Below are 56,640 nucleotides of genomic sequence, written 5' to 3'. Positions count from 1 at the left end.
CGAAATTACGCACGAAGGCGACAAAATAACGGCGCACTAAACAGGTGCGAAAAATGCTCCAACGTAGTGGAGAGAAGCTAAACCGAGCGAGAATACAACAAACACGCAACACTACGACAGCAACGTATACAATAACACACAACACTAGACAAACACAACGAGAAACTTATAGGACACTAATTACGCTAAACGAGAAACAGGTGTCACAACAAACAGACAAAAGCAAACGAACATGAAACATACAACGGTGGCAGCTAGTATTCCGGAGACAACGAACACAGAAGCCTGCCCGAACAAGGAAGAGAGGCAGCCTCGGCCGAAACCGTGACAGTACCCCCCCCTTGACGCGCGGCTCCAGACGTGCGCCGACTCCGGCCTCGGGGACGACCAGGAGGACGCGGAGCAGGGTGCGTCGGGTGCCCACGGTGGAATTCCGTCAGGAGAGACGGGTCCAAAATGTCTCTCCTCGGCACCCAGCACCGTTCCTCCGGACCGTACCCCTCCCACTCCACTAGATATTGGAGACCCCCCATCCGACGTCTCGAATCCAAGATGGACTTCACGGAGTACGCCGGTGCCCCCTCGATGTCCAATGGGGGCGGAGGAGTCTCCCTGATCTCACTTTCTTGGAGTGGGCCAGCTACCACCGGCCTGAGAAGAGACACATGGAACGAGGGGTTAATACTTTTATATTCAAAAGGTAGTTGTAATTTGTAACACACCTCGTTCAACCTTCTCAGGACTTTAAATGGCCCTACAAACCGCCGACCCAGTTTCCAACAGGGCAGGCGGAGGGGCAGGTTTCTGGTAGAGAGCCAGACTCGATCACCAGGTGCGTACACCGGTCCCTCACTGCGGTGGAGATAGGCGCTCGCCTTATGACGTCGGAGGGCCCGCTGCAGGTGGACGTGTGCAGCGTTCCATGTCTCCTCCGAGCACCGTGCCCACTCATCCACCGCAGGAGCCTCAATCTGGCTCTGCTGCCAAGGTGCCAGAACCGGCTGGTAACCTAACACACATTGGAAAGGGGTTAGGTTAGTGGAGGAATGGTTCACGCGTTCCACCTGCCCATTACTCTCCGGGTGGTAACCCGAGGTGAGACTCACCGAGACCCCCAACCGCTCCATAAAGGCTCTCCAGACCCTGGAGGTAAATTGGGGACCCCGATCAGACACAATATCCTCGTGTACCCCGTAGTGCCGGAACACATGGGTGAATAGTGCCTCGGCAGTTTGCAGGGCGGTAGGAAGGCCCGGCATGGGGAGCAAACGACAGGCCTTAGAAAACCGGTCCACAACGACCAGTATAGTGGTATTCCCCTGAGAAGGAGGAAGGTCAGTAAGGAAATCCACCGAGAGGTGAGACCATGGTCGTTGTGGAACGGGCAGGGGTAGTAACTTACCCCTAGGCGCCTTACACTGGGCGCACACCGAGCAGGAGGAAACATAAACCCTCACATCCCTTGCCAACGTGGGCCACCAGTACTTGGCACTAAGACAGTGCACTGTCCGGCCGATACCAGGGTGTCCAGAGGAGGGTGACGTGTGAGCCCAATAGATCAATCGATCCCGAACCTCGAGCGGAACGTACTTCCGACCCTCCGGGCATTGCGTTGGACTAGGGTCGGTGCGTAACGCCCGCTCGAGCTCAGCATCGACCTCCCACACTACCGGTGCCACCAGACACGACTCCGGCAGTATGGGAGTGGGCTCCACGGACCTCTCCTCTGTGTCATACCGCCGAGACAGTGCATCTGCCTTACCGTTCTGTGACCCAGGGATGTACGTGATCTTAAATGTAAACCGGGTCAAAAACATATTCCATCTCGCCTGGCGAGGGTTCAGCCTCCTCGCTGCCCGGATGAACTCCAGGTTACGGTGGTCCGTCAAAATGAGGAAAGGGTGTTGAGCCCCCTCAAGCCAGTGCCTCCACACCTTTAGGGCCTGTACCACGGCTAACAGCTCCCTGTCCCCTACGTCATAGTTTCGCTCCGCCGGACTGAGCTTTTTGGAATAAAAAGCACAGGGGCGGAGTTTAGGTGGCGCGCCTGACCGTTGTGAAAGTACGGCTCCTATACTGGCCTCAGACGCGTCCATCTCTACCTGAAATGGCAGAGGGATCCGGATGCGCCAGCACCGGGGCCGAGGTAAACAGGTCCTTCAGCCCCCCAAACGCCCTGTCCGCCTCGGCAGACCACTGCAGACGCACCGGACCCCCCTTCAAAAGAGACGTGAGGGGAGCTGCCACCTGTCCAAAACCCCGGATAAACCTCCGGTAGTAATTCGCAAACCCCAAAAACTGCTGCACCTCCTTCACAGTGGTTGGTGTTTGCCAATTACGCACGGCTGACACCCGGTCTACCTCCATCTTCACCCCTGACGCAGACAACTGATACCCCAAAAAGGAGACCGACTCCTGGAAAAACAGACACTTCTCTGCCTTAACATACAGGTCGTGCTCCACCAGCCTCCGCAACACTCTGCGCACCAGGGCCACATGCTTGACACGGGTAGGCGAGTACACGAGAATGTCATCTATGTACACAACCACCCCCTGCCCCTGCATGTCCCTGAAGATCTCATCCACGAATGATTGGAAAACTGACGGAGCGTTCATCAACCCGTATGGCATGACAAGATACTCGTAATGGCCCGAGGTGGTACTAAAGGCTGTCTTCCATTCATCGCCCTCCCTGATGCGCACCAAGTTGTACGCGCTCCTGAGATCTAATTTATGAGATCAATGACTCAGTCATGGTCGCAATCAGCGGGAGTGGATAACTGTACTTCACCGTGATCTGATTGAGACCACGATAATCGATGCACGGGCGTAAACCACCATCCTTTTTCTTCACAAAAAATAAACTTGAGGACGCAGGGGAAGTGGAAGGCCGTATGTATCCTTGTCTCAGAGATTCGTCTATGTAAGTCTCCATAGCTTTCTTCTCCTCCTGAGACAGAGGATACACATGGCTCCGTGGGAGCGCAGCTCCTACCTGGAGGTCTATCGCACAATCTCCCTGCCTATGGGGCGGCAACTGCGTCGCCCTCGACTTACTAAACGCAATAGCCAAATCCCCATACTCAGGGGGAACGTGCAATGCGGGCACCTGGTTTGGACTCTCCACCGAGGTAGCCCCTACGGAAACACCCAAACATCGACCAACACACTGGGCAGACCACTCCATCAGAGCCCTCTCCTGCCACGAAATAAATGGGTTATGGGTACTCAACCAGGGCATGCCCAGCACCACCGGATACGCAGGCGAGTCAATCGGAAATAGCTGAATCATCTCCTGATGACCCCCCTGCGCACACATCCTAAGTGGCGCAGTGACCTCCCTGATCAAGCCCGCACCCAACGGACGGCTATCTAGGGCATGAACGGGGAAAGGGACATCAACAGGAAGAAGGGGAATCCCTAACGCTAAACAAAACTTCTTATCAACAAAATTCCCAGCCGCGCCTGAATCTAACAGCGCCTTATGCTGGGAATGAGGTGCTACCTGTGGAAAACTCACAGGTATACAGAAATGTGCAACAGAGAGCTCTGGGTGAGTGGGGCGCCTACTCACCTGGAAGGAATCCCCAGTGCGGGACCTGTCGTCCTCTCCCCTAGGAGGCCATCCCCAGCACCTAGCCGCGGTGTGTCCTCCCCGACCACAGTTGGTGCAGGAGATAGACCCCCTAGAAAGCCGACCCCTCCTCTCTCTAGCGCCAGCGCCCCCGAGCTCCATGGGGCACGGCTCGGAGGCGCTGGAGGGTGAAATGGACGGACCCCCCTCGGGACGTCCGGGGGTAGCTAGCAGGTTATCCAGCCTGATGGACATGTCGACCAACTGGTCGAACGAGAGGCTGGTGTCCCTACAGGCCAGCTCCCGACGGACGTCCTCTCGTAGACTACATCTGTAGTGATCGACGAGAGCCCCGCTCATTCCACCTTGCATCTGCCGCTAGAGTACGGAATTCGAGGGCGAACTCCTGGGCACTCCTCCTCCCCTGCCGGAGGAAGACCAGACGCTCCCCCGCCGCTTTCCCCTCCGGGGGATGGTCAAACACCGCCCTGAAGCGGCGGGAGAACTCGTCGTATGTGATGGTGTCCGCGTCGATCCTCCTCCACTCCGCGTTGGCCCATTCCAACGCCTTCCCGGAAAGGCAGGAGATCAGGGCGGACACGCTCTCATGTCCCGAGGGCGCCGGGTGCACGGTGGCCAGGTACAGCTCCACCTGGAGAAGGAATCCCTGACACCCGGCCGCGGTCCCATCGTAGGCCCTCGGGAGTGAGAGTCGGACTCCTCGGGGTTCCGGTGCGGGAATGGGCTGACTGGCCGATGGTGCTGGCAGGGAGGATGGCGGTGGAGGCGTCCCCCAGCCTCGGATGGTGGTGATCACCTCCTGCAGTGCGGTCCCCATCTGCAGGATCTGGTCACTTTGTTCCCGGACCTTGTCCTCCAGCGTCGCCTGGGCTGCTGCGGCTCCCGCTGATTCCATTCTAAAGGTGTGTTATTCTGTCAAGAGTGCTGTAGGTGGGTGTAGTGGTGGAATCAAGCGCAGGACACCGAAGTATAGTCCAAAAGACTTTAGTAATATTTCCAACAAGGAAAATATGAAACACTTGCCCGAAGGCGAAATTACACACGAAGGCGACAAAATAACGGCGCACTAAACAGGTGCGAAAAATGCTCCAACGTAGTGGAGAGAAGCTCAACCGAGCGAGAATACAACAAACACGCAACACTACGACAGCAACGTATACAATAACACACAACACTAGACAAACACAACGAGAAACTTATAGGACACTAATTACGCTAAACGAGAAACAGGTGTCACAACAAACAGACAAAAGCAAACGAACATGAAACATACAACGGTGGCAGCTAGTATTCCGGAGACAACGAACGCCGAAGCCTGCCCGAACAAGGAAGAGAGGCAGCCTCGGCCGAAACCGTGACAATGTGCGCACACACACACACTACACTGCCACCCACTACACAGATGCAAGCATTTCCTAGCATGCGCACGCAGACACCCACACACACATAATACTCTGTGCTAAAGAAATGTGTGAGTAAGATATGACTAAAATGTCACACCCTGGAGTTAAACTAATAATGTATGACTATTAGAAGACTAGAGCTTAGAGAGTTAATCATATGCTTATATAAGATGCATATTTGCCCAGCAACAAAGTATTTGTGTCTTGTAGTTAGGCAAGCAGAAGGGCAAACTTTGAAACCAATAACAGGAGACCGGTTTCAAAAACAGATGTCCCCACACAGAGAGGGGGAGTGAGAGGCTTGCAGAATATTGTGAGAACGCGATAACTATGTATGGGAATAGTGAAGAAAATTCAGCCTGCCTGAGCAAGGAGCAGCCTATGATAAGAACTTGTGTGTTTGTGTGAGTATAAAAAGACTGTGCAGAGCACTCTCTGAATAAAGACCTGATAATTGTAAACTGGGAGACTGTCTGTTTATTAGAGATTTACAACCTCTGGGATACAGATTGAGTAATATAAGAGTTCAGTTTGAAACATTGAGATAGAAATTCTTGTGACACTCTGCCACCCCACATGCAAGCAGGTCATCAGCGTAGTGTCAATGTGACGCTCTACCTGCTACACAGAGCGTGTTGTTTTGAGAGTGGAGGAGCAGAGGGGAAAAGGGTCCTTATTGTATTTTTCCCTACTGTACCATATTAATCGATTATGCGTAAGTACAATAGCTTTAGTCCATTTTTTCGCAAGTACTCATTAAATTGTTGCTAGTGGTTGTACTAAATGATCCTCTAATTACACAAGTTGCTTTTGTATTCAATGTGAAAATAATCAATGTAGCTACCTAGCTAGAGTTTCTTCTCACTAGCATCTTCTTGGCTTCATAAATCTTAGTAAAATAACCAATGGTGTCTAGTGGAGGCCATATGCAACCAAAATCAACTTTATTTCTAATTATTTAAATTCACAATTTAGAATTAACACGTGCGTCATCCATCGAGAACTGAACCTCAGAGATTCTTGAGCTTGGACGCTGCCATTGGACGTGATGCAACGCGAGCACAAGATTGACAGTATAGCAGCTTTCATTGATTTCAAAGAAGTGTTCCCTCAATGGCTGATGACTGACGACCATGCCAGATGCCGTATGGCTATAGTGTAGCAGGGCCATAATGATGACAAACCTGCAGTTACTGATATGCCAGAACATGCTACAGAAGTCTGACACCAGCTCCATCTAGATGTACAGTTTGAATCACAAGGACATTCACAACATAGAACCTGTAATATAGCTGTGCTCTGGTGGTCTGGATTGACATCAGTAGTCTGGATATTCCATGTCTCTTGATATGACTGCCATGAATAAGATGAAAAGCATTGCTAATTTCACGGTTACTCATCTTTTTAATATTTTCTTTATCTTCTGTGGTTGGTGCTGCTTTGAACCCCTCCACTGACACTCATCCACTCCACACACACATAAAGGCATAAATGTGTGCACATGCATGTATGCAGTCATTCACAAACAGACACACAAACAGGCACACGCATGCGCACACACGCAAACTCATGATTACACACGCAATATACTGCCCTCCCCAGCATAGATACATGCAGGCATGCACACACACACAAATTAACATTCACGCATGTATGCATGCACAGACACACGCTCACACCCAATATATACCCTACACACACGCGCAGGCATGCACTCACACAACTCACTGTCATCCTACACACGAAGGTATGCACACACACACAACCTACTGCCTGGATAGAATACCAATCCCCTACAACCTCATCAGCATCACCATGTAGATAGAGTGAATCCTATGGGGGGTTTTTTACAGGTGGAAAATGCATGTAAAGAATCATGACAAGTGCTGAATAATAATCATAATAATTAATAATAAATAAATACCATTATTGATTTAAAAAGTAAGCATGATCAGCATCAGTTGCCTACCTATCAACGGCAATTGCAGTCATCGAATAGATGCTTGCGAACACGGAGGTGACGGGGAAAAAGTTGTGAAACCTGCAATAAGCCTCTCCGAAGTACCAGTCTCCGTGGGCAGCGTATATGAAATTAATTAAAGTATTGAAGGCGGCCATGGATGCGTCCGAAAATGCCAAGTTCAAAAGGAAATAGTTGGTGACTGTCCGCATTCGTTTGTGGGCGAGAATTATCCATATGACAATGAGGTTTCCGAACACAGCCACCGCCAAAACGGAGCTGTAGGCGACCGACCACAGTGCAATGCGCCATGGCGGCTGAACAAACTGATTCGTAAAGTTCCCCGTAGTTATGTTCGATCCATTGAGTGCCACAGCTGCCATTCTGACTATATTGTTCACTTCCTACTGTGGAACAAGTTGTTATTTCAGTCTGTGTCTTTGAAATGTTTAGAGAAACAGAGTAGATATCTGAACCACTGCGCGGAACGCACCTCTCCTCTCCGCAATACACCAGTAAAAATCCTCTCAAATTTGAATAAAACGACTTGTCAGTTTCTACTCCACCTGAGGGCATCCCATTTAGAATTTTAGCTTTGAGTGCATGCCTCTACTTCGGTGAAGATGGCAAGATGCGAAGTAGAAGTTTCCAACCACATCCATCACTTGCCTCCTGTTGAATGTGAGCGCGATGGTCCCAAGCATCTACAGTATAAACTGTGCGCGCAGATAATGACGTACCACCAGTAGCAGCTGGCACAAATAGGCTAGAAAGCTCGATTGATTCTGGCACTGCTGCTTTTAAACTCGGTGAGTGACAAATAGGTCGGATCAGGCGTCTGCCTACGCTCAGTGAAGCAAAAAACACAATCCCGAGTGACAAGATGATGTTTGAGTATTTGGGAATCACTCTGCAATCACTCCGCATCCATTAAAATATCAGACAGCGTATCCGTATTTTACATGTTTTATCTTCTTTCCATATTTTATTAATTCTGTCAAACAATTATAGCTTTGATTTGCTACTGATATCTCTGCAAATATTTACTTTGCATAGATATTGATGTTTAAAAGTTAAAATCAAAGTGAAAACAGTAGCCTGTTAGTCATATACCTTAAATGTTTACACCATTGCATGCATCTCCTGTTAGGTTGATGCAGCCCAACCCTTACAAAAAAAACGTCAACAAAAAAATAACGTGAAGAAAAATACATGTTGTTTTGAAGACACATGTTTGAATAAATCACGTGAAAAATGTCACCAATCAGACACGAGTTTCGGACACGTGAAGATTCACATGGACTTTCACATGTACATTTTTCACATTTATGTTTCACATTAACAAATCACATGAAAAATGTCACATGTGGAAAAAAATACATGGTTTTCAGACACCTGTGAAGTTTCACATGACTCAGAGGTGCTTTCCCAACATTTCAAATGTGATATTGTATGTGCACTTTTGTAAATGGCAGGATTAGCGCCCAGGTCTCCCACTGGAGAAGTCAATGTCTTGACCATTAGACCAAGAGGGCCAACAATGGGTTTTTCTTCCAATGTATATTTAAATTGAGTTAATTTTTTTCTGTGACCGCAATGCACAGTTTCTCTAGAGATCAATAAGATCAAGCCCGAACTGTGCGATGTAGTAGGGAGTTGTAGTTTCTAACAGGCCAATATTCTACATAGAGTAACGCAGAAAACATGGTAATTAATTACAATGACCATGACCCATTGCGCCCCTACTTGTCCAGTCTGAGACGGAGAGAAGAAGCCGAAGAATGCTAGATCGAGAGGGATAGAATAGTTACTTCGTGAGGTATCTCTGCCTGAAAATACATAATCTAAGATTGATAGTTGGTATTCAGCAGTCATAAAATAATGCCTTATTTACTTTAAAGAACTACTAAAATAGGAGATTTTTGTCAGACAGCATAGGAAGCAGCTCTTGGAATGAAATAATAAAGTCATCAAATAGGCCTAAAACAAATGTAATATGTGATGACACCACAGCGACAGCTGGAACTGAATATAATTTGCATATACACTGTGTGTACAAAACATTAAGATGCTCTTTCCATCAAATAGACTGATCACATAAAGAAGATACAGTTTGTACTGTAATACTAAGGTAATAATTGGCCTATGACCTGGCCTGGTTATGCATCCACCATAGTTGCGGTAACCGTGCTGAAAAAGATAATGTAGCCTTTAATCAAAAGTAAACCATCATAATCTTCCGAAGGGTTAGTAAAACCAGCGAGTACAGATTTACAAAGCTCTTTGTTCCTTTTCTATTTGTAAAATATTTTTTTACTGCAGGGGGATAGCATACACAGATGTTTCAGCTAACAAGTCTTCTTCAGTGTGTAGGTTCAGTAGTAGTTTGGTAAAACAGCACATTTGATATAGACAACTAGTGCACAACAGATGAGCAACAGGTGCTTCAATTAGCTGATTTAATTAGGATTGGGTTATATGCCGCAGCTTGTCTTCCTGTGTGACATACAGTATAACAGACAAAACACAGGGATACAACAAAAGTATACTGTGAAAAGAAATTACCCAAGCCAGCACAGTTTGGTTCAGGTTGTCATAATTGTTTGAAAAGTGTATGATTAGAATGATTTAAATAATGGAAAAAAGAGGGGAGATGATTATGAATATGATAACCAAGACTGTGATTATACGTTTTGAATTCCGGGTAGGTTTGAATATTATGGGCTCACTAAGTCTCACGTAGGCTATCTGGTAAAGTGCTACCAACAATTTTTTACCATTGGAACAGAGAATCTTTAGGAGTCAGGATTCGTAACCTCACTCCCCAGCTTGAAATGTCTCCTCCTGTGCTATGGAATTCCTAGCTTTTTGGTGGCACAGCTGGCTAGTGGCTAACACATTGTGAAGTGGGCAGTCACGTGATTACAAGACAGAGGACGCGAGATAAACATCCCCAAACTATCACTACCACCACCATGTTTGACCGTTGGTATAAGGTTCTTACTGTGGAATGCAGTGTTTGGTTTTCACCAGGCATAATGGGACCCATGTCGTCCAAAAAGTTATACTTTTGACTCATCTGTCCATAGAACATTCTTCCAAGAGTCTTGATGATCATCCAGGTGCTTTTTGTCAAACTTCAGTAAACATTTTGGACGAGATGTGTCCCATTATGTCTGGCGAAAACCAAACACTGCATTCCACTGTAAGAACCTCATACCAACGATCAAGCATGATGGTTTGGGGATGCTTTGCTACCTCAGGACCTGGACGACTTGCCTTAATAGAAGGAACCATGAATTCTGCTCTTCATCAGAGAATTCTACAGGAGAATTTCAGGCCATCCGTCTGTGAGCTGAAGCGCAGCTGGGTCATGCAGCAAGACAATGATCCAAAACACACAATCAAGTCTACATGAAAATTGTTAAAAAGCAACACATTTGAAGTTTTGTAATGGCTAATTCAAAGACCAGACCTAATCCCAATTGAGATGTTGTGACAGGACTTGAAACGAGCAGTTCATGTCGCTGAGTGTTTACGGACATATTACATCTCTCCCTATCCCCAATAGATCCACAGACGATGCAATCACCATCACACTGCCCTATCCCATCTACATATGTAAGAATGATGTTCATTGATTACAGCTCAGCCTTCAACACCATAGTACTCTCCAAGCTCATCATTAAGCTCGGGGCCCTGGGTCTGAACCCCGCCCTATGCAACTGGGTCCTGGACTTCCTGAAGGGCCGCCCCCAGGTTGTGAAGGTAGGAAACAACACTTCCACTTCGCTGATCCTCAACACAGGGGCCCCACAAGGGTGCGTGCTCAGCCCCCTCCTGTACTCCCTGTTCACCCATGACTGCGTGGCCACGCACGCCTCCAACTCAGTCATCAAGTTTGCAGACGACACAACAGTAGTAGGCCTGATTACCAACAATGTCGAGACAGCCTACAGGGAGGAGGTGAGGGCCCTGGCGGAGTGGTGCCAGGAAAATAACCTCTCCCTTAACGTCAACAAAATGAAGGAGCTGATTATTGTGGACTGCAGGAATCAGCAGAGGGAGCATGCCTCTATCCGCATCGACGGGACCGCAGTGGAGAAGGTAAAAAGCTTCAAGTTCCTCGGCATACACATCGCTGACAATCTGAAATGGTCCACCCACACAGACAGTGTGGTGAAGAAGGTGCAACAGCCCGTAAGACCCTCACAAACTTTTACAGATGCACAATTGAGAGCATCCTGTCGGACTGTATCACCGCCTGGTTCGGCACACTGCCTGCCCTCCAGGACACCTACAGCACCCGATGTCACAGGAGACCAAAAAGATCATCAAGGACATCAACCACCCGAGCCACGGCCTGTTCACCCCGCTTCCATCCAGAAGGCGAGGTCAGTACAGGTGCATCAAAGCTGGGACCGAGAGACTGAAAAACAGCTTCTATCTCAAGGCCATCAGACTGTTAAATAGCCCTCACTAGCCGGCTACCACCCGGTTACTCAATCCTGCACCTTAGAGGCTGCTGCCCCATATACATAGACATGGAATCACTGGTAACTTTAATAATGTTTACATACTGCTTTACTCATTTCAAATGTCTATACTGTATTCTATTCTACTGTATTTTAGTCAATGCCACTCCGACATTGCTCATCCTAATATTTGTATAGTTCTTAATTCCATTCTTTTACTTTTAGATTTGTGTGTATTGTTGTGAATTGTTAGATACTACTGCACTGTTGAAGCTAGGAACACAAGCATTTCGCTACACCTGCAATAACATCTGCTAAATATGTGTATGTGACCAATAAAATTAGATTTGATTTGATTTGAGTTAAAGCAGTTCTGAATGCAAGAGTGGCCAAAATTCCTCCACAGTGATGTGAGAGACTGATCAACAACTACAGGAAGCATTTGGTTGCAGTCCTTGCAGCTAAAGGTGGCACAACCAGTTATTGAGTGTAAGGGGGCAATTACTTTTTCACACAGGGGAATTGGGTGTTGCATAACTTTGTTAATGAAATAAATAAAATAAGTATCCATTTTTTTTGTTATTTGTAAACTCAGGTTCCCTTTATCTATTATTAGGTTTTGGTTAAAGATCAGATAACATTCAGTATAAACATATTTAAAAATAGAGAAAATCAGAAAGGGGCAAATACTTTTTCACGGCACTGTAAATTATGTGCTCTTCTGGCACGAGAGTATCTAAAGATACATATAGTTCAATAGTTCAATCATATTAATATGTTGTATGTTATGTTCAACTGCTTCCCAATCCACTAGCATAGCCACGGGAAGTAGGGTGCTGCAGTACCCTCTGAAAAATCAGAATAAAAAAGTATTAATAATTGTAAAAAATATAAATAAATAAAATATATAGAGATGTTTTTTTATTTAATTTTTTACAAAAGTAGTGCACTGGGCCTTTACTAGTTCTGTAATAGCGGACCGATATAGCCGTCTGTAGCATAGGATAAAAAAAAAAAATCTAGGAGCTTTAATTAGTTACTTCACACCTCTAATGGTTACACAACCACATAGCGGTTCATTTAATCAATAACCTACATGTAACTTGCGGGGGGACAGGGGGGTCATGATCCCCTCAATAATATACCATGATGAATTTTATAGATTGGAAATTAATTTCCCACTGGCTTTCTGTGGCTTTACACTACACAGTACTACTCAATTATTCTTTTTTCATAGAGATGCATGTGACATTGCACAGCAGTAAGCTGGTTCATTTCTCCTTTATGAATCTTTTCTTATTTATTTCAATACGGAAGGGAAACCAGGTACCAGTGTTTGTATGTATTGTTTCTTGAAAAGGTATTCTTAAACCATATTTTTGTTTAACAATTGTAGCAGTTCATTCAATTGAGGGAGGTGAGGGGGCAATAGGGGAGGGTTCCCCTAGGATGCTCCCGTATGATAAAAAGGATCATGGGGAAGCACTGATCTAGCTAATGATTAGCACAAATACAGATGGGCAACCCCATGCTCCAGCCTATTTATTTATAGCCACTATGCTCCATTAGTTGGGCTACAGGTGATAATGCTTATTGCTAAATAACACACCAGTCTGATAATATGGACCATTATGTTGTTAGGCTCATTTTTGGGGAGGACATTTTTATTTGAATGGTGTCACCATAATTTTATTTTAATTAATTTTGGATTAGAAAAGTCACCAAGGCTGCGTTCAGTATGAAATAACGTAATGCAACCTTCAATTAAACGGAAACGGTACTGTTCTGAACAACCAGTTTGAAAAACAGGGAGGGGTTGGGTTGTGGGTTCAAAATGCACCGCTGCCATTCTAATACATTACTCATTGCTTCAAGCCACAACCTGCCACACCCTCCAAATTGAGGAAATTAGATTTTCACATGTGAAACTGCAAATTTCATGTTTTGTTTTTTTACGGAATTAAATTATATGGGGTGTTTAAAGTAAGTGGTATGCTGTTCAGCTAAACTTTTGCAATACCCTACTAATTACATTTGACATGATTTTTCAAATTTGACCCTACTTGGGATTCAAACTCACAACCTCTGGATTTGGGAAATGCTGATTTTTCTGCTTCACCGCAAAGTCTGAAGCATTCCTCCACACATTAATTATATATAATACATCTCTGGACTGATTATTCTCTCATCATTTATTTCATTTACTTATTTCAGAAACTTGAGGGTGTTTCTGCATAGTTGTCTAATAATGGTGGGGCAATTATTCTGTTTTAATATTAGTCCTGAATCACCATGATAAATATAATAGTTTTTCTTGAGTGTATTTGAACAAAGATAAGATTTACTTTACTTACGTCCAAAGTGTAGGAATCAAGGTGAAATCAATCATTGGCACAGACATGGTGGAGTAGCAAGATGTCACGGTTTCGGCCGAGGCTGCCTCTCTTCCTTTTTCGGGCAGGCTTCGGCGTTCGTTGTCTCCGGAATACTAGCTGCCACCGTTGTATGTTTCAAGTTCGTTTGCTTTTGTCTGTTTATTGTGACACCTGTTCTCGTTTAGCGTAATTAGTGTCCTATTGTCACGAGGGTCGATGTCGTCCAAGTATGACCAAGGCGCAGCGTGTCCAAGAAACATGACTTTATTTATTCAAAAGTCTGGAACAAAACAACAAAACACGACCGATACGTGAAGTCCTCTGCAACACTGACAGAACTAAGAACAAAAACCCACAATACCCACAGGAAAACATTCAGAATAAATATGGCTCCCAATCAGAGATAACGAGCCGACAGCTGACACTCGTTACCTCCGATTGGGAGTCATAGACCAAACCTAGAAATACAACCAACAGAAAGGCAAACCTAGAAATACAAAACCAAAACCCAACAAAACAAAATACACCCTGGCTCAAATACAAAAGTCCCAGAGCCAGAGTGTCACAGTACCCCCCCCTAAAGGTGCGCACTCCGGGCGCACCAGCATACCGTCTAGGGGAGGGTCTGGGTGGGCGTCTGTCCACGGTGGCGGTTCTGGCCCTGGTCGTGGTCCCCACCCCACCTTAGTCACTATCCGCTTCCGTAGCCTCCTCCACATAACCACCCCCCAACTAAACCCCACTGGATTAAGGGGCGGCACCGGACTAAAGGGCAGCACCGGACTAAGGGGCAGCACCGGACTAAGGGGCAGCACCGGACTAAGGGGCAGCACCAGGATAAGGGGCAGCCCCGGGCTAAGGGACAGCACCGGACTCAATGGCGGATCCTGGCTGGCTGGCTCTGGCGGGTCCTGGCTGGACGGCTCTGGCGGATCCTGGCTGGACGGCTCATGGCTGGCTGAAGGATCTGGCTGCTCATGGCTGGCCGACGGATCTGGCTGCTCATGGCTGGCCGACGGATCTGGCTGCTCATGGCTGGCTGAAGGATCTGGCTGCTCATGGCAGGCTGACGGATCTGGCTGCTCATGGCTGGCTGACGGATCTGGCTGCTCATGGCTGGCTGACGGATCTGGCTGCTCATGGCTGGCCGACGGATCTGGCTGCTCATGGCTGGCTGACGGATCTGGCTGCTCATGGCTGGCTGACGGATCTGGCTGCTCATGGCTGGCTGACGGATCTGGCTGCTCATGGCTGGCCGACGGATCTGGCTGCTCATGGCTGGCCGACGGATCTGGCTGCTCATGGCTGGCTGACGGATCTGGCTGCTCATGGCTGGCTGACGGATCTGGCTGCTCATGGCTGGCTGACGGCTCTGGCTGATCCTGTCTGGCGGAAGGCTCTGGCTGATCCTGTCTGGCGGAAGGCTCTGGTTGATCCTGTCTGGCGGAAGGCTCTAGCGGCTCCGGTCTGGCGGACGGCTCTGAAGGCTCATGGCAGACGGGCGGCTTTGCAGGCTCAGTCCAGACGGGCAGTTCAGGCCCCGTTGGGCAGACGGCAGACTCTGGCCGTCTGAGGCGCACCGTAGGCCTGGTGCGTGGTGCCGGAACTGGAGGTACCGGGCTGAGGACACGCATCTCAGGGCTAGTGCGGGGAGAAGCAACAGGGTATGCTGGACCCTGGGAACGCACATAAAGCCTAGTGCGGGGAGAAGCAACAGGGCATGCTGGACCCTGGGGACGCACATAAGGCCTAGTGCGGAGAGCAGCAACAGGACGCACAGGACTCGGGGAACACACAGGAGGCTTGGTGCGTGGTGTAGGCACTGGTGGTACTGAGCTGGAGCGGGGAGGTGGCGCCGGAAATACCGGACCGTGCAGGCTTACTGGCCCCCTTGAGCACTGAGCCTGCCCAACCTTACCCGGGTTGATGCTCCCCGTCGCCCGACCAGTACGGGGAGGTGGAATAACCCGCACCGGCCTATGTGGGCGAACCGGGAACACCATGCGTAAGGCTGGTGCCATGTACGCCGGCCCGAGAAGACGCACTGGTAGCCGGATGCGTTGGGCCGGCTTCATGACATCTGGCTCAATGCTCACTCTAACCCGGCCGATACGTGGAGCTGGAATGTACCGAACCGGGCTATGCCTGCGTACAGGAGACACCATGCGCTCTACTGTGTAACACGGTGTCTGCCCGTACTCTCGCTCTCCACGGTCAGTCCAGGGAGTAGGCGCAGGTCTCCTACCTGACTTCGCCACACTCCCTTTAAGCCCCCCCCCAAGAAATTTTTGGGTAGTACCCACGGGCCTCCAGCCTTGACTCCGTGCTGCCTCCTCATACCGCCTCCTCTCGGCTTCAGCTGCCTCCAGCTCTTCACGAGGACGGCGATATTCTCCCGGTTGTGCCCAAGGACCCTTTCCATCCAGTATCTCCTCCCATGTCCATGAATCCTTTATAGGTGGATACTGTTGCCGCTTGACACGCTGCTTGGTCCTATTACGGTGGGTTTTTCTGTCACGAGGGTCGATGTCGTCCAAGTATGACCAAGGCGCAGCGTGTCCAAGAAACATGACTTTATTTATTCAAAAGTCTGGAACAAAACAACAAAACACGACCGATACGTGAAGTCCTCTGCAACACTGACAGAACTAAGAACAAAAACCCACAATACCCACAGGAAAACATTCAGAATAAATATGGCTCCCAATCAGAGATAACGAGCCGACAGCTGACACTCGTTACCTCCGATTGGGAGTCATAGACCAAACCTAGAAATACAACCAACAGAAAGGCAAACCTAGAAATACAAAACCAAAACCCAACAAAACAAAATACACCCTGGCTCAAATACAAAAGTCCCAGAGCCAGAGTGTCACACCTATAAGTTTCTCGTTGTGTTTGTCTAGTGTTGTGTGTGATTGATTTATTTCTGTCGTGTGTTGTGCTTGTATTTTGCTTATTCGCTCAGTTGAGCTTCACTCCACTGCGTTGGAGCGTTTACGCACATGTTTAGTGCGCCTTTTGTTTTGTCGCCTTCGTGCGTAGTTTCGCCTTCGGGCAAGTTTGTTCGTATTTTCCTTGTTGGAAATTGAACTAAAGTCTTTTGGACTATACTTCGGTGTCCTGCGCTTGATTCCACCACTACACCCACCTACAGCATTCTTGGGTGCTTTCCCAACATTTCAAATGTGATATTCTATGTGCCCTTTTGAAAATGGCTGGATTAGCGCCCAGGTCTCCCACTGGAGAAGTCAATGTCTTGACCATTAGACCAAGGGGGCCAACAATGGGTTTCTCTTCCAATGTATATTTAAATTGAGTTATTCTCAGGATTTGCTGTAATTAATCACAATTAATCGCAAATTCAGAATTAGCTCGAAATTAGCGTAATTTACAATTTTTTAATATGAAAACATTACAATAATATTGACATCTTGACTTTGTTTGAAGTAACGGTTAGCGAAATCTGGTAAATTGATAAAGCACACTTTCTTTAACCTCAATGTCAATTTGTTTTGACATTGCATTGTTCTTTTTTGCTGTATAGATTATGTATTTTAGACGTTTTCAGTGTATTTTGAATGCTTTCAGACCATGCGATTAATCACAACAACAAAAAAAAGAGTGCACAAAAATGTAGTGCTGAGCAATTACCTGAAATGTTGGTTCTTTTTAGGTTTTTAAACAACTAATGAACCGATGTCAGTTCTATTATTTGAATTCCATGTCGCTCGTTTTTTTTCTGTGACCGGAATGCAGTTTCTCTAGAGATCAATAAGATCAAGCCCGAACTGTGCGATGTAGTAGGGAGTTGTAGTTTCTAACAGGCCAATATTCTACATAGAGTAACGCAGAAAACATGGTAATTAATTACAATGACCATAACCCATTGCACCCCTACTTGTCCAGTCTGAGACGGAGAGAAGAAGCCGAAGAATGCTAGATCGAGAGGGATAGAATAGTTACTTCGTGAGGTATCTCTGCCTGAAAATACATAATCTAAGATTGATAGTTGGTATTCAGCAGTCATAAAATAATGGCTTATTTACTTTAAAGAACTACTAAAATAGGAGATTTTTGTCAGACAGCATAGGCAGCAGCTCTTGGAATGAAATAATAAAGTCATCAAATAGGCCTAAAACAAATGTAATATGTGATGACACCACAGCGACAGCTGGAACTGAATATAATTTGCATATACACTGTGTGTACAAAACATTAAGATGCTCTTTCCATCAAATAGACTGATCACATAAAGAAGATACAGTTTGTACTGTAATACTAAGGTAATAATTGGCCTATGACCTGGCCTGGTTATTCATCCACCATAGTTGCGGTAACCGTGCTGAAAAAGATAATGTAGCCTTTAATCAAAAGTAAACCATCATAATCTTCCGAAGGGTTAGTAAAACCAGCGAGTACAGATTTACAAAGCTCTTTGTTCCTTTTCTATTTGTAAAATATTTTTTTACTGCAGGGGGATAGCATACACAGATGTTTCGGCTAACAAGTCTTCTTCAGTGTGTAGGTTCAGTAGTAGTTTGGTAAAACAGCACATTTGATATAGACAACTAGTGCACAACAGATGAGCAACAGGTGCTTCAATTAGCTGATTTAATTAGGATTGGGTTATATGCCGCAGCTTGTCTTCCTGTGTGACATACAGTATAACAGACAAAACACAGGGATACAACAAAAGTATACTGTGAAAAGAAATTACCCAAGCCAGCACAGTTTGGTTCAGGTTGTCATAATTGTTTGAAAAGTGTATGATTAGAATGATTTAAATAATGGAAAAAAGAGGGGAGATGATTATGAATATGATAACCAAGACTGTGATTATACGTTTTGAATTCCGGGTAGGTTTGAATATTATGGGCTCACTAAGTCTCACGTAGGCTATCTGGTAAAGTGCTACCAATAATTTTTTACCATTGGAACAGAGAATCTTTAGGAGTCAGGATTCGTAACCTCACTCCCCAGCTTGAAATGTCTCCTCCTGTGCTATGGAATTCCTAGCTTTTTGGTGGCACAGCTGGCTAGTGGCTAAGACATTGTGAAGCGGGCAGTCACGTGATTACAAGACAGAGGACGCGAGATAAATGACAAGTGCGGGCATCCCCAAACTATCACTACCACCACCATGTTTGACCGTTGGTATAAGGTTCTTACTGTGGAATGCAGTGTTTGGTTTTCACCAGGCATAATGGGACCCATGTCGTCCAAAAAGTTATACTTTTGACTCATCTGTCCATAGAACATTCTTCCAAGAGTCTTGATGATCATCCAGGTGCTTTTTGTCAAACTTCAGTAAACGTTTTGGACAAGATGTGTCCCATTATGTCTGGCGAAAACCAAACACTGCATTCCACTGTAAGAACCTCATACCAACGATCAAGCATGATGGTTTGGGGATGCTTTGCTACCTCAGGACCTGGACGACATGCCTTAATAGAAGGAACCATGAATTCTGCTCTTCATCAGAGAATTCTACAGGAGAATTTCAGGCCATCCGTCTGTGAGCTGAAGCGCAGCTGGGTCATGCAGCAAGACAATGATCCAAAACACACAATCAAGTCTACATGAAAATTTTTAAAAAAGCAACACATTTGAAGTTTTGGATCATTGTCTTGCTGCATGACTCAGCTGCGCTTCAGCTCACAGACGGATGGCCTGAAAAAAAAACCTAATCCCAATTGAGATGTTGTGACAGGACTTGAAACGAGCAGTTCATGTCGCTGAGTGTTTACGGACATATTAAATCTCTCCCTATCAGAGTCTGCTGTCCCCACTTGCTTCAAGATGTCCACCATTGTTCCTGTACCCAAGAAAGCAAAGGTAACTGAACTAAATGACTATCGCCCCGTAGCACTCACTTCTGTCATCATGAAGTGCTTTGAGAGGCTAGTTAAGGATCATATCACCTCCACCTTACCTGACTCCCTAGACCCACTTCAATTTGCATACCGCCCCAATAGATCCACAGACGATGCAATCACCATCACACTGCCCTATCCCATCTGGACAAGAGGAATTCATATGTAAGAATGCTGTTCATTGACTACAGCTCAGCATTCAACACCATAGTACCCTCCAAGCTCATCATTAAGCTCGAGGCCCTGGGTCTGAACCCCGCCCTGTGCAACTGGGTCCTGGACTTCCTGAAGGGCCACCCCCAGGTGGTGAAGGTAGGAAACAACACCTCCACTTCGCTGATCCTCAACACAGGGGCCCCACAAGGGTGCGTGCTCAGCCCCCTCCTGTACTCCCTGTTCACCCATGACTGCGTGGCCACGCACGCCTCCAACTCAGTCATCAAGTTTGCAGACGACACAACAGTAGTAGGCCTGATTACCAACAATGTCGAGACAGCCTACAGGGAGGAGGTGAGGGCCCTGGCGGAGTGGTGCCAGGAAAATAACCTCTCCCTCAACGTCAACAAAATGAAGGAGCTGATTATTGTGGACTGCATGAATCAGCAGAGGGAGCATGCCTCTATCCGCATCGACGGGACCGCAGTGGAGAAGGTGAAAAGCTTCAAGTTCCTCGGCGTACACATCACTGACAATCTGAAATGGTCCACCCACACAGACAGTGTGGTGAAGAAGGTGCAACAGCCCATAAGACCCTCACAAACTTTTACAGATGCACAATTGAGAGCATCCTGTCGGGCTGTATCACCACCTGGTACGGCACACTGCCTGCCCTCCAGGACACCTACAGCACCCTATGTCACAGGAAGACCAAAAAGATCATCAAGGACATCAACCACCCGAGCCACGGCCTGTTCACCCCGCTACCATCCAGAAGGCGAGGTCAGTACAGGTGCATCAAAGCTGGGACCGAGAGACTGAAAAACAGCTTCTATCTCAAGGCCATCAGACTGTTAAATAGCCATCACTAGCCGGCTACCACCCGGTTACTCAACCCTGCACCTTAGAGGCTGCTGCCCCATATACATAGACATGGAATCACTGGTCACTTTAATAATATTTACATACTGCTTTACTCATTTCAAATGTATATACTGTATTCTATTCTACTGTATTTTAGTCAATGCCACTCCGACATTGCTCATCCTAATATTTGTATATTTCTTAATTCCATTCTTTTACTTTTAGATTTGTGTGTATTGTTTTGAATTGTTAGATACTACTGCACTGTTGAAGCTAGGAACACAAGCATTTCGCTACACCCGCAATAACATCTGCTAAATATGTGTATGTGACCAATAAAATTAGATTTGATTGTATTTGAGTTAAAGCAGTTCTGAATGCAAGAGTGGCCAAAATTCCTCCACAGTGATGTGAGAGACTGATCAACAACTACAGGAAGCATTTGGTTGCAGTCATTGCAGCTAAAGGTGGCACAACCAGTTATTGAGTGTAAGGGGGCAATTACTTTTTCACACAGGGGAATTGGGTGTTGCATAACTTTGTTAATGAAATAAATAAAATAAGTATCCACTTTTTTTGTTATTTGTAAACTCAGGTTCCCTTTATCTATTATTAGGTTTTGGTTAAAGATCAGATAACATTCCGTATAAACATATTCAAAAATAGAGAAAATCAGAAAGGGGCAAATACTTTTTCACGGCACTGTAAATTATGTGCTCTTCTGGCACGAGAGTATCTAAAGATACATATAGTTCAATAGTTCAATCATATTAATTTGTTGTATGTTATGTCCAACTGCTTCCCATTCCACTAGCATAGCCACGGGAAGTAGGGTGCTGCAGTACCCTCTGAAAAATCAGAATAAAAAAAGTATTAATAGTTGTAAAAAATATATAAATATATATATATATAGAGATGTTTTTTTTTGTTTGTTTTTTTACAAAAGTAGTGCACTGGGCCTTTACTAGTTCTGTAATAGCGGACCGATATAGCCGTCTGTAGCATAGGATAAAAAATAAAAATCTAGTAGTTCTAATTAGTTACTTCACACCTCTAATGGTTACACAACCACCTAGCGGTTCATTTAATCAATAACTTACATGTAACTTGCGGGGGGACAGGTGGGTCATGATCCCCTCAATTTGATCCCCTCAATAATATACCATGATGAATTTTATAGATTGGAAATTAATTTCCCACTGGCTTTCTGTGGCTTTACACTACACAGTACTACTCAATTATTCTTTTTTCATAGAGATGCATGTGACATTGCACAGCAGTAAGCTGGTTCATTTCTCCTTCATGAATCTTTTCTTATTGATTTCAATACGGAAGGGAAACCAGGTACCAGTGTTTGTATGTATTGTTTCTTGAAATGGTATTCTTATACCATATTTTTGTTTAACAATTGTAGCAGTTCATTCAATTGAGGGAGGTGAGGGGGCATGGGGGAGGGTTCCCCTAGGATGCTCCCGTATGATAAAAAGGAGCATGGGGAAGCACTGGTCTAGCTAATGATTAGCACAAATACAGATGGGCAACCCCATGCTCCAGCCTATTTATTTATAGCCACTATGCTCCATTAGTTGGGCTACAGGTGATAATGCTTATTGCTAAATAACACACCAGTCTGATAATATGGACCATTATGTTGTTAGGCTCATTTTTGGGAAGGACATTTTTATTTGAATGGTGTCACTATCATTTTATTTAATTAATTTTGGATTAGAAAAGTCACCAAGGCTGCGTTCAGTACAAATAATGTAATGCAACGTTCAATTAAACGGAAACGGTACTGTTCTGAACAACCAGTTTGAAAAACAGGGAGGGGTTGGGTTGTGGGTTCAAAATGCACCGCTGCCATTCTAATACATTATTCATTGCTTCTAGCCACAACCTGCCACACACTCCAAATTGAGAAAATTAGATTTTCACATGTGAAACTGCAAATGTCATGTTTTTTTGTAACGGAATTAAATTATATGGGGTGTTTAAAGTAAGTGGTACGCTGTTCAGCTAAAATTTTGCAATACCCTACTAATTACATTTGACATGATTTTTCAAATTTGACCCTACTTGGGATTCAAACTCACGACCTCTGGATTTGGAAAATGCTGATTTTTCTGCTTCACCGCAAAGTCTGAAGCATTCCTCCACACATTAATGATATATAATACATCTCTGGACTGATTATTCTCTCATCATTGATTTCATTTACTTATTTCAGAAATTTGAGGGGGTTTCTGCATAGTTGTCTAATACTGGTGGGGTATATTATTCTGTTTTAATATTAGTCCTGAATCACCATGATAAATATAATAGTTTTTCTTGAGTGTATTTGAACAAAGATGAGATTTACTTTACTTACGTCCAAAGTGTAGGAATCCAGGTGAAATCAATCATTGGCACAGACATGGTGGAGTAGCAAGAAGATCATTATGCCGTGAACCAAGAGATTGTGAGTTCCAATCCCAGGTGAGGACATGCTGAATGATAATGATTGTATAAATAAACATACACAATGTAATCATGATTGTCAAAATGTGTCAAATACAGTATGTAAGTTGAAAACACTGTATGTTAAAAGCACTGTTTGTGTGTGTATCCCAACGACTCATTTTTGTTTGCAGGGCATCACCTGTGAAATATATTGAACATTTGAATCCACATGTGAAAGGTTATATGATCACATATGAAAATCCACATGTGAAACTTCATGTGAAATATCATCACATGTGAAGTGTTCCAAAAACACTTAGTTCACCTGATTTCATATATGAAAATCCACATGTGAAACGTCGTGTGAAATATCATCACATGTGAAGTGTTTAAAAAAATACATGGTTTCTAATTAAATAAAATGTTATTTGTCACATGCTTTGTAAAAAACAGGTGCAGACTAACAGTGCAGAGAGAAATAATAAATACACGAGTAACGATAACTTGCCAATGTACATTTTACTAGACGCTCTTATCCAGAGCGACTTACAGTTAGTGAGTGCATACATTTTCATACTGACCCCACGTGGGAATCGAACCCACAACCCTGGCGTTGCAAGCGCCATGCTCTACCAACTGAGCTACACACGAGGTGCTGTACCAGTACTGAGTCGATGTGCCAGGGTACGAGGTAATTGAGGTAGATATGTATATATACCCTACCAGTCAAAAGTTTGGATACGCCTACTCATTCAAGGGCTTTTCTTTATTTTTACTATTTTTTACATTGTAGAATAATAGTGAAGACATCAAAACTATGAAATAACACATATGGAATCATGTAGTAACCAAAATAGTGTTAAACAAATCAAAATATATTTTATATTTGATAGTCTTCAAATAGAGACCCTTTGCCTTGATGACAGCTTTGCACACTCTTGGCATTTTCTCAACCAGCTTCATGAGGTAGTCACCTGGAATGCATTTCAATTAACAGGTGTGCCTTCTTAAAAGTTAATTTGTGGAATTTCTTTCCTTCTTAATGTGTTTGAGCCAATCAGTTGTGTTGTGACAAGGTAGGGGGGTATACAGAAGATAGCCCTATTTGGTAAAAGACCAAGTCCATAATATGGCAAGAACAGCTCAAATAAGCAAAGAGAAACAACAGTCCATCATTACTTTAAGACATGAAGGTCAGTCAATATGGAACATTTCAAGAACTTTGAAAGTTTCTTCAAGTGTAGTCGCAAAAACCATCAAGCACTATGATGAAACTGGCTCTCATGAGGACCGCCACAGGAATGGAAGACCCAGAGTTACCTCTGCTGTAGAGGATAAGTTCAGAGTTACCAGCCTCAGAAATTGCAGCCCAAATAAATGCTTCACAGAGTAATTGTAATTCTTTGTTATTGTTGTTTCTCTGCAATACTGCTAGCATAATATGACTATCCACCTAGCAATTTTATGAAGTTGGCTGTAGCTAGCCCAGATAGGGTCCCAATCTCCCAACCTCATAAGTAGCTACCAAAAAGTAATTTCAGGCTATCAATCAAGTTAGAGTACTGTAGCTAGCTTGTCTAACTATCTTAGCTGGCATACCTGCTGGTAGACTTTAGAAAATGTATGCACTCACTACTGTAAGTCACTCTGGATAAGAGCATCTGTTTAAGAGGTATGCTTAAATAGGTAGTCTTAGATAGGTACGCTCAAGAGGTATGCTTATATATGCAGAAAAATAAACATATTTCTGACATAGGATTCAGCATAATGATTATGGCTCTAATGCTGGAAAAAGTGGGTTTCGCCGTTTCGGTGTTTGAAAAATGATTTCCCTGGGCCAAGGTGTTGGGTTGACTGTCGGTCGCTGGACCTGGGATCATTTCCCGGCCGGGGCTACCACCCAAATTTGCTACGAAGGATGTTAACTGTTGTGGCTCTGTTCCAATATCCACCATAGCATTCCTTGCGTCCTCTCTCCTTGCCTCTTGTTCAAAACCCTTTGGATGAAAAGGTCAAACAGGAGGAACCTTTGACCTTCTTATCCAATTGGTTTTGAGGAGATGAGGAGAGAGGACGCATGGAAACAAGGAAATGCAACTGAGAGTCTCCCCTTGTATATACAGGTCTGCATAGGCATGCATACTAAGTCACATTGAGGTCAGAATACCTATTTTATGAGAGAGACCTGGCCAAGAGGGCAGCTCAATTAAAAACACATAGATCAAACACATTTCAGTGCATACACAGCCCCCGAAACACATAAAACTCAAACTATGAATTGAGTTGACAGTCCACCTGTCTATCAAGTGTCTACAGTACTTCCCAGTTGGCCTTTGATTGGCTCTCAACACAACACAACCAAGGCCACTCTGCAGCTTAGATACTGGAGGCTAAATAAGGTTCAGAGAAACTGAAATGTTTGTGTATCACAGGAATGCATTTCCCTCACTGTCTGCCTGGTTGCATGCCACCGGTCAAACCCGCTGGGTTGTGGGTCAATTACCCAGCATTATTCCAACATCGTCAAGAAGTCCAACAGAGCGGATGGGGGGGGACTGATTTAGGTTCACAAGGTTTGAGTGCACGTGATGAATATGATCTGGGTTCAAGCAATTATTTGTTTTCTTTTAAATACTTTGAGAGAGTTTCATTGAGCCTGCCTGGAGTGCCAGATGGGAGGGCTTTGCACTTTTGGGAGGATTCAATTGGTTAAATTGCAGGAGGCATGCTCAACCAAATGCAGATAAAGTGTTTGAAAGATAACCAAAACTATTTGAACCCAGGTTTAGACATATTACAGTTTTTTTCAATCACTTTGGTGCAATTTTTACAAGTATGTGGTACATTTTCACCATTCTAAGCACAAAGATCTTAACAGAGCATCAAAATGGCTCATGTTTCAAAACTATAAGCACATTTTCAATTGACTGAGTACAACAAACAAATTCACAAAGTCACTTGTTCACTGCACCAAATCACTCTTTCAATTTGGATATATATTCAATCAAAGGCTGTGTTTACACAGGAAGCCCAATTCTGATATTTTGTTCAATTATTGGCAAAATATCTAATCTGATTGGTCAAAAGACCAATTAGTGAGAAAAAATATGAACATTGGGCTGCCTGTATAAACACAGCCTAAGTATCTGCTTTTCAAAATGCAATATCTACTTTACTTTTGATATATTAACAATGCAATTAGCTATCACTTAATCAAACTGCTCAAAATGTATAACTACTGAACCAAAATGATGTAGTGCCTAGTTAACATATATCGTTTGATAACTGCTGAACACTGTAAATGTCTATATTTTTACCTCATAAATGTATCAATTTGACATTTATTTTGGAAGGTAAAACTAAATCATATATGGATTAGGCAGTAAATACAACATCCATACAGTATATTCCGGGTGCATTCCACCCTGCATCCCGCTGCTGGCTTCCCTCTGAAGCTAAGCAGGGTTGGTCCCTGGATGGGAGACCAGATGATGTTGGAATTATTGTGTAGTGTACAATGCACTGCTGAAACACCTGGGTTGTATTTAACAATGTATTCCACTCAATTTCTGAATTTCATCGTTACACTGTAAGCTGATTAACTTCAAGCAGAGACAGGCGATAGTTTATCAGTTGACACATCACGTAAAAAAGGTGATCTTGTACAATGTTGCACGGGACAGAAATGGAATACCACACAGTGTTATGTTTTTACAGTAGCCAACTGCTTTCCAATACCCCTATTTCTGATGATTTGTCCTACGTATTTATTGTATAAGGATAATAAAACTAAGACTGACATATTTCTCAACATGTTCACAACCTGCCATTGGATATAAATAATAATGTAAGAATCATTCACATGTGAAAATATAACTTTCACATGGGAAATTGCAAGTTCACATGTGGGGTCGAAATAGTGTTGAATTGAATTTGAATTGAAGTAGTAAACAGTATACAGAATTGCAATTCAATTTTTAATTAAATGAAATAGAATTGAATTCAGTGAAATTCAATGAAATTAAAATGCCTCTTCTATTCTTTATTAGGCGTAGTCTATACAGACAAACATCTTGGAAATAAAACATCAAACGTCGTTATATACATGCACATAAAATATTGTTGAAACAATTGATTTGCAGGACAAACTCTTAAAATGAATGTTCAAGGAAAACAAAACCTGTATGTGAATATTCTAAGTTATTATATTTCATGAATTGCTTCAATTTTGTTCAATATGGGGAAAATACAAAATTTCCCAGAATGCATTAGTTTAACCCTCAAGTTGACCCTGAGGCCTTCAAAAAGAGGCCAAACCAATTAAAGCACAGATAAAGTGTTTGAAAGAAAATAAGAACTATTTGAACCCAGGTTTAGACATAGGAATAGTTGATGCCAGAAGATTTGCTCATGATTTACAGAATGAATGGGGTTTTGCTGTTTAATTGCCTGATAACGAAACCCAAAATAACATTTGATGGTATGTAAATACTGAACACAAACTCATCCAAGAGTAATCCTTAGAAGAGTAGTGCAACTATGCCAGGTGAGGAAAGTGTGTGTGCATGCATGTGTGTGCGTGTGTGCATGTGAAGTTTCTGGAATCTGGTTTTGAAAGAGCAGAATCTTCTTGTACTGTGGATTTCAATCACACTTCACATTAGTGTCCCAAAAACCTGTGGGCCTATGCAATTACTGCAATTAACTGGTGCAGTTAACTTAATAACATAATTGTTCCCTCTGAAAACAGATAATGCATTTGTACTGTAGAATTCCATAACATGTACACCAGTCCAGACACAGTATGGCGCTTCTCCACTAAATGAATGTTATCTGTTCCTATAGACAATATAGTATATTACAGTAACAACACCGTGACTTTGAGGTACATTTACGATGAAAGTAATACTATTCCCTGTTCATACCTGAATCTCCTGCTTTTCTCTCTGAGGAGTTGTGACATTAAGGAGCATACCCTACTAGCCTAAGAACAAGAACATATTTTTTTCTAAGTACTTCTACCAGCGTACTTATTCAAATGGCTTTCTCACTAATAGAAGCGGTACTAATCCAGAATACCTTCAATGTGTGTGCAATTACAATGATAATTTAATATGGTACATTTCATAAAATTGTATATACCATAAACATACTGTTGACAAGTAGGCTATGGTGTAATGGAATGTTTTGCCTTGTGTGGTAGGTTTTGTGGGTTTTGACACTCTTATGTAGATGTCATAACCAGCCGTAAAATAACTACCATGGTAGGTTTTGTTAGTTTTTACACTCTTATGTAGGTGTCATAACCAGCCGTAAAATAACTACCATGGTAGGTTTTGTTAGTTTTTACACTCTTATGTATATGTCATAACCAGCCGTAAAATAACTACCATGGAAGGTTTTGTTAGTTTTTACACTCTTATGTAGGTGTCATAACCAGCCATAAAATAACGCAATATATGTCTCAACAGGGCTAAATATATGTGTTATGAACGTGTCATAACATGTTATGAAGCTGGCTGTCAAGTAAAGTGTTACCAAAAAGACAATTAGAAATTAGAAGAAAGTTGGTGAGCTATAAGATGTGCCAAGCTCCAAGAGACTTCAATCAATCAATCAATTTTATTTTATATAGCCCTTCTTACATCAGCTAATATCTCGAAGTGCTGTACAGAAACCCAGCCTAAAACCCCAAACAGCTAGTAATGCAGGTGTAGAAGCACGGTGGCTAGGAAAAACTCCCTAGAAAGGCAAAACCTAGGAAGAAACCTAGAGAGGAACCAGGCTATGAGGGGTGGCCAGTCCTCTTCTGGCTGTGCCGGGTGGAGATTATAACAGAACCATGCCAAGATGTTCAAAAATGTTCATAAGTGACAAGCATGGTCAAATAATAATCAGGAATAAATCTCAGTTGGCTTTTCATAGCCGATCATTAAGAGTTGAAAACAGCAGGTCTGGGACAGGTAGGGGTTCCATAACCGCAGGCAGAACAGTTTAAACTGGAATAGCAGCAAGGCCAGGCGGACTGGGGACAGCAAGGAGTCACCACGGCCGGTAGTCCCGACGTATGGTCCTAGGGCTCAGGTCTCTCAGTTGGCTTTTCATAGCCGATCATTAAGAGTTGAAAACAGCAGGTCTGGGACAGGTAGGGGTTTCGTAGCCGCAGGCAGAACAGTTGAAACTGGAATAGCAGCAAGGCCAGGCGGACTGGGGACAGCAAGGTGTCATCATGCCCGGTAGTCCTGACGTATGGTCCTAGGGCTCAGGTTCTCAGAGAGAAAGAGAGAACGAGAGAATTAGAGAGAGCATACTTAAATTCACACAGGACACTGGATAAGACAGGAGAAGTACTCCAGGTATAACCAACTAACCCCAGCCCCCCGACACATAAACTACTGCAGCATAAATACTGGAGGCTGAGACAGGAGCGGTCCGGAGACACTGTGGCCCCATCCGAAGAAACCCCCGGACAGGGCCAAACAGGAAGGATATAACCCCACCCACTCCGCCAAAGCACAGCCCCCGCACCACTAGAGGGATATCCCCAACCACCAACTTACAATCCTGAGACAAGGCCGAGTATAGCCCACAGAGGTCTCCACCACAGCACAAACCAAGGGGGGGGCGCCAACCCAGACAGGAAGATCACGTCAGTAACTCAACCCACTCAAGTGACGCACCCCTCCCAGGGACGGCATGAAAGAGCACCAGCAAGCCAGTGACTCAGCCCCTGCAACAGGGTTAGAGGCAGAGAACCCCAGTGGAGAGGGGAACCGGCCTGGCAGAGACAGCAAGGGCTGTTCGTTGCTCCAGCCTTTCCGTTCACCTTCACACTCCTGGGCCAGACTACACTCAATCATATGACCTACTGAAGAGATAAGTCTTCAGTAAAGACTTAAAGGTTGAGACCGAGTCTGCGTCTCTCACATGGGTAGGCAGACTGTTCCATAAAAATGGAGATCTATAGGAGAAAGCCCTGCCTCCCGCTGTTTGCTTAGAAATTCTAGGGACAATTAGGAGGCCTGCGTCTTGTGACCGTAGCGTACGTATTGGTATGTACGGCAGGACCAACTCGGAAAGATAGGTAGGAGCAAGCCCATGTAACGCTTTATAGGTTAACAGTAAAACCTTGAAATCAGCCCTTGCCTTAACAGGAAGCCAGTGTAGGGAAGCTAGCACTGGAGTAATATGATCAAATTTCTTGGTTCTAGTCAGGATTCTAGCAGCCGTATTTAGCACTAACTGAAGTTTATTTAGTGCTTTATCCGGGTAGCCGGAAAATAGAGCATTGCAGTAGTCTAACCTAGAAGTAACAAATGCATGGATTAATTTTTCTGCATCATTTTTGGACAGAAAATTTCTGATTTTTGCAATGTTACGTAGATGGAAAAAAGCTGTCCTTGAAACAGTCTTGATATGTTCGTCAAAAGAGAGATCAGGGTCAAGAGTAACGCCTAGGTCCTTCACAGTTTTATTTGAGACGACTTTACAACCATCAAGATGAATTGTCAGATTTAACAGAAGATCTCTTTGTTTCTTGGGACCTAGAACAAGCATCTCTGTTTTGTCCGAGTTTAAAAGTAAAAAGTTTTCAGCCATCCACTTCCTTATGTCTGAAACACAGGCTTCTAGCGAGGGCAATTTTGGGGCTTCACCATGCTTCATTGAAATGTACAGCTGTGTGTCATCCGCATAGCAGTGAAAGTTAACATTATGTTTTCGAATAACATCCCCAAGAGGTAAAATATATAGTGAAAACAATAGTGGTCCTAAAACGGAACCTTGAGGAACACCGAAATGTACAGTTGATTTGTCGGAGGACAGACCATTCACAGAGACAAACTGATATCTTTCCGACAGGTAGGATCTAAACCAGGCCAGAACTTGTCCGTGTAGACCAATTTGGGTTTCCAGTCTCTCCAAAAGAATGTGGTGATCGATGGTGTCAAAGGCAGCACTAAGGTCTAGTAGCACGAGGACAGATGCAGAGCCTCGGTCTGACGCCATTAAAAGGTCATTTACCACCTTCACAAGTGCAGTCTCAGTGCTATGATGGGGTCTAAAACCAGACTGAAGCATTTCGTATACATTGTTTGTCTTCAGAAAGGCAGTGAGTTGCTGCGCAACAGCTTTTTCTAAAATTTTTGAGAGGAATGGAAGATTCGATATAGGCCGATAGTTTTTTATATTTTCCGGGTCAAGGTTTGGCTTTTTCAAGAGAGGCTTTATCACTGCCACTTTTAGTGAGTTTGGTACACATCCGGTGGATAGAGAGCTGTTTATTATGTTCAACATAGGAGGGCCAAGCACAGGAAGCAGCTCCTTCAGCAGTTTAGTAGGAATAGGATCCAGTATGCAGCTTGAAGGTTTAGAGGCCATGATTATTTTCATCATTGTGTCAAGAGATATAGTACTAAAACACTTAAGTGTCTCTCCCGATCCCAGGCCCTCGCAGAGCTGTGCAGATCCAGGACAGCTAAGCCCTGGAGGAATACGCAGATTCAAAGAGGAGTCCGTAATTTGCTTTCTAATGGTCATGATCTTTTCCTCAAAGAAGTTCATGAATTTATCACTGCTGAAGTGAAAGCCATCCTCTCTTGGGGAATGCTGCTTTTTAGTTAGCTTTGCAACAGTATCAAAAAGAAATTTTGGATTGTTCTTATTTTCCTCGATTAAGTTGGAAAAGTAGGATGATCGAGCAGCAGTGAGGGCTCTTCGGTACTGCACGGTACTGTCTTTCCAAGCTAGTCGGAAGACTTCCAGTTTGGTGTGGCGCCATTTCCGTTCCAATTTCCTGGAAGCTTGCTTCAAAGCTCGGGTATTTTCTGTATACCAGGGAGCTAGTTTCTTATGACAAATGTTTTTCGTTTTTAGGGGTGCAACTGCATCTAGGGTATTGCGCAAGGTTAAATTGAGTTCCTCAGTTAAGTGGTTAACTGATTTTTGTCCTCTGACGTCCTTGGGTAGGCAGAAGGAGTCTGGAAGGGAAAATTCAATGAATTTTTGTGTTGTCTGAGAATTTATAGCACGACTTTTGATGCTCCTTGGTTGGGGTCTGAGCAGATTATTTGTTGCGATTGCAAACGTAATAAAATTGTGGTCCGATAGTCCAGGATTTTGTGGAAAAACATTAAGATCTACAACATTTATTCCATGGGACAAAACTAGGTCCAGAGTATGACTGTGGCAGTGAGTAGGTCCAGAGACATGTTGGACAAAACCCACTGAGTCGATAATGGCTCCGAAATACTTTTGGAGTGGGTCTGTGGACTTCTCCATGTGAATATTAAAATCACCAAAAATTAGAATATGATCTGCTATGACTACAAGGTCTGATAGGAATTCAGGAAACTCAGAGAGGAACGCTGTATATGGCCCAGGAGGCCTGTAAACAGTAGCTATAAAAAGTGATTGAGTAGGCTGCATAGATTTCATGACTAGAAGCTCAAAAGATGAAAACACCATTTTCTTTTTTGTAAATTGAAATTTGCTATCGTAAATGTTAGCAACACCTCCGCCTTTGCGGGATGCACGGGGAATATGGTCACTAGTGTAACCAGGAGGTGAGGCCTCATTTAACACAGCAAATTCATCAGGCTTAAGCCATGTTTCAGTCAGGCCAATCACATCAAGATTATGATCAGTGATTAGTTCATTGACTATGACTGCCTTTGAAGTGAGGGATCTAACATTAAGTAACCCTATTTTGAGATGTGAGGTATCACGATCTCTTTCAATAATGGCAGGAATGGAGGAGGTCTTTATCCTAATAAGATTGCTAGGGTGAACACCGCCATGTTTAGTTTTGCCCAACCTAGGTCGAGGCACAGACACAGTCTCAATGGGTATGGCTGAGCTGACTACACTGACTGTGCTATTGGCAGACTCCACTAAGCTGGCAGGTTGGCTAACAGCCTGCTGCCTGGCCTGCACCCTATTTCACTGTGGGGCTAGAGGAGTTAGAGCCCTATCTATGTTGGTAGATAAGAGGAGAGCACCCCTCCAGCTAGGATGGAGTCCGTCACTCCTCAGCAGGTCAGGCTTGGTCCTGTTTGTGGGTGAGTCCCAGAAAGAGGGCCAATTATCCACAAATGTTATCTTTTGGGAGGGGCAGAAAACAGTTTTCAACCAGCGATTAAGTGCTGAGACTCTGCTGTAGAGCTCGTCACTTCCCCTAACTGGGAGGGGGCCAGAGACAATTACTCGATGCCGACACATCTTTCTAGCTGATTTACACGCTGAAGCTATGTTGCACTTGGTGACCTCTGACTGTTTCATCCTAACATCGTTGGTGCCGACGTGGATAACAATATCTCTATACTCTCTACACTCGCCAGTTTTAGCTTTAGCCAGCACCATCTTTAGATTAGCCTTAACGTCGGTAGCCCTGCCCCCTGGTAAACAGTGTATGATCGCTGGGTGATTCGTTTTAAGTCTAATACTGCGGGTAATGGAGTCGCCAATGACTAGGGTTTTCAATTTGTCAGAGCTAATGGTGGGAGCCTTCGGAGTCTCAGACCCCGTAACGGGAGGAGTAGAGACTAGAGAAGACACAGTCTCAGACTCCGACTCGCTACATAATGGGGAAAACCGGTTGAAGGTTTCTGTCGGCTGAATGAGCGACACCGGTTGAGCATTCCAACAGTATTTCCCTCCAGAAGCCATGAGAAAGTTGTCCGGCTGCGGGGACTGTGCGGGGGGATTTATACTAACGTTACTGTCTGTACTTACTGGTGGCACAGACGCTGTTTCTTCCTTTCCTACACTGATATTACCCTTGCCTAACGATTGCGTCTGAAGCTGGGCTTGTAGCACAGCTATTCTCGCCGTAAGGCGATCGTTCTCCTGTATATTATGAGTACAGCGACTGCAATTAGAAGACATCATGTTAATGTTACTACTTAGCTTCGGCTGTTGAAGATGTTGATGAACCATGTCCAGATAAAGCGTCCGGAGTGAAAAAGTTGAATAAGGGAAAAAAGTTGCGATGGAAAAAAGGAAAATAACGTAAAGTTGGCAGCTAAAACGCACAGGAAAATGACTCTTCTGTCTCGGGATAAACGTCCGGGGTGAAAAAGTTTAACGAAAAAAGATGAGTGAGGACAAAACTAAAAAGTTGGTAAATTTGTTGAACACAGAGATTGATTAAACGTTTATTAAAAGTAAAACGTGAATAGTTTGGCAGGTAGCCAAGTAGCAACAAACAGCACAGCAGCACGGAGACAATGCGGAAGCGAGACGGAAGTCACGTGTTAGGGTTTCAGTGTAACTGAGTCAGGTTGAGAGTTGTCTTGAAAGCCGTAGTGCTGTAATTGCTGCAAAATGTGGCTCTACAAAGTATTGACTTTGGGGGGGTGAATAGTTATGCACGCTCAAGTTTTCTGTTTTTTTGTCTTATTCCTTGTTTGTTTCACAAGAAAAAATATAATAATCTCTGTGTCTGAAGTCAAGCCTATTGTGTTTTCCATTACTTCCATCTCTTTTTCCCGCCTTCTCTCTCCCCACCAATCAATCAGTCAATAAAATGTATTTATAAATCCCTTTTTACATCAGCAGTTGTCACAAAGTGCTTATACAGAAACCAAGCCTAAAACCCCAGAGAGCAAGCAATGCAGATGTTGAAGCTCGGTGGTTAGGAAAAACTCCCTAGAAAGGCTGAAACCTAGGAAGAAACCTAGAGAGGAACCAGGCTCTGAGGGGTGGCCAGTCCTCTTCTGGCTGTGCCAGGTGATTATAAGAGTACATGGTCATTAATGCTAGATTGCTCTTCAAGATGTTCAAACATTCATAGATGACCAGCAGGGTCAAATAATAATCACAGTGTTTATAGAGGGCGTAACAGGTCAGAACCAATAAATTGATTACTTAATGAATTCATAAAAAAAGCATCAGCTGTTTTCTAATGCAATACTGAGTAGCCTACCATAATTACAATCTAACATTCAGCATACCAGGAGTGACGCTCACATGAATTGAATGATTACACAAGAGGGATCAATGTTTCGCTGGCTCAAATGCCTTTTTGAACAGTATCCAAAGTAATTGCTGGGGAACAGTTTGATGGTAATGATTTGAACCATGAGCTACATGATTTGTAAGAGGAAAACCAATCATCAAGCACTTTAGGAAAGCAGCGCATCTGCGCTGGCCGGGACTAGCTGGGTGGAAGGTTTATCGCCATGACGACCTGTGAGCAAGGGCTTATGCCGAGCAGCGCGCGTCGGGAACTTCCCCTCCTTTCTGAAACGCTCTGGTAAATGCAAGTGACAGCGGCATTGGCAGAGATTTCATGGCTGTCACTCGGGGTTCTGATGAGGCGAAGAGTTTTCTCCCTCTCTGTCTTGTTCGTTACGCACTGACTGGCCAAAATGGATATCGCCAAAGTGGAGGGGAGTTAGGAGGATAATTGCTTAAATCCTCCTGATCTATTATCCACTGACTTGTTTTGAAAGTTGTATCATCTTATACTTTGAGGCTTTAAAAGTGTTTTTACACTATGATTTTGAACATACAAAGCAACTGGGAAACGTTGGCAGGCATTGTTGTCACCTTAGCTTGCTACATAACTTCTGTGTGATAGGAAGCATGAGCACCACCACCAATCAGCCTACACCACTGCACACAAACCCGTTGTTACTATGACAACTAGCGTAGCCATGTCAGCAAATGACTGCTGTCTGAACACACACAAATCCGATTTGGTCACTTGTAACTTGCTGTTTGGACAGTCAGTATTCCAAAACGTTTTTGAAAAACAAAACTGATTTGAGCATTAAGGCCTGCAGTGTGAACAAGGCGTAACTGGTCTTGAGATACCATCAAAACTACAGGTCTTGCACCCCACTGCAAAGGTCAGATTTTCAGTACAAGTTCACTTCCCAAATGCTACGGTCATGTTATATTCATTCAATACATTTAAGACAGATAACACACCCAAGGCCATATTGTGAAGTGGTGTGTGTTAACTATGGTTTTCTCACAGATATTCCTCAATGGATATTGGATACGTGGTGTTAAATACTGTATTACCTCAATGAAAATTGCCAATAGTGTGGTACTGCTCTAGACCCAACACACCCTCTCAAAACCCAATCATATCCATACTGTAGGAGAACGCGATTAGGTCTCCTTTGGGAAATCACCTTGTATATACCATTTATCCTATCCACACTCTAGAAAAGCCATGATTCACTCACCATGGGTTAGATAGATGCTGGTCTACAGGGGCATTTCTCTATTACCAACACAAAGGCTACAGTTCCTTTCCACAAGGAGTATTACATTTACATTTTAGTCATTTAGCAGACGCTCTTATCCAGAGCGACTTACAGTTAGTGAATACATATTTTTTTATACTGGCCACCCGTGGGAATCGAACCCACAACCCTGGCGTTGCAAACGCCATGCTCTATCAACTGAGCTACATCCCTGCCGGCCATTCCCTCCCCTACCCTGGACAACGCTGGGCCAATTGTGCGCTGCCCATGAGTCTCCCGGTCGCGGCCCGGCTGCGACAGAGCCTGGATTCGAACCAGGATCTCTAGTGGCACAGTTAGCACTGCGATGCACTGCGCCACTCAGGAGTATGTGAACAAAACATTTTTTAGCTAACTAACCAACAAACAAAATTATATAAATGGTTTGGGTCCTTTGCATCATAGGGCTGAGAAAAAGTAGTTTAGCTTGATGAGAATAAGGGCTGAAAAATAGGCTAGAACAGAGCCAGCTAATTACCTCTTTCTATTTTGTGTGTACTGTATGTGGGCATGTATGCTGTATAGCCCAGTTGTAGGCCTACATACAGTATCTATGATAGCGTTGGTCCTATACTAAAGAGGTAGTCAAGCATCAGGGTTGTGTTCATCAGGCACCAAACAGAAGAAAGTGGACTGAAATAGGGAGGGACTACCTGGACTTAACAAGAAACGCTCATTTTCATTTTTGTTCTTAAAAAGTTTTGCTACGTGTGCATTACTGAACATGACCCTGCTCTTTTCAGTGGAGGCATATGGGTCTTCCAGGAACCACATACACTCAATCTAAAGGTGGCCTCCATATTAACTATTTTTCTTTGGGATCATATGAATGATAATGTTGAGCTTGAAAGGGAAAATACTAAAAAGGAGGTCTGCATAATGCATACGTCAACTGACTATTTACAGAGATAGGAGCAGGTCAGGTCTTCCTAATGCAGCATTGAGCTGAAAAGAATGAAGGATAATGACACTGGCGTCCAATCCATGGAGATAGATAGGGTTGAAACCTTGTTTAAATGTATTTTCTTGTTAACAAAAATATAATTTAGACACAAAAGAAAAGACATATGAAGTATTAGCCAGATATGCATCTGTTGGTCCCAGATACCTTAAAACATCTGGTCACTCTGACAGAGCTCTAGAGTTCCTCTGTGGAGATGGGAGAAACTTCCAGAAGGGCAACCATCTCTGCAGCACTCCACCAATCAGGCCTTTATGGTAGATAGCCAGACGGAAGCCACTCCTCAGTAAAAGGCACATGACAGCCCACTTGGAGTTTGCCAAAAGGCACCTAAAGACTCTCAGATCATGAGAAACAAGATTCTCTGGTCTGATGAAACCAAGATTGAACTCTTTGGCCTGAATGCCAAGTGTCACGTCTGGAGGAAACCTGGCACCATCGCTTCAGAGAAGAATGGGAGAAACTCCCCAAATACAGGTGTGCCAAGCTTTTAGCGTCATACCCAAGAAGACTCAATGCTGTAATCGCTGCCAAAGGTGCTTCAATAAAGTACTGAGTAAATTGTCTAAATACTTATGTAAATGTGACATTTCAGTTTTTTATTTGTAATTCATTTACAAACATTTCTAAAAACCTCAATCCACGTAAATACAAAAAAAAAAGATTTACCATCATTTGATTGTATCATCATTTAGTTTTTAGAATTGTGATGTAAATACACATTTTGTCATATTTATGTGGTAAAATCGACTGCCATTTAAAGGAGCGGTACACCAAAATGTAAAAAAATGATTAATCCCTCAAGACAATGACCAAATATATATCTTAGTTTTCTTTATTGCTAGTGAAACAATGGGAGTAGTAGGGTCTATGGCAGGATGCTTCAAAAAGCATGCCCAAATCCTCAAAGTCACTTTAAACCAAATGTTATAGCAACCAAAATACCACAACAAGTTGCACATATAGAATATTGAAGGGTAATAGGAATTCTGGTATTTATTTTATGAATACACACCAATGCAGCACTATGCGCACATTCAGAGAGTAGATAGTTATTATATTACAGTTCTACCAAGTATTTAGGCCATTGACTGCAACTAAGCATATTTCTAAGGTAATTTTGAACATACCTAATTATAACTATAGGTGAGTACATAAGATGCTCCATCTGTGCAGGTGATCTGTCTATCAAGTCGAGATCACTCCAACAGATCCCACTTCACCCTCTGAGGATATGTATAACTTAATATTATGTCTCCAAAGAAACCTGGATTCAAATAAACACTTTTTTAGATTTGCCCTAGAATAACTCGTTTTCAGAGAATACACATCAATACAGCTTTCTGTGTAGATTCAGAGCATATTCGAGTTCTGTATTGCAGTTCTATCAATAATATACACTGGCAAGAAAAAGTATGTGAACCCTTTGGAATTACCTGGATTTTTGCATAAATTGGTTATAAAAGTCACAACAATAGAAAAACACAGTGTGCTTAAACTAATAGCATACAAATTGTTGTATTTTTCTTGTCTATATTGAATAATTTAAACATTCACAGTGTAGGTTGGGAAAAAGTATGTATACCATTGGAAGACTTCGTATACCATATGATAATTTTGGTTTTGTACACAGTCATATGATACGTGGTATAGAAAAGTACATTCTTAGGTGAGTACATGGGGAGCTATATCTCTGCAGATGATCTGTCTATCTGGTCAAAATCACTGATACAGGTCCCCCTCCAGCCTCTGGTGGTATTGATAACTTGTTATTATGTCTCCGGATAAACCTAGTTTCCAAGAAAGGTCCTATTAATCAATTTAATATAAGTGGAATTAGCTGTTTATGGCTGGGGTCAAAATGACCCCAAAATACTTGAAATTTGAAAGTCCATTTTGATACAGAAACACTAACCAATGATATAGATTTATTAAGAAAACATTGATTGAAAAAGTCATGAAATATTTGAAGATTTTAATAAACTAACTTTGGGATATGCAAAAAAATATTTATCTGGGGTCAAAATGTTTTTTCTTCACAAAACCTCCTTGTCTACCTCTTCTCCTCTTCCTCTTTCTTCTCCTCCTTTTTCTCTTCTGCCTCCCCTTCCTTTTTCTCCTCCTCCCTTATCTCCTTCTCCTCCTCATCTAGGTCCTCCTCTGCCACATCCTCTCCAGTCAGCCGCTCTATCTCAGCGATGCGTTCCCTCGAGGCCCTCTGTCTGGTGCTGTAGTCTCCCAGCAGCTTCTTCAGCTTGGTCTGCATCAGCTCCAGGTTGCTGTACATGCGGTTCACCTTAAATAAAAATAATTATAATAAAACATCACATTTAGAATGCACTTTCCATTGTACAACAATCTTAAAGTCCTACAGTTTGTGCATTAAAATACTAAAAACAAGGAACACAGCTAACGCTACATAAAGGCAGTTCTGTAAAGGTAATGCATTTTAAAGCAAGTTTTAAAAGATCCCACCTTCTCCTCGATTTCTGTGGTTTCGGGGATAATTTTGGAAGGGTCCAGTTCCAGCAGGCCGTCCTTCAGCAGGATTTGACGACCTTTCTCCTCCAGCATGCCCTTGGCTTCCGGGTACTCGGTCAACGACTCCATCAGGTCATCCTTGGACAGGCAGAAGAGATCTGAGTAGCCAATGCTGCGGATGTTGGCTGTCCTCCGGTTCCCTGCCTTAGAACCCTTTATCGCTAGGATACTGATCTCCCCAAAGTAGCTGCCATCTCCCAGCACGCAGAACTGCGTGACGCCATCGTCAGCCACCACCGCCAGCTTGCCCTCTTTGACAATATACATCTCACGGCCGATGTCGCCCTTCTTACAGATGTAGTCGCCGGGGCTGAAAACCTGGGGCTGCAGCTTGAGCACCAGCTCAATCAGCAGGCCCGCTTCGCAGTCAGCGAAGATGCGGACCTTCTTGAGAGTATCTAGGTGGACGTTAATGGCGATTTCGGCCCTGAGCTTGTCGGGCAGGTAGCGCAGCGTCTCCCTTTCGTCCTGAGCCTTGTCGTTGGTCCACAGGTAGTCGAACCACGTGATGACGCGCAGCTCCAGTTCCTTGTCCACCTTCCACTTCTGTAGAGGTGTTATAGGGATAAATTGACTCGTATTCATGATATGTAAGACAACTACCTACTGTTGTGACGCACCGCTTGCCCCTCCAACCCCAACCCCACAATGGGCGCTAACATAATTTCTATGAAGGGTAATAGCGCACCAACATTTGCATCAACAAATCCTCAGTACTTTGATGGCTCCAGACAGTCAGTAGCCTTTCCGAACCCCACACACACACCTGCATGTACTGCTTGATGTTGTCGATGCGTGCCTGAAACTCGACCCGCGCGGCACTGATGTTGGAGATCATGGAGCTGATGTTGCCCACCAGGGTGGCGAAGATAAGCACACCCACCAGGAAGTCTAGCACATGGAAGAAGAACTCTGAGTCCAGCTCCGGTGACGGCGTCTCGCCGATGGTGGTCAGCGTCAGCGTGGACCAGTAGAGGCTGAAGGAGTACTTCCTCCCCAGTTCGCCGAACTCTGGCTCTTCCGGGTCATTCAGGTCCGGGTAGACCCAGGGGTCAGAGCCGAAGCCGATGGACTGGATTAATTGATTAATTGATTACCTGATTTTTGTATAATAAATGTACAACATAAAAGTACAAAGAAATCCTAGAGAATTATAAATGAAAGCGTTAAACAAGTATTATTTCCAATGTGGTCCTGGGTATAGGACAAAACAGGTCTAAGAAATGCATATGATAAGCAGATTTCGACATCACAATAAATACTTCCAGCAGCTGAGAAACTCAAACACCTTAGAGAAGGAGTAGTAGAGGCAGGCGTTCCAGTGGATGATGATGATGATGTACATGACCAGGATGGAGATGCGGAAGAGGTTGGTGTAGTTGGTCTTGGTCTCGGTGCGGGTGAAGAACTCCATCATACGCGTGATTCGGAGGAGTTTGTTGAGACGGATCTCGGGGTAGTTGATTCCCAGGAAGATGTAAAACACATCGGTGGGCAGCATGGAGACCGCGTCCAGCTTGAACTGGAGGCTGCTGATGTAACGCTCCCGCAGCAGCTTCTCGTCTTTGACCAGCAGGCCTTGCTCCAGGTAGCCTGAGAAATTATATTATAAGAAATAATAAAAACATCATGCGTAATAATAGAACTGCGACATGTGATGTATCAATTTGAATGAGCGGACATAAACATTAAATGAAAGGGAAATAAAACACACGCACACACACACACACACACACACACCTGTCCTGGTCCTGAAGGCCATGTCAGCCAGGTAGAGGACATCAGAGGTGTAGTCCAGAATCAACCAGGTGACTAGGTGATTATCCTGCAGCTCCTCAAAGCAGGCCCTGACACACAGGAGACAGAGCAGAGCAAACTGTTAGATGCTCAATCATGCTTTAATACAAGCATCTCTTACACCCATTATGTGCATTGTGACCGTCTTTAAAAGGAAATGCACTCAGTACTTAGAGTGGGAATTTACTTGCAGGTGAGTAAGACGATAATATGAAGTTAGACAAAAGAAGAATTTACTGGAAAAGCAATTTTAGTATGACACTTCGTTTATATATAAAAAGGGAAACTTGGTTATTTTATAACCTCAGAATCAAATCCATGCCACTAACTAACTATATATATTTTTTAAAACTATATATTTTAAAGAGTTAATTTTTACCTGGCTATTATCATGGTCCAATTGTACATGACTGGTATTGTGATGATCAACAACCAGTTGTAGTACAGACTCCCCGCTGGGTTGATGATAAACGTTTCTTTGGGCCTGCAAGGAAAGGAGGATGGAGAAGTCAATGTAATACTTACTCTTAATATATTATACTTCATTATTATAATATACTTAATATTACATTTAATCAGAGTCATATACAGATATCAATACTGATAGATATATCGCTTCGGGTGAGATATTACTATCATACACACCCCTCCTTCATCTCTTTCTCCTTTTTCTCCTTTTCCTCTTTTTCCTTTTTTTCTTTCTCCTCCTTTTCTTTCTCCTCCTTTTCTTTCTCCTCCTTTTCTTTCTCCTCCTGCTCTTTTTGCTTCTTCTTTTCTTTCTTTTTCCTGAGAAAACAAATAAACGTTTTCGAAGCTTTTGTGCATGTATCCTCTCTTCTATCTAACTATGCAGCATTCATGGAAATGATGGACAATGTAAATTAGGTTTTTACTCTTTTTTCTCTTTCTTCTCTTTCTTCTCCTTTTTCTTATTTTTCTTCTCCTCCCTGGGGTAAAAAGACACATCTTATGACACACACACACACATACAAACACACACACACACACACACACTGTCACGCCCTGACCTTGAGAGCCCTGTTTTCTCTAGTTGGTTTGGTCAGGGCGTGAATTCTAGATTTTGTATTTCTATGTTGGCCGGGTGTGGTTCCCAATCAGAGGCAGCTGTCGATCGTTGTCTCTGATTGGGGATCATACTTAGGCAGCCATTTTTGCCTACCTTCGTTGTGGGATCTTGTTTCTGTTTTGTCTTGTGTTTGTGTAGCCTGTTGAACTTCACGTTCGTTTGTATTTTGTTTTTTTGATTCTGTATTCAGTTAATAAAGGAATATGTACGCATACCACGCTGCACCTTGGTCTGATCCGTCTATCAACGAGCGTGACAGAAGATCCCACCACCAACGGACCAAGCAGCGTGGCAGGAAGAGCAGACATCCTGGACATGGGAGGATATTTTGGACGGTAAGGGATCCTGGACTTGGGAGGAGATCCAGGCAGGAATGGATCGCCTTAATGGGAGCAGACGGAGGCAGCGAGGGAGGATAAACGGCGACTCCGAAGTTCACGACGACGAAGGAAGCCCGAGAGGCAGCCCCAATAAAATTATTTGGGGGGGGCACACGGGTGGTTGGCGACGCAGCAGGAGGCCCTGAAAGGGCTGACTGTGGAGGAGGAGGAGGCCGCTATGATAGAGGCCCTCCAAGACCTGCAGCTCGGCACTCTGAGAGAGGAGACCACCACATTACGGGGGCTGATAGCTAAGAGGGAGCAGGAGATCTCCATTCAGAGGGAGGCGTTGCAGGAGGCCCACAGGGAGAAGGGGTCAGTGGATGCACTGAGAGAGGAGCTGGCCAGGCAACAGGAGGAGCTGAGAGAGGAGTTAACCCTACAGCAGCAGAGAGCTCAGTCCTTAGAGCAGAGGCTGGCGGAGTCAGGTTTCAGAGCAGAGCCAACTCCCCGCACTCGTTTTAAGGAGCGCGGGACCGTTCAGGCACCCTGTTATGCTGTGATACGCACTGTGTCTCCAGCACTTGCCGGGCTAAAGTGAGCGTCCAGCCAGGATGGGTTGTGCCTGCTCCTCGCACCAGACCAGTGGTGCTTGTCTCCAGTCCGGTACAGCCCTTGCCTGCTCCTCGCACCAAACCAGTGGTGCGTGTCTCCAGTCCGGTACGGCCCGTGCCTGCTCCTTGCACCAAACCAGTGGTGCGTGTCTCCAGTCCGGTACGGCCCATTCCTGCTCCTCGCACCAAACCAGTGGTGCGTGTCTCCAGTCCGATATGGCCCGTTCCTGCTCCTCGCACCAAACCAGTGGTGCGTGTGTCCGGTCCGGTACGGCCCGTGCCTGCTCCTCGCACCAGACCAGTGGTGCATGTCCACAGCCCGGTACGGCCCGTGCCTGCTCCTCGCACCAAACCAGTGGTGCCACTGACCATCCTCCTACTGAGAGTTGCCATGGCAGCCATAATGTCTAGCAACCTGGGCTGCTGTCTCTCTGTAAATTATTTCTGAAACAATGTAACAGACAGGAGATCCAAAAGGGTGGACTTATTTCAGGCAAAGTGAGAGTTTCCCTTGGGGCCACCTGCCTTGGGGACAATGTGGAGCCGATAAGCAAAGGCGCATCGGTCCAATGTGGTCAGCCTACATGGGTCCAATGTTTTAACCCGCATTGGGCCCACATCGTTCTAATGTTTTCTGAGAAAAGATGCCCCCACCAGAAATGGACTGCCCACACTGGGCCTGAGCAAAGGTGCATAAGCCCAATGTGGGTAACCTAAGTGGGGCCAATATTTTTGCCTGCATTGGGCCCACATCGTGCCATTGTGGACATTTCCTGGGTAGCTACTAGCTAGCTAACTGACTAAGTAGCCGTATTTTGTTTTAAAATGCCAGGGCTTGAGGTTGAGGAGAAGTCTGAAGCGGAAGGACAGTTGAGATGGCTTGCGGTGATGGCAGAGGCTTGAGGACTGTAATAGCCTACTCTGGACTACTGATGAGCGGTGAGCTTTCGTGCGGCTGCCGGGACATCACCCAGGTGGGTGCTACTTGTTGGTAGTGGAGGAGTAGTCAAGCGGCTACGCTACGCACGGCTGTGGACGGCTGTGGACGGCGGGGACGGTGAAGTGCGCTGCTAAACGACTCCGGATCTATCTGATCCTGTCCCACGATTCCCTCCTGGCTGTGGCCGTCATGCTTTATCCCTCTGACTGTGATGCTGCCTCCCACCACTCAGGCCATTGACTTTACAAAACTAACGACTCGATCACACCTACAGCGTCATTGCACAAAATGGTATGCATCTGGATATGTGTGCAACAAAAGTTCAACATTCACCTTCTGCTACCATTTCTGTCAAGCAGTCTGCGCATACAGTTTGACGCACACGTTAGATAAATCCAATGTACGCACCACACAAAACGCACTGCAACTGCCTCTGCAACGCAATGCTGCAAGGCAAACGCAGCGTTCCATTAGAAGTTAATGTAATTCTGGTGTACCAAAACGCAATGACGCTGTCGATGCTGTCGGTGTGATCGAGGTTTAACTGCTTCAGCTCCCATCCTGACTTCCTGATACTATTTGTGTTCACTTGTATGTGCTGTGTATCTAATTCAGCTTTTAGCTGCCAAGTACAGTCTACAGGTAATGTAATAAAACTACTACTACTACTACTACACACACTACACACACACAGTATATCTGGACCGACTCACTCCTCATTGTTGTTACTGTTGTTCACATTGAACAGACGTCCTGGGCCAGGAGGGGTTTCATCTCTGGAAACAACAAACAATATTTACAATACAGCCAATAAAAACATGACGACATCAATAAAGTTCAGTATCAAACTAGGATTGGACCAACAGGTAGCTATATATGTATTGTTTACATTTCATCCTCGCTGTCCTCCTCTGTGTCTGTGGCCATATTTGGGGCAATGCGAGGCACAACCACAAAGAACGGACGAGTGCTTGATGTGCTGATCATGGCAGCCAATCTGTGTAGCCTGTCAAACACAAAGCAAGTGGAGACATATTGTCCTTATGCCAAAAACATCAATGTTCTTGCAATGTAAAACTGCATGTTTAGATATGAATATATTCAATACAACAGGGTTTACATAATGACAACAATGTAGATCAAAAAAAGAATTTTATGAATTATAGAGGCATAATAGATATCCATACATTACTGATAATGTTGTTATGGTTTTATCTTGACAACAGACAAAAAATATCACAATTACAAGGAACACAACTTTGTTTACTGAATAAAATACTACATTCAGTTTCATGTAGCCTTACCTTTACCTCTAGTCAGTGTAGTGCACTGTCCATAGTCCTCATAGATCTCAAGATAAGCAGTCCTATAGTCCCCACTCCACACAGACACTTAATATAAACAGCCTATAAAGTGATATATCACACCGAAATACAGCTAATTTGATGAATGGATACAAAATAAGCATGGTTCAGTAGCGGTATCATTGGCATCCTCCTGACCCTGAGTGGGATTTGAGGATTATGGAAATGGATTGAAAGTGGCTGTGGTGGCAAAGTCTCCCTCCTCCACTCCCTTTCTATGTTCAGGGACCTTTACGGCGCCTCTACAGAATGAATGCATTTTATTTTACAATGTAAAGAAATATACATATAAAGTTGCCTCATCCATCCAACAATACACAGAAATTGACCTTGCCTTTCACAGCTTCTCACGCTGTCATAATAACACAACAGTGGGGGTGTGATGTTTGGAAACTCTGGGATTGCTGCTGATACACAGGGGGCATCTCAATAGTCTAAAGTGGCATCCTATCCCCATCCCTTGTCTGAAAACACAGAAGGTAAAGCCGTGTGTCGGATACCGTCGGTGAGCCTGTGCTTTTAGCTCCCCCAGTTCATTTTAGAGCAGATGAAGGAAAGGAGTCAAGAGGAGGACACAAGAGTATTGAGATGCAACCACAGGCTTTACAATTGATTCAAACCAGACGGTCGGGTTGCTTTTACATGCCTCCTACTATACCACACCTGTGTGTTGGTTAGCTCACCTTGAGTCCCTGAAAAGTGGGGAACAGACAGTGGAGTAGGATTTAGTCTCAGTAGGGGCCGGCTTTTACCCTCTCTCCTGCTTTGTCAGCACTTTCTATTCTATCCCCATGATCCTATTAAAACAAGCCAGCTGGGTAGAAGTTGCCTTCAACCACAGATCTAGGATCAGATTACTCTTCTTTCAATTCTAACATACACTGAGTGTACAAAACATAAGGAACACCTTCCTAATATTGTAATTTCACCCCCTTTTGCCCCCAGAACAGCCTCAATTAGTCAGGGCATGGACTACAAGGTTGTCGAACACGTTCTACAAAGATGATGGCCCATGTTGACTCCAATGCTTCCCACAGTTGTGTCAAGTTGGCTGGATGTCCTTTGGGTGGTGGACCATTCTTGATACACAGGAAACTGTTGAGTGTGAAAAAACCCAGCAGTGTTGCAGTTCTTGATACACTCAAACCCGTGCGCCTGGCACCTACTACCATACACCGTTCAAAGGCATTAAAATATTTTGTCTTGCCCATTCACCCTCTGAAAGGCACACATACAAAATCCATGTCTCAATTGTCTCAAGGGTTGAAAATCCGTCTTTAACCTGTCCCCTCCCCTTCATCTACACTGATTGAAGTGGATTTAACAGGTGACATCAATAAGGGATCATAGGTTTCATCTGGATTCACCTGGTCAGTCTATGTAATGGAAAGAGCAGGTGTTCCTTAATGTTTTGTACACTCAGTGTAAATTAAAAGGGGATGAAAATACATATGATCCTGGATCGGTTTTTATGGGCATCCTCTGAGTACCTGTGGATGTGTACTAATCATCCACTGTGGCCCAAGGGCTCCTTCCGATGGTAGTATTGGAGATTTATTTCACTGTTTATTGACAGCAGGTTCTTACTACGGCCGGGATTAAACACGATCAACAGCACATCCACGTTAAATAGTTTATGATTAGTGAATGCCATAATGTATTTATTTTGTTAGATACTTCTCTCAATTAGCTGTCGTGCTAGCTGTTCGTTCCGAACAGATTTACAAATCATGGGTATTTGTCTCGCTATGCAGACCTTGTCTCCCTCCCAACCCCCTGCAATTGCCTGAGCAGGTCTGCTCCCTCCGTGGCTAATCCCAGTGTGAGAAACATGCTAACAAACCTTTGTGCTATGAAACTAAATAAATACAGCACTCTTACCCCAAAAACGTATTTGCTAGATTCACGATAGTGTTGTTAGACAAAGCAAGGAAAGGGTAACTTCAAAACATAATGTACAGTGGGGGGAAAAAAGTATTAAGTCAGCCACCAATTGTGCAAGTTCTCCCACTTAAAAAGATGAGAGAGGCCTGTAATTTTCATTATAGGTACACGTCAACTATGACAGACAAAATGAGAAAAAAATATCCAGAAAATCACATTGTAGGATTTTTAATGAATTTATTTGCAAATTATGGTGGAAAATAAGTATTTGGTCAATAACAAAAGTTTCTCAATACTTTGTTATATACCCTTTGTTGGCAATGACACAGGTCAAACGTTTTCTGTATGTCTTCACAAGGTTTTCACACACTGTTGCTGGTATTTTGGCCCATTCCTCCATGCAGATCTCCTCTAGAGCAATGATGTTTTGGGGCTGTCGCTGGGCAACACGGACATTCAACTCCCTCCAAAGATTTTCTATGGGGTTGAGATCTGGAGACTGGCTAGGCCACTCCAGGACCTTGAAATGCTTCTTACGAAGCCACTCCTTCGTTGCCCGGGCGGTGTGTTTGGGATCATTGTCATGTTGAAAGACCCAGCCACGTTTCATCTTCAAATGCCCTTGCTGATGGAAGGAGGTTTTCACTCAAAATCTCATGATACATGGCCCCATTCATTATTTCCTTTACAGGGATCAGTCATCCTGGTCCCTTTGCAGAAAAACAGCCCCAAAGCATGATGTTTCCACCCCCATGCTTCAAAGTAGGTATGGTGTTCTTTGGATGAAACTCAGCATTCTTTGTCCTCCAAACACGACGAGTTGAGTTTTTACCAAAAAGTTATATTTTGGTTTCATCTGACCATATGACATTCTCCCAATCCTCTTCTGGATCATCCAAATTCACTCTAGCAAACTTCAGATGGGCCTGGACATGTACTGGCTTAAGCAGGGGGACACGTCTGGCACTGCAGGATTTGAGTCCCTGGCGGCGTAGTGTGTTACTGATGGTAGGCTTTGTTACTTTGGTCCCAGCTCTCTGCAGGTCATTCACTAGGTCCCCCCGTGTGGTTCTGGGATTTTTGCTCACCGTTCTTGTGATCAGTTTGACCCCACGGGGTGAGATCTTGCGTGGAGCCCCAGATCGAGGGAGATTATCAGTAGTCTTGTATGTCTTCCATTTCCTAATAATTGCTCCCACAGTTGATTTCTTCAAACCAAGCTGCTTACCTATTGCAGATTCAGTCTTCCCAGCCTGGTGCAGGTCTACAATTTTGTTTCTGGTGTCCTTTGACAGCTCTTTGGTCTTGGCCATAGTGGAGTTTGGAGTGTGACTGTTTGAGGTTGTGGACAGGTGTCTTTTATACTGATAACAAGTTCAAACAGGTGCCATTAATACAGGTAACGAGTGGAGGACAGAGGAGCCTCTTAAAGAAGAAGTTACAGGTCTGTGAGAGCCAGAAATCTTGCTTGTTTGTTGGTGACCAAATACTTATTTTCCACCATAATTTGCAAATAAATTCATTAAAAATCCTACAATGTGATTTTCTGGAGAAAAAAAATCTCAATTTGTCTGTCATAGTTGACGTGTACCTATGATGAAAATTACAGGCGTCTCTCATCTTTTTAAGTGGGGGAACTTGCACAATTGGTGGCTGACTAAATACTTTTTTCCCCCATTGTAGTTGTATTGGAACTTGCAATTGTTGTTGGTAAGTAATTCATCTGCTATCTTCTGATATGATTTACTGCATCTTTAAAGGTCATTTTCGACTGAGTCGACATATGCAGCATTTACCATAAATGCGGTCTCCACGAACCCAGGAACATTTCCTTTAAAAGGTGCATAGCCAACAAAGAGCGATCGGATTGAATCCCGGCCAAAAGGACTTGAAGTTATGTATTCCTCATGTGGAAGGTCTCCCACACACACACCAGGGTTGGGCTCAATTCAAAATTGAATTGAGAATCCATCAAAAATTCAAATTAAATTATTACGTTTAAATTACATTTGAATTTAAGTAGTAACAGAATTGCAATTTGAATTTGAATGAAAGGAAATAGAATTGAATTCAGTAAAATTCTATGACATTCAAATGCTTATTCTATTATAGGTGTAGTCTATACAAATACACATCTTGTAAATAAAACATCAAACATTATATACATGCATATAAAATATTATTGAAACAATTGATTTTGAGGACAAACTCTTAAAATGAATGATCAAGGAAAACAAAACCTGTGTGTAAATATTCTAAGATATTATATTTTACTTAATCACTTACATTTGGTTCAATATGAGGAAAATACTACATTTCCCTGAAGTTGACCCTGAGGCCTTCAAAAAGAAGCAAAACAAATGAAATGGTTGGTTGAAATATAATTGGCTATTCTAAGCACTAAGGTTAAAAAAGTATATGAATATTGTTTCCAGAGAAAAGTCACATACTTTTTAGTATCTGGAAGTATTACCCGTCAGATTCAATAAAACTCTCATGTCCTATGACTGAGTGGAATTTCTTTGAATTGCACAGAATTCATTATACTTCATGTCACTCAAACTCAAATTAAAATTCTATATTCTGTGGGGTGTGGCCAATTCAATTAGAATTTCAACTCTTGAGTCGAATGGGGATCAATTCCAAAATTCTGAATTGAGCACAACCCTGACACACACGCACACATACTTTACTGTGCTGCACTCCATTTATTTAAATAGATTTCTAATTTTAAAAAGGAACATTCTTTAGTCTTTCAATCACATTCAGAGTAGAATTTGAACAATATTTTTTACAGACAACAATATTAACAAACGTAGAGGAAAAACAATAGTCACAAGCTCATTGAATTACTCTAGTTTACAATGACTAGGAACTCCAATGGTGTATGTTGGGTCGTTCCACAAATAGAGTGCCTTTTGCGACCCTTTGATATTTTAAGTCAAAATTATTTTGCACCGATTTGAATGATGGGGCACAATTTTGATTTCCGCCTAAATACATACCAAAATGTTATTATTTTTCATAAGATGGCCATAAACAATAACTGGTAATGTTGCATGGATTTAGAAAGGTCTGGAACTCACCTCCTGGGCAGCCCACAGTAAGGGTCTGGACTGTTGTTGTAGGAAAATTGTACCTACAAACTGAAGAAGGTTGTAAAGCTGAAACGACTGTGTATGCAGTAAAAAAAAAGAAAAAAAAGTAAGTAAGCTTTATGCGACATATATTTGAGAGCTAGACTGTTGTTTTACTATTAAACTTAATGCTGCTATTGTTTTCAATTTTGTAAAGCAGTTTGTGTTTCTTACAAATAAAGAGGTGTAATGGGTTCGCAATGTTTTTCTCTCCCTTGACTATAGAAAAGTACGTTGTCTTTGAATTTGTGGTCTCAACCCTCCCGCTTTCCCCACTTAATTTCATAGCCAGGTTCTGTAACCATCGTAGGCCTCCCTCTTTTCCTCAGAAAAAAACTGCTAGATTCTAGCCATTACCATTGAAAAGATATGACCCATAATACAGGCGCTATGATGTTTATATCTATCGTGTATTGGCAGGCCGCATTTAACATTCATAAAACATATCGCAGGCCGTTCTAAAACTAGGCTACTTGCAGACCGGACCGTTAACCATTTGTTTAGGCTACACCTTGTTCAGTCATGTTACCACATTCACTAGCTATAGCTAACAACCTGGTGCGCGTTCCGCAGGACACAACATTTTGGAATGTTCAGATAGAAATACAGTGAGGGAAAAAATTATTTGATCCCCTGCTGATTTTGTACGTTTGCCCACTGACAAAGACATGATCAGTCTATAATTTTAATGGTAGGTTTATTTGAACAGTGAGAGACAGAATAACAACAAAAACATCCAGAAAAACGCATGTCAAAAATGTTATAAATTGATTTGCATTTTAAATTAGGGAAATAAGTATTTGACCCTTCTGCAAAACATGACTTAGTACTTGGTGGCAAAACCCTTGTTGGAAATCACAGAGGTCAGACATTTCTTGTAGTTGGCCACCAGGTTTGCACACATCTCAGGAGGGACTCCTCTTTGCAGATCTTCTCCAAGTCATTAAGGTTTCGAGGCTGACGTTTGGCAACTAGAACCTTCAGCTCCCTCCACAGATTTTCTATGGGATTAAGGTCTGGAGACTGGCTAGGCCACTCCAGGACCTTAATGTGCTTCTTCTTGAGCCACTACTTTGTTGCCTTGGCCGTGTGTTTTGGGTCATTGTCATGCTGGAATACCCATCCACGACCCATTTTCAATGCCCTGGCTGAGGGAAGGAGGTTCTCACCCATGATTTGACGGTACATGTTCTGTCCCCTTAGCAGAAAAACACCCCCAAAGCATAATGTTTCCACCTCCATGTTTGACGGTGGAGATGGTGTTCTTGGGGTCATAGGCAGCATTCCTACTCCTCCAAACACGGCGAGTTGAGTTGATGCCAAAGAGCTTGATTTTGGTCTCATCTGACCACAACACTTTTACCCAGTTCTCCTCTGAATCATTCAGATGTTCATTGTCAAACTTCAGACAGGCATGTATATGTGCTTTCTTGAGCAGGGGGACCTTGAGGGGGCTGCACGATTTCAGTCCTTCACCGCGTAGTGTGTTACCAATTGTTTTCTTGGTGACTATGGTCCCAGCTGCCTTGATCATTGATAAGATCCTCCCGTGTAGTTCTGGGCTGATTCCTCACCATTCTCATGATCATTGCAACTCCACGAGGTGAGATCTTGCATGGAGCCCCAGGCCAAGGGAGATTGACAGTTATTTTGTGTTTCTTCCATTTGCGAATAATCGCACCAACTGTTGTCACCTTCTCACCAAGCTGCTTGGCAATGGTCTTGTATGGCAATGGTCTTGTCCCTGACATCCTTGGAGAGCTCTTTGTTCTTGGCCATGGTGGAGAGTTTGGAATCTGATTGATTGATTGCTTCTGTGGACAGGTGTCTTTTATACAGGTAACAAGCTGAGATTAGGAGCACTCCCTTTAAGAGTGTGCTCCTAATCTCAGCTCGTTACCTGTATAAAAGACACCTGGGAGCCAGAAATCTTTCTGATTGAGAGGGGGTCAAATACTTATTTCCCTCATTAAAATGCAAATCCATTTATAACATTTTTGACATTTTTTTGTTATTATTCTGTCTCACTGTTCAAATAAACCTACCATTAAAATTATAGACTGATCATTTCATTGTCAGTAGGCAAACGTACAAAATCAGCAGGGGATCAAATACTTTTTTCCCTCACTGTATTTGTATGTTTAGTGTTAGAGAAAATGTGCTTATTTTCTAAATGTCTCTCTTGATCAAAACGTCTGCCCCCATCGCTGTGAACGTCTCACAGAGCTCTAGCTTGGCTACTTCCTGAACTTGTCAGGAACTCGCCTTTCATCTCATATTAATCTTGTCCATCTATGACAAACAGAAAGAGTTTTTTGTTTAAAATATATTCATTATTTTAGATTAATGACTATAAATCTATTTCTGAATGTGCTACAGTGATGAAACCACTCTCTCCTGCTGCTTTATGACGTAAGGATTGCTTTGTCAGTGGCTGTGAAGTAGGGTTCAGCCAGGAGTTGATGGATGAGCGAATGAAATAGTAAGAGTGACATCACAGCTTCAAGTAGTTTCAGATTTTACATCCTACTTCACACAGGCTTGGAAAATATACTACTGTGTCTGTGGGAACCAGGGCAGATCGATTTAAGCAAAGATTTCAGTTGGAACCGGTATCAGAACCACGCAGGTCCCCTAAATAGGGGACTTTGCATCTAAGAGGTTTTTACCTATAGTAAACATCAATCACTGACTTCCATGTGGACAAACATACAGTACACATTGTAGGATTTTTTATGAATTTATTTGCAAATTATGGCGGAAAATAAGTATTTGGTCACCTACAAACAAGCAAGATTTCTGGCTCTCACAGACCTGTAACTTCTTCTTTAAGAGGCTCCTCTGTCCTCCACTCGTTACCTGTATTAATGGCACGTGTTTGAACTTGTTATCAGTATACAGTGGGGGAAAAAAGTATTTAGTCAGCCACCAATTGTGCAAGTTCTCCCACTTAAAAAGACGAGAGAGGCCTGTAATTTTCATCATAGGTACACGTCAACTATGACAGACAAATTGAGATTTTTTTTCTCCAGAAAATCACATTGTAGGATTTTTTATGAATTTATTTGCAAATTATGGTGGAAAATAAGTATTTGGTCACCTACAAACAAGCAAGATTTCTGGCTCTCACAGACCTGTAACTTCTTCTTTAAGAGGCTCCTCTGTCCTCTACTCGTTACCTGTATTAATGGCACCTGTTTGAACTTGTTATCAGTATAAAAGACACCTGTCCACAACCTCAAACAGTCACACTCCAAACTCCACTATGGCCAAGACCAAAGAGCTGTCAAAGGACACCAGAAACAAAATTGTAGACCTGCACCAGGCTGGGAAGACTGAATCTGCAATAGGTAAGCAGCTTGGTTTGAAGAAATCAACTGTGGGAGCAATTATTAGGAAATGGAAGACATACAAGACCACTGATAATCTCCCTCGATCTGGGACTCCACGCAAGTTCTCACCCAGTGGGGTCAAAATGATCACAAGAACGGTGAGAAAAATCTCAGAACCACACGGGGGGACCTAGTGAATGACCTGCAGAGAGTTGGGACCAAAGTAACAAAGCCTACCATCAGTAACACACTACGCCGCCAGGGACTAAAATCCTGCAGTGCCAGACGTGTCCCCCTGCTTAAGCCAGTACATGTCCAGGCCCGTCTGAAGTTTGCTAGAGTGCATTTGGATGATCCAGAAGAGGATTGGGAGAATGTCATATGGTCAGATGAAACCAAAATATAACTTTTTGGTAAAAACTCAACTTGTCGTGTTTGGAGGACAAAGAATGCTGAGTTGCATCCAAAGAACACCATACCTACTGTGAAGCATGGGGGTGGAAACATCATGCTTTGGGGCTGTTTTTCTGCAAAGGGACCAGGACGACTGATCCGTGTAAAGGAAAGAATGAATGGGGCCATGTATCGTGAGATTTTGAGTGAAAACCTCCTTCCATCAGCAAGGGCATTGAAGATGAAACGTGGCTGGGTCTTTCAGCATGACAATGATCCCAAACACACCGCCCGGGCAATGAAGGAGTGGCTTCGTAAGAAGCATTTCAAGGTCCTGGAGTGGCCTAGCCAGTCTCCAGATCTCAACCCCATAGAAAATCTTTGGAGGGAGTTGAAAGTCTGTGTTGCCCAGCGACAGCCCCAAAACATCACTGCTCTAGAGGAGATCTGCATGGAGGAATGGGCCAAAATACCAGCAACAGTGTGTGAAAACCTTGTGAAGACTTACAGAAAACGTTTGACCTGTGTCATTGCCAACAAAGGGTATATAACAAAGTATTGAGAAACTTTTGTTATTGACCAAATACTTATTTTCCACCATAATTTGCAAATAAATTCATTAAAAACCCTACAATGTGATTTTCTGGAAAAAAATTATCATTTTGTCTGTCATAGTTGACGCGTACCTATGATGAAAATTACAGGCCTCTCTCATCTTTTTAAGTGGGAGAACTTGCACAATTGGTGGCTGACTAAATACTTTTTTCCCCACTGTATACATGCCCGTCTGAAGTTTGCCAATGAACATCTGAATGATTCAGAGGAGAACTGGGTGAAAGTGTTGTGGTCAGATGAGACCAAAATCGAGCTCTTTGGCATCAACTCAATTCGCCGTGTTTGGAGGAGGAGGAATGCTGCCTATGACCCCAAGAACAACATCCCCACCGTCAAACATGGAGGTGGAAACATTATGCTTTGGGGGTGTTTTTCTGCTAAGGGTTAGGACAACTTCACCGCATCAAAGGGACGATGGACGGGGCCATGTACCGTCAAATCTTGGGTGAGAACTTCCTTCCCTCAGCCAGGGCATTGAAAATGGGTCGTGGATGGGTATTCCAGCATGACAATGACCCAAAACACACAGCCAAGGCAACAAAGGAGTTGCTCAAGAAGAAGCACATGAAGGTCCTGGAGTGGCCTAGCCAGTCTCCAGACCTTAATCCCATAGAAAATCTGTGGAGGGAGCTGAAGGTTCGAGTTGCCAAACATCAGCCTCGAAACCTTAATGACTTGGAGAAGATCTGCAAAGAGGAGTGGGACAAAATCACCCCTGAGATGTGTGCAAACCTGGTGGCCAACTACAAGAAACGTCTGACCTCTTTCCAACAAGGGTTTTGCCACCAAGTACTAAGTCATGTTTTGCAGAGGGGTCAAATACTTATTTCCCTCATTAAAATGCAAATCAATTTATAACAATTTTGACATGCGTTTTTCTGGAATTTTTTTGTTGTTATTCTGTCTCTCACTGTTCAAATAAACCTACCATTAAAATTATAGACTGATCATTTCTTTGTCAGTGGGCAAACGTACAAAATCAGCAGGGGATCAAATACTTTTTTCCCTCACTGTATGTATTTTACAGTTATAAGGAAGTTGAAATGTTATATTTAGTCGTTTTATAATTTGATTATACTATATTTAGAAAGCATATAAGTCATTTCAAGCCTTATTCATACAGTTTTGTTGAATAGGAAATACATAATAAAATATTTCAAATTTTAATATTTGTACTTTGTGCACTTGGGCTTGTGTCCTCAAAAGTGAATACACCTCAGCAATTTATAACCATTATTACCAGAAAGGTGATATTG

The 56,640-nt window shown here is 43.6% G+C and overlaps 2 protein-coding genes across 2 annotated transcripts in view; both read right to left on the bottom strand.

The window, feature by feature from the left end:
* Positions 1–2,096, bottom strand: part of LOC311112517 (catenin alpha-2-like) — a gene marked incomplete at its 5' end in the record, with an annotated part of 49,251 nt that extends 47,155 nt beyond the window's left edge. Inside the window, one exon of the mRNA XM_084155649.1 lies at positions 2,078–2,096. Within this exon, the coding sequence (XP_084011775.1) occupies positions 2,078–2,096 (19 nt within the window). The remainder of the gene's footprint in view (positions 1–2,077) is intronic.
* A 37,317-nt stretch (positions 2,097–39,413) lies between these two features.
* On the bottom strand, positions 39,414–45,407 carry LOC311112516 (cyclic nucleotide-gated channel rod photoreceptor subunit alpha-like; the record flags this gene model as incomplete). The annotated part of the gene is made up of 9 exons (XM_084155648.1): positions 45,373–45,407; positions 42,592–42,645; positions 42,344–42,484; positions 42,078–42,182; positions 41,642–41,748; positions 41,190–41,494; positions 40,668–40,973; positions 39,836–40,447; positions 39,414–39,656 (listed from the first exon to the last, which is right to left on the bottom strand). Exons 3-9 carry the CDS (start codon positions 42,352–42,354, stop codon positions 39,414–39,416), a joined length of 1,689 nt encoding a protein of 562 aa, XP_084011774.1. The 5' UTR covers positions 42,355–42,484; positions 42,592–42,645; positions 45,373–45,407.
* Positions 45,408–56,640: the final 11,233 nt, after the last annotated feature.

The sequence above is a fragment of the Coregonus lavaretus genome (assembly GCF_964263955.1).
Source record: "Coregonus lavaretus genome assembly, chromosome: 38".
NCBI classification, from domain to species: domain Eukaryota; kingdom Metazoa; phylum Chordata; class Actinopteri; order Salmoniformes; family Salmonidae; genus Coregonus; species Coregonus lavaretus.
The sequence above is the reverse complement of the archived record's forward strand: the minus strand, read 5'-3'. Positions and strand labels throughout refer to the sequence as shown.